The sequence below is a fragment of the Sorex araneus genome, chromosome 5, assembly GCF_027595985.1.
Source record: "Sorex araneus isolate mSorAra2 chromosome 5, mSorAra2.pri, whole genome shotgun sequence".
Classification (NCBI taxonomy): Eukaryota; Metazoa; Chordata; class Mammalia; order Eulipotyphla; family Soricidae; genus Sorex; species Sorex araneus.
The window spans coordinates 159,716,645-159,788,733 of record NC_073306.1 but is presented as its reverse complement, the minus strand read 5'-3'; the positions used below and the strand labels follow the sequence as shown (position 1 = coordinate 159,788,733).

The 72,089-nt window shown below is 39.7% G+C and overlaps 1 protein-coding gene and 1 non-coding gene across 2 annotated transcripts; both read left to right on the top strand.

Annotated features, from left to right (window-relative positions):
• Positions 1 to 13,178: 13,178 nt before the first annotated feature.
• Positions 13,179 to 57,719, top strand: DHX15 (DEAH-box helicase 15). Its single transcript, XM_055138116.1, has 14 exons — positions 13,179 to 13,441; positions 20,328 to 20,772; positions 25,665 to 25,858; positions 34,603 to 34,762; positions 36,191 to 36,409; positions 42,018 to 42,185; positions 45,388 to 45,474; positions 47,231 to 47,380; positions 47,740 to 47,848; positions 48,640 to 48,831; positions 51,489 to 51,611; positions 54,220 to 54,410; positions 56,082 to 56,251; positions 57,141 to 57,719. The coding sequence occupies exons 1-14, from the start codon at positions 13,371 to 13,373 to the stop codon at positions 57,256 to 57,258; spliced, it is 2,397 nt and encodes a 798-aa protein (XP_054994091.1). The 5' UTR covers positions 13,179 to 13,370; the 3' UTR covers positions 57,259 to 57,719.
• Positions 44,898 to 45,031, top strand: LOC129405386 (small nucleolar RNA SNORA42/SNORA80 family). The gene has a single exon (XR_008630538.1). It is a non-coding gene; the product is annotated as a small nucleolar RNA SNORA42/SNORA80 family (small nucleolar RNA).
• Positions 57,720 to 72,089: the final 14,370 nt, after the last annotated feature.

Sequence of the window (72,089 nt, the reverse complement as noted above, 5' to 3'; positions counted from 1 at the left end):
CCCCCCTAAAGTCGACCTGCCAAAAAGAAAGCATTTGATAATTTGTTTTCCATTGCTGAGAATGAAGAGATATGAGGTCGAGAGGCCACACTAGCAGCCGCACGGTTTTGGATATCTGTATTTTAGTATTTTAGTAACTAAGTCCAGAGAAATATCTGCCAGAAATCGCAACATTGTAAGCTTGTACCTCTCAGCTACTTTATATTCCACATATGAGTGCAATCTTTCTATGTCTGTCTCTTTCTTTCTGACTCATTTCACTCAACATGATACTTTCCATGCTGATCCACTTATATGCAAATTTCATGACTTCATGTTTTCTGACAGCTACGTAGTATTCCATTGTGTAGATATACCAGAGTTTCTTTAGCCAATCATCTGTTTTTGGGCACTCTGGTTTTTTCCATATTGTGGCTATTGTAAACAGTGCGGCAATGAACATGGAAATGCAGATTCATCTCTACTATGCCTTTTTGCCTCTCCGGGATATATTCCCAAGAGTGGTATTGCTAGGTCAAATGGGAGTTCAATTTCTAACTTTTTGAGAATCGTCCATATTGTTTTCCAAAAGGGCTGAACCAGTCGGCATTCCAACCAGCAGTGAAGGAGAGTCCCTTTCTCCCCACATCCACGCCAACAACAGTTGCTTTTGTTTTCTGGGCTGTGGGCCAGTCTCTGTGGTGTGAGATGATATCTCATTGTTGTTTTGATCTGCATCTCCCTGATGATTAGTTATGTTGAACCTTTTCTCATGTGTCGAAGAGGAAGAAGTAGTCTTACACCACTCTCAAGAATAAGAAGTATCAGAACAGTAAGAAGCATAAGAAGCATTAGGTTAAACTGGCTGTCCTGAGATACTCCAAGGTGGATGAAGATGGGAACTGCAGCCGCTTTTGCAGGGATGCAGATGACTGTGGTGCTGGAGTTTTTAGGACCAGCCACTTTGATAGACATTACTGTGGCGAATGTTGTCTGACATACTGATTCAACAACCCAGAAGACAACTAATTACCTGGGTGAATAAAGGGCATAAACTCTTAATGTTGTTAATCTTTGGACCATTGATTAAAGCATAAAAATAAATGACATAGAAGGGAGGCAGAGCAATAGTACAGCAGGTAGGGCAGCATGTGTCTTACATACAGCAGACCCAGATTCAATCCCTGGCATCCCACATGGTCCCCCAAGTCCACCAGGAGTGATCTCTGAGCACCACTGGGTGTAGGCCCTTTCCCTCCACCAAAAGATAACCGAGGGCTGGAGAAACAGTACAAGGGTTAAGGAATTTGCCTTGCACACAGCTAATACTGGACTGATCCCCAGCAGCACACGTGGTCCCTCATGCACCACCAGAGGTGACTCTTGAGCATAGAGCCAGGAGTACGTCCTGAGCACTGTCATTTGCAGCCTGTTTCCTCCAAGGTTTTATTAAATAAGACGAATAAATGTTACTGAAACTCTATTCTTAAAAACTGAATCTGACAGATTTAGAAATAATTTTTTTAAGGTAGTACTTAAGTTTTAATCATTTGGTGATCATCATTTGGTGATCAAGCTATCCATATATATTCCATAGCCTTTAAAAACAAAAATTTTAATAAAATAATTCCACTTCTATGAAATTAGGCCATTAGCCTAAAATACAAAATTGCTCAAGGATGTGTATACATATGCACAAAAGTAGAACATTAAAAACAGCTTTATTCTCCAAGAATTCATTCATGAACAATATTTATTGAATACCTACTATGTGTAATGCACTGGAGATACAGTAATGAACAAACTGTATTTTTCCAGGTGGTTTTCATGTTTGCTTGCTTATGTATATGTACATTTATTTCCACAAATGTTATCTTACTATCCGTTCAGTTTTGTAACATGTTTCAAAAATTTACACAGCAAAAGTACTTTTTAAATCAATAAATATTTACTATTCTCTTAAATGGTTGCATTGCATGCATGTAACATTTATTAAACTGGTCTTCCAGATGTAGCATATAGGCAGTTCTCAGCTTTCCATTATTATGAAATACTTTTGATGAAGATAAATCTTACTCATATTAGTTTCCAGGTAGATTAAAATTCACATAGCCCGCTTGATAAAAACTGTTCTGTATGTAGCTTTTCTGCTTTTATCCAGAATTTGCAGTCATTTCTTTTTTATTTAAATGGTTACTGTTTCAAAAGAGAGAGACAGACATAGAAAGATTGCACTCATCTGTGGAATATAAAATAATAGACTAGGAGTCTAACACCCAAGAATAGTAGAAATAAGTACCAGGAGTTTGACTCTATGACTTGGAGGCTGGTCTCTCATTCTGGGCAACTCAGAGAAGGGAACACCAAGTAAAATGTGGTTGGAGGTCATGTGGGGGAGGGGTGACGCATGCCGAATGTAGACTAGAGACTGAACACAAATGGCCGCTCAACACCTTTATTGCAAACCACAACACCTAATCAGAGAGAGAGAACGAAAGGGAATACCCTGCCTTAGTGGCAGTTTGGGTGGGGGGAGACGGGACTGGGGAGGGTGGGAGGGACGCTGGGTTTACTGGTAGTGGAGAATGGGCACTGGTGAAGGGATGGGTTCTCGAACTTTGTATGGGGGAAACATGAGCACAAAAATGTATAAATCTGTAACTGTACCCTCATGGTGATTCACTAATTAGAAATTTAAAAAAATAATAAAAGTTAAGCTGCAGCTTAAAAAATAAATAAATAAATAAATAAATGGTTACTGTTTCTTTATAAAAAACATAATTCAAATAAACAGCTAATTTAAGGAGGTTTTTCCTTTCTTATTTTCCAGTATCCGTCTACTACAAGGTAGTAAAGAGAGGTAACCATCAGCCAAAACAAAGTGAAACTCCTGGTAATGTTTTTGAGCCAGTATACATTTAACATGATGCCCGGCAATGTGGATTGACAGGCTATAAACAAAGTTTTTTAAAAGTAAACTTCAACTGGAATACAGCCATAACATTTAAAATATATTATCTGGCAACTTTACACTGCACTGGTAGGACTGAATAGTTAAAAAGGAAACCTGGCATAAAAGCTTAAAATATTGACTACTAGCTAGCTCTTTACATAGAAAGGGTTGTTGGTTTCTTCCCTGAGCCACGGGCTCCCAGTTATTTCAGCGTGTCAGACCTAATCTGTTGGCAGTGTCTAAAATAGCCTTTTCATTGATACTCTGAGGTCCTGTTTAGATGGCACTTTATTGCTTGGCCAGTTTTATCCAGAATTGGAATCCAGAGCTTTAACAGAGGATAGTCTCTAGTCCCAGGTTTAAGGAGTGTCTTTTCTTCCAGTGACCTCTGCTCTCCTGCAGGCATTAGCGCTTAGGCGCCTCCCTTTAGTCATCAAAAACACTAATAAACTGGGGAGGAGGTGTCAGTAGGCACTTGGCCTTCTGTGTACCATCTATCAGAACCCTAGTTACCTTGAGCTAGAGTTGCACTGTGACTAGAGACTGGCGAGCCTTGTGTTTCTACGTGTGGAGGGCATTGTGAATCTGGAGAGAAGGCTGTGCTCAGAAGACTGGGAATCTAAGTTTAGAGTGATAACATTGAGTCACTGTAACTCTGAATCACACAGAAACATTTAGTGATGACACTGGGCTTAACTCATTTACAAAGGTCATCTCTCCTCTTCCTCCATCTCTTCCACCCTTTCCCCCGGCCTCGTGCTGCCCAGGGCCTCTCCTGGCTTGGGTGCTTCAGGGTGCCCAGGGTCAGCCCATTGAGATTTCTCTGACCTGGATGGTAATTTTTAATAGAAATGTGAAACAGTGCTCAATAAATAAATGAAGAGACTCAGTTTTACTTGGGACAGCTTTGAAAATATGGGAAGGTTGAAAATTGTGGTGGTAGGAATTGACTGTTAAGATTGAACTTCCCCAGGTAGCGATGTGGAATCACTGGGTCATTCCTATCTTTATCTTTAGGGTAAGACAATACATTAAATAATCACCAGAGCAAAATATGAGTAGGATAGATATGCTACTCTTTCATGTTTAGAATATTCTTTTTAGAAATGTTGTTTCTAGAATATAAAATAGTAGTCATTTTCAGGTTTTATTCAATATCACCACCTTAAACCTTTTCTGACCATGTATAGAACACTTCATAGCACCCTCCCTCCTTCTCCTGGTCAAAATACAACTTGCTGAACATTTGACTCACGTTTGTTGTTTGTACCCATCTGTTAGCCTTTGTAGACTGTGCGCTCCATTGAGGGCAGGTCCTTTGCTGTCTTGTTTTTGTATAGTAGTTTTGTGCATATATACTTATAGATAATAAAATTTAGCCATTTCAGAGTTGACATTTTAGTTATATTAAGTACATTTATTTTGTTTTTAGCCATCACCAACATCTATTTCCAAAATGTTTTCTTTTTTTCCGACCAAAGCTCTGTGCCCATTACGCAGTAAATTCCCACCCTCTCCCCACACCATGCCCTGGAGAACAGCTTTATACTTTCTGTCTCTGTGAAGATGACCATTCTAGGTACTTCATCTTAGTGTAATCATGCACTAGAGGTTTCCTTTTATTTATTTATTTATTTATTTGGCTTTTGCTTTCTTGATCACACCTGGTGATGCTAAGAGTTTACTCCTAGCTCTGCACTCAGGAATTACTCCTGACAATGCTTTGGAAACCATCTGGGATGCAGGGGCTTGAACCCGGGTTGGCCAATGCAAGGCAAACACACTACCCGCTGTTCTATTGCTCCAGCCCCACACTAGAGATTTCTGATCCCTCTGGTATCCTTGCTGGTCTCCCTGTTGACACTGGGCTTCCTAGAGACTTCACCATTTAGGCTCCACATATTACATTTTTTCCCCCTTGCAATACTTCTTCTTATCCAGTAGCATTCTTGGCGAGTGGTAAAGAATGAGGAAGGAAAGTGTTTTATAATCTTACAATGAAAGCTCAGTCGTTTAATGGACCTGTGTACCTGAACTGTGACCTTCACAAGTGTTTGTTAACTTAAAAAAATTTTTTTTTAATTTTCTTAGGAAAGGCAAGGAGGCTGGAATGGATTTGGTACAGGAGAAACACCTCTCTTCAGGTAGGACAAAGGTCTAGTCAAATCTCTTTTAATATGGCAGCATTGATATATGTGTGTATAATGTATATGTGTATGTATACATACATTTTTTTTGTTTTGTTTGTTTTGAGGCCACACCTGGTGGTACTCAGGGTTTACTCCTCAGTCTGTGCTCAGGGATCACTCCTTGTGTATCTCAGGGACCCATATGCAGTGCTGGAAATTGAACCCTGGTTGGCCATGTGCAAGGCAAGTGACTTACCTATTGTACTATTGCTCCAACCCTATTAGATTACCTTTAATTATAAAATTATTGGATAATGTTCTGGACATATTTCATAACCGGTTCCTCTACCCTTGCCTTTGCTGGAGCTACAAGAGGATCTTTCTTAGCTTTTTATTATAGAAACTTGGTGGGATTCCTGGAAGTGAAAACCACAAAAATAGAGTCTGAAAGATGAGACCCATAAGATCTTCTCACTCCAGAGTAAAGGGGAAAGTGCTGCCACAGAGGCATGGGGGGGGGAATGGGTGAGGGTGGAGGGTACTGGGAACATTGGTGGTGAAGAATGGGCACTGGTGGAGGCATGCAGGCATGCATACTCAACCACTGTATGACTGAAATGTAATCACGAATGTGTGTAAGTCTGTAATTCTATCTTCCGGTGTTTCATTAAAATTAAAAAAAAAATCTTCTCACTCCAGAATCCACACTCAGCCCTTAACAATTTCATTAACAATGCATCAAAATGATTCTGTGAGGATTTGGACCCATTTCTGCCTCCACTGGCTTCTGCTCCAGGCATCAAATCTTTGACTGTGACCTTTGGCCATTTCTGCAGATGTCAGAGTGATGACCGACCTCACAGCCTTAATCTTCTAATAGCTAAAAGTGTTTATACAGCACTTCCCCCTAAGACTGAGAGGGAGAACTTCTAAACCCTTGACCTGTTGAAGACACAGCGGAAATACCCCAGGGTGTCCTTGATTTAGTATCTTAGCTGACATTGGAGGATGTTTCACAAGATTTAACTTGGCATTTCCCTCTATAAGAGCTAAAAGACCTCACAGGCCAAGAATTCTGTGTGGGTATTAATTACACAGTCTACCAAGGATAGTGTCATTTTGTGGTTTAGGGACATGACAGAGGAGTGGGAGAACTGAGAACTATTACAGCTGCAGTGATGGAGCCTGGGCCAGACCTCCACTCCAGACTTTTTCTGCTTGGCCTCTGAAAGGAAGCCCTTTCTGATACTTTGAGTTTCTCATTACCAGTTCCAGTTCAGACACTGTATCCAATTGTCCTTGAAGTATTTAGCTCCTCTCTTTTCCCTAGTGTGTGGCTAAGTAAATGCTAAGTAAATGCTAAGATCACTTGGGATAGGACTTTAGGAATCATTACTGTGTCTACTTTCTTTGATGTCGCATGACAGAGATTCTGCCTTTATCAGTATCTCTTGCATCCAAACAGAAGCTCAAGATCAGAAATTGCACGAGGGCTCATGACTTTTCCTTGGGATGGCAACTCTCAACCTCCATATCATCCCATTCTTAGATTATCGACTTGGATGATTCAGATGGAGGATGCACTGTAGGGGCTGCTTGTTGAGGTTGCTCCAGGTGCCTTCCTTGTTCTCTTCCCCATCTCTGGAACCTCGGGTCAGATGTCTCAGTGACCCTCAGCTTCCACTCCTACCTTGCCACATCCACTGGGTTTCTGATGTTTCAGTGCTGCTGCCTCACCTCTAGGTAACTGGGTCCTACTGGTTTCGCTGTTCTCCGCACATTTCTGAAATTGGCCCCGGACTCTTCAGAAACCCACCACTGAATTTCTCAGTGACATTCATGCCTGTCTCACAAGAAAATTCCTTATTGATTTAGTAAGTGATGTATCCTCCAAACTTTCTGGGTTTTCCAACGGTCTAAAGGCATTTTCACTCCAGCACATCCACTGTTTTAGAGCCATTTAATGCCCTGTCGCATTGCTAAGCACAGCATCTCTGGCATTTCTGCCTAATTTGGAATACTGTGGACCAATGCAGTTCCTAAGCTTTTAGGTGATAGCCTAAATGTGCTCATGCTATTTTGGCTTGGTTTGGGGGGCATACCTGGTGGTATGCTTAGGACTTACTTCTGGCTTTGTGGGCAGGAATCACTTCTATAAGGATCAGGGGACCAAATAGGGTGTGGTGGATTGGTCCCATGCAAGGCAGGTGCCCTACCTGCTGTACAATCGCTCTAGCCTCATAACCTGGGGTTCTTATGTGAATGCTAAATCTCGCATCCTGAGGGGTAATTCCAAGTTGACAAATTCTCTCATATTATATTTGATTGTAATTTAATTTTTGTCCGGTTTCAGAGTCATCAATGCTCAGAGATTATTCTCAGCACTGTGCTCAAGGTCACTTTTGGTGGTGTTCAGGGGACCATATGGTGCTTGGGACTAAACTAGGCTTGACCATATACAAGGCAGATGCTAGCTCTCTGGCCCACCTCACTATATTCTATCCAAAACTTTCAGAATTCAGTCCCATTCTTCTGGTTCTTGCTGGTTCCAGTTAGCTAGGTCCTAGAATTTCTTTGGGATAAGGTCTCTTTCTTCACAATGTCATCAGGCAGAGCCTGACTTTAGACTTTCATTATTTTCTCTGCAGTGTTCAACAGGAAAAGCGGGATGATATCCTGAAGGAAGTAGCTTCTGTTCTAGAGGCTCCCCAATAATTTGCTCAGTCACTTTGTGTCTCCTGGAAATCTACCCTCTCTAAGGGAACAGAGAACCCCTCTAATTGCACCTGAGGCACTATCATTGTGGGCAAGAGTTAGTATGTGTGTGGAGGGGGAGAGGTCCTGTCGGGGGGAGGGAGTTAAACCACTTCAGGAAAAATTGTTCTAAACCAGGACCAGAGCAATAGTACAGCAGGCAGGATGCTTGCTTTGCAGGAAGCTGACCCAGATTCAGTCCCTGGTCTCCGGAGCCCTACCAGGACTGACTCCAGAGTACAGAGCCAGGAGAAAGCCCTGAGCACATCTGGGTGTGTCACCCAATCCCCCCCGGAAAAAAACCAAATAATCTCCCACAAAAAACAGTTCTAAGCCTTTGAAATGTTTCAAATCATAGGAATAGCTTTGGTTTTTGTTTGTTTTAATTTGAGGCTGTACCCAGAGCGGTGCTGGGGTTTGCTGCTTGAAGGACCATACTATACTGGGTCAAACCTGTGTCGTATGCATACAAAGTTCATGCTGCAGCCTTTAAAGCTACCCCCTGCCCTAGTTTTGTTATTTACTGCGGGTCCTGCTAATGACCTGATTTATAACGGGGCCTGTTTATGCCAGAAAGGCCAACCTGATAAAAAGTTCGAAAGTTTGAACCATGTGATCTCAGTCTACCTCCTGATATCAGGAGCTGAAAACTAAGTTCGATCAAGGAGGTCGTTAGTTCAGTCAGCGAGAGCTGTGGTTGAAAACTAGCAGGGTCTCAGGACATTGTAGCTTCATGGACCTTGCTGGTTAGGAGGATAACGGACTCTAGGTCCTAATTCTAGAGGAAATGGACACCGGAGCTCTGTGTTAAGGACACTCTCAGATCTCAGCCCAGGGGTCTCTTCATTTCGTTGGCCCTGGTTGGCACCTTCTAAAATAAATCTACTCATAAAGCGAACACTCTTCCCAAGTTAGTCCTATGGATTATTTTGATAGGTGATTCAAGCTGAGGAAACCCTGAATTCAGAGCCAGTTGGTTAAAAGTGCAAGTGCTCTGGGGATCCCTGAAACTATGGTTGGCATCTAGAGTGAGCGTGGTCTTGTTGGGGGTTCTGCAATTCACTGGTGGGGGGCTAAGGTGATTCCAGCTGCCAAAACACACAGCAATACAGAAATGCCATCCTAAGAATATTAGCTCATTCTACAAGGACCTGATGGTCTGCAGTTCACTGTTGTATCAGGCCTGGGAGAGGGTCAGATAGTTACACCTCCCCAAGATATTTCGGTTGCTTCTCTGCAGCTCTCTTCAGCCACATAAGTCTTGAGAAGAACTGCATGTTGCTGGTTGCATTTCCATGGGAAGTGATAGAGCCCTTTGCACTTGGAAACTATTTTTGTTACTTAGCAGAGAAGGAACCTGGTGATTCAATGCAGTGCTGAAGACTCTTTCCAATTTGTAAGCATTTTTCAATAAAGATAATTCAAGGAGGGAGATGAGTATGTTGATCGAGCCAATTCTCCCCAGTGATTGTATCATTTTCCTTTTTTTTTTTTTAAGGCTTTTTGGTATCCTCCTAGTGCCTGGGAAGGCTGGAGTGTCACCATCCTTAGCAGAATGTTGCAGGCTCTGCCTCACAGGACTCCCCCTGAATGCACAGGATCCTATCTCCTCTGCATTCATGTTCTCCAGGAGGACAAACTGCACAGGACTTTCTTTCTTCTTTGAAGCACTGTGATTTACAGGACTGTTAATGATAGGGTTTCACACACACAAAGTTCCCACACTCCTCCTCCACCTGAGTGCCCCTGCACTAGAGCTTTTGACATCCCAGGGACTTTGTACAGCCGGTTTCCTCTGCTTGACAAGCTTTCCTCTCTCTGTGCTTGACCAACATGCACTAGCTTTTGAGGTCTCTGTTGAAAGGCCCTTTCTGATGGAGGTCTTCTCTAGCCACCACTCTAGATCAATACAATTTGGCATTTACTCTCACAGTGCCCTCCTTAATGGCTTTTTAGCACCCATCACAGCTGTAAAACGATTGCTGTGTACTGTTTAGTGTCTTGTAAGGGACGGGAGAACATATGCAATGACGATCTTTATATACAGCCTAGATATGGAGGAGGCCATACCGCTGAGGTTTGGGTAAACATGAGCCTTGCACGAAGAGGAACTAGCCCAAGGATATCTTTCCTAGGATGTGTTTCATCCTTAAGTAACATGAGCCTGTAGTAACTTCTGTGTGTAGATGTAATTTCTGTACCTGTCTCTCTCCCTTTGGGGAATGCCACCCAAGCAGGATTTGTGGCTATGTTGTTCTTTTTCCTCTCCACTCCCACCCTGATTTCTGAGATGGGGAGGGATGTTAAGTATATTCTGAGTTAATAGGAAATGAAGGAAAGCAATGGAAAATAGTGAAACTATTTATTGGCTAATTTGGCATATTGAATATGCCATGGGGAGCTTGCCATACTCTGCCATGTGGGCGGGATACTCTCGGTAGCTTGCCGGGCTCTCTGAGAGTTATGTGTATCTTTTACTGTATTTGGGATAGAATACGCCACGCAGAGCTTGCCAGGCTCTCCTATGCGGGCAATAGACTCTCGGTAGCTTGTCAGGTTCTCCAAGAGAAAGAACTAGGCTGTTAGATGTCAATATGCCAAAAATATGTCAATATTCAATATGCCAAAAACAGTAACAATAGGTCTCATTCCCCTGACCCTGAAAGAGCCTCCAATCTTTGGGAAAGACAAGTAAAAGAGGCTGGTAAAATCTCAGTGCTGAGTGTAATAGAGACGTTACTGGTGCCCGCCTGAGTAAATTGATGAACAACAGGATGACAGTGATACAGTGATTTAGTGGCTAATCATGTGGTTTATAGTCAAAGCCTTCAGACCCTGACAGGACATTTAAGTATTCTGTAAGTGAATTCTTACCACTTAGATAATAAAGAAACTTTAGTTTATTGATTAATATTGAGTGGCTCAGACTAGTACTCAAATAAATATTGTCAATATTCAGAGTCTTAGACAAATAATGTAGAATAAGAATATTTATCAACAACAGCAGAGAAGAGCATGGAATCTCAGAGTGTGATAAATCTCAGGACCATCATCCTGGCCATCATACTGTGAATCAGTTTCTTCACCGGTAAATCAGACTAACTCTTGACACCAGCTGTAGGAATCAAATAGGCTAAAATGTATATGGGTGTCTGGAATCCAGTTAGTCGTCTATACATGCTTGTGTTATTATTATTTACTTATTCTGGCTGGGAGACATCTCTGATTTGACATCTGGAGCTGGTTAGAGCTGCATAAGATATTTTCTCTAAGTGAATAAACTCATGTCCTCAAAAGACCAGAGGGCTCTCTGGTAGACAAAGAGTAAGAGTAAAGAGTAAGAGTAAAGTAAGAAATTTTGAGTGGCAACGTTTCCAGGAAGCATCAGGAGGCCTCACAAATGGCTCTTTGGACTCACAAATGGCTCTCTCTCTCTATGGACTGTTCAGCCTGAAAATCTAAAAGCTAATATGACCCAGAACTCCGCCTCTTCTTCCAGGGAATGTGAATTTCTTGGGCTCTTTTGACCCATTGTTTCCCTTAATGTAGATTCTAGAATGATCATTAGCCTTCCACAAATCTGACTGTTCTTTGGTCATTCACGTGTAATTCAGTTGATTAGGTCACAATTTTCCTTATATATGTAGGTCAGAACAAAAAAAGTCACATCACCTAGATTTCTGTTCCTCCCTTATTTAGTTAGGTTTGGGGGCCACACACAGTGGCACCGCTGGGTGTGACCCTAAACAAGACAAACACAAAAAAAATAGGGCTAAGGCTGTGGAAGTACATAGGGAGGCACAAGGCTGTAACATAATTCCCACATTATCAGAAAATAGAAATACACGGTATAACTAGGGGCATCTTGGAAATCTCAGTGTTTCTCCCATATAAATCACAGTTAACAGCATTCCCAGATATCTGGGTGAACCTATACTGCCAAGTTCCTATTTCTAGTAAGAAATATCAATAGGTCAGTGCATGCTGATTGTGCTGAGTTTGAAAAAAAAATGGTGGGGTGGAGAGGGGAAGCTAAATGGATCATGGCAAGCCGACATTTTTCACTAGTCTCTTGAGGCAGTTGAAAAGTGACTCTAAGTTCTAGCCCTAGAGTTACAAAACTGTTAAGTGCCAATCCTGGCTCTATCCCTTTTGTGGTTTTGGATATTTGATTCATTTTCTCTGCCTCTCTGGGTCTCAGATGCCTCTAAGACTAGAAGTCCTAAATTCCTAGACTCAAGAACCTCCTTCATTCTCAATCAACTCAGAGAGTTTGTGAGAAAGACATAGAACGAGATGCAGAATAATCTCATTCATATGCAGCATATAAAGAAAGAATAACTAAAGGCCAAGGGCAATAGAACAAAGATCAGAAGGACTGCTCCTTAGTGTCCACTACCACCCCAGCTATAGAAGTCGACAGAGAGAGAGAGAGAGAGAGAGAGAGAGAGAGAGAGAGAGAGAGAGAGAGAGAGAGAAGTGCCTGACATGTAAGTAGGCTGGCGGGTAGGGGGTTGGCAGGAAGGATGGGGATGGGGATATTGTTGGTGGAAAATGTACACTGGTGGAGGGGGGAAGGGTGTTAAACATCCTATGACTAAAAATCATGAAAGCTTTGTAACTATCGAATGGTGATTCTGTTAAATAAATAAATGACAATTTGAAAAAAAAAGAAGTGGTCACTCTGGGCAAGGACTAGATACTGAAAGGAGGGAAAGTGATAATGCATGATACCCTATCAACAACAGTATTGTAAACCACAGTGCCCAAAGGGAGAGAAACGTGCCTTGCACAGAGGCAGGCTGGGGTTGGGAGTGGGGGTTGGGGGCGCAGGCGGGTAACTGGAAACCTTGGTGAAGGAAGTGGACACTAGTGAAGGAATGAGAGCTGGAACATTGCATACCTGGAAACCCAATCATGAATAACTTTTCATTTTAAGGTATTTTATTCGTTTCTGAACCTGTCTGGGTCTCCGATGGCCCTAAGACCAGAGTCCTACAGCTTGGCCAGGAGTCCTAAACTGAGACTCAACAACCTCCTTCATTCTCAATTGTGCTGAAATAAACAAATCCATATGTACCGAGAAAAAGAAAAAGAGAGTGACGGGAGCAGCGTGGGATCGGGGTCCTCAGCGGCCTGGCTTAGCCTCCGCCCTGAAAGAGCCCTTCCCCGCCAAAAAAGCCGAAAACAAGGCGGCGGGTTAAAAAAAAAAAAAAAAGGAGGGGAAGCGGAGCGGGGCGGGGGCGGGGCCTGCGGCGGGGGCGAGGCCCGCGCTCCCGCCTCTCCGCGTGCGCGCGCACGCCGCGCACGTCCCGCACGCACGCACGCACGCGGAGCACGCTGCGGAAGCGCGCGCAGGCCCAGCCCTCGGCGCCGCCGCCATTTTAGCTCCCGGTTCGGGCCGCCGCGCGGTGTCGGCTGTTGTGGCGGGTGGGGTGCGGGGAGTCCCCTCGGAGAGTTGAGCAGCCGCTGCCCTCGGCCGCGCCGCCTGAGCAGCCAGCGCCTCGCGTCGGGTCGTGCCCGTGCCGTCGCCGCGCGTCCGAGAGAGCCCGAGGATGTCCAAGCGGCACCGGTTGGACCTGGGGGAGGACTACCCCTCCGGCAAGAAGCGTGCGGGCGCCGAAGGGTGAGGCGGGCCGGGGCGCGCGGCGGCGGGCGGCGGGCGGCGGGCGGCGGGCCCGGGCGCACTCCCGGCCTTTGTTCCCGGCGGGCCCGGCGAGGGCGCGGGGGGAGGCCGTGTGGGGCGCGCCGGGCGCCGCCTGAGGGGGGGGTCCCGGGGGCGCAGCGGGGCGGGCCTGGCCGCGCCGGGAGTCGGGCCGCGCCGGGGAGCCGGGCCGGGTCGGGCCGGGCGGGTTGCCGGCGCCGACCTCGTGGCCCGCGGGCCGGGCCGCGGCCTGCGGCGGGGCGGGGTGGGGGAGGGTGCGGCTGGAACACGCGCCGCCAAGGGCACGGGCGGCGGGCGCGGGGCGCGAGGCCCCGGGAGAGCGCGGCGGGCGGGCGCGAGGCGCTTCCGCTCCCCGGGGTCGCCGGGCCCCGAGCGGGCCCCGCGGATCGCGACTTGGGCGGGCGGGCGCGCGCGCGCGGGCGGGCCGCGGCCCATTCAAACCCGGGCTAGGCGGCGCGCGGACCAACTTCCGCCCGCCTCGCTGCTTTCCCCCTCCAACTTGGCGGTGGGCGTCCAGCGTAGGGAGGAGCCCCCCGCACGCCCGAACTTTGGTTCCCGGGCGCCGTTTGCCTTTTTTGGGTTCGCTTTGGATTGGGATGCACAAAGGATCCTCCCCTTCCCCGTCCTTTTTTTTTTTTTAAGTTACTTTTTTTTAAATTATTATTATTCTTTTGGAGATGGGAGTTGATGACCCAATAGCGCTGTGGGTCGGGGTGGACTGGAAGTTGATTTGATTGGCTCCTGTTGTTGCAAATTCCCTTCCAGCGGAGGGGTGATGGGGCCATTGAAATTTGGCTTTTGCCACTCAGGTCATTTCTGGTTCCAGTGTGTGCGCGCCTTCCTGTAGGGAGTTATTTGGGTAATTCAGTCAAAAAAAAAAAAACCACCCACGCAAGTCTGCAAAGTTCCAACACTTGGCGTTAAGTTTATCACTTCTCGGTGTGTGCACGCGTCCAGCAGCCCGACCCGAGAAGCCTTTGTGAGCGAGAGCGTTTTGTTCCCACAAAAGTCCTTTGTTTTCGCTTCCTCTCCGTGGGTGCAGGGTAGGGTCTGAGGTGTAAGGGAGGTGAAGACTGGATTGACTTGAAGTCTTTGCGATGTTAGACAATAGTTTGGGGGTATTTTCCCCCCCTCTAGGTTTTCCTGGGAAACACAACCCCCAGCAAAACGCGGTCGTGCGTTTGAGTTTCTTGTCACAAACTCTTTACACCGGAATGACTTCCAAGGTCTGTTCCGCTCTGCTCGGAGCGTGAGGAATGGATCGGGTTCCTAGGTGGCTTGTCAGCCTGCGCTGCTGGATCTGGAACCCGGAGCTTCTCAGTTGTCGCTTCTAGGCTCTTGCTTTTCCCCTCACAGTGCTCAGACTGTAGTTGTAAGACATTGCAGTCTTGTGTTTAATGACATTTTGTCGTCGATTGGTAAAGTAGGAACACAGAGTTCTTGGTTTCTGTGGAGCAGAAATAGCTTGTCATCTGGCTCGGATGGAAAGTGCAGTCTCACAGTAGTTCCGAGTAGAGCAATATGCTGGGAGGGAGCGGATTCGCTTGCTCGTTTTTCATAGGTATGTGTGCCATGTCACTTGCTTGGGATTTTCCTTAGGATTAGTGGCCTGGTGAGATACAAACATCGTTAGGGGGAACTGTGGGTTTCGGTAGTCTGTGATGGTCAGCTTGGATAGTAATTAGTATCTTAGGTAGCCTTGGAGTGATCGCACCAATCCTGAGATAATCTGGAGGAGTGGTTTTTTTCTTTCTTTCTTTTTTTTTGTCTGCACATTGCTAGTTTGCTTGAATTTGTAGCGTTGAATTTCTTTAGCGGTGGACTTGAGTGCTCTTAATGCCATCTTTTCTGTTTGATCGTCTCAAAACACTTGTTGACTGCAGTCTCCTTTTGTAGTTAAAAAAGATAATCTTTTTAGGGGTCCCGGGAGAGTTGGTAGGCATGCATGAGGCTGTCGAGTTCAATCCCGAATACACCCCATATCGTCCCCTGAGCACCATGGTTTTTTTTTCCCTTTAAGCCCTACTTTCAGATGCTTTTATCTGCAAGGGTAAATTTGTCTGCTTTGTATACACCACTGTCAAAGTTGTTTAGTTTCTGGTACTGACAGGAAGAAAATAAAGTGGGAGATTTCACTCAGTTGAGGTACCAAACTGACTTTACTCCTGGTATGCTTTAATTTGGAGGTCAGTAGAGAAATTCATTGGATTCCGTTCTGTTCCCCTTTTCCCCCCTCATCCCACATCATTTTCTTTGTATAACTATTACAGGAAAAGATAGCCTACTATTGAAGTCGGGGAAGTACTTTTTAACTTACTGGTGTTTTCCACTTTGATGTTAGTTTCCAGTATTTCTGGTAGTTTTTTCTGTTAACTAGAAAAGTGAAAACAATATGCACTAACAAGTTGTGCGGTGGTTTTCAACCTTTTTATACTTGTGGAATGATGAAAATAGAAGTATTTCACAAGTAGCAAGGCAGAAATAAAGCTATGATGTTTATAGTATTGTTACTTGGTTCAGGTTTAAGTGGCAGTAACTTTTGCTCATTGACTGTTGGAAACCGTAGATTTAAATACATTTTGTGCTGAAAGTATAGTAGGTGTTTTATATGTATTAATAGCATATTTGACTTAAGTTTTACTATACAGGTGAGGTTAAGTAGCTTGCTCTTGGGGACCAAAGAAATGTCCATATACAGAGATACGAAGAGTTTTATTCCTAAAATGGCTATCCCCACCTACAAGAATTTGTGTTTTGTGCTTTTATTCTTTTGTTTCTCAGAAATAATGTTCTAAGTTATAGAATAGAGAGATTGGGGAAATACTCTTTTAAGGCTGGATGTGTTGCCTACTTGAGGCCTTGAAGTTGGATTCCAAGCACCACAACCCCCTTCCAGTTACCCCCCCTCCTACCACCACCACCACACACACTGCCATGGTGACCACAACGCCAGACCCCAAGCAAAGCTGGTTTTGAGAAGAGTGGATGGACCCCAGAGTGCTGCAGGGTGGGGGGGCTCCCACAAATTAGAATAGATTTGTGGTACCCTTTCATCAACAGCATAGTATTTCACTTAAAAGGGAACACATAACACAGCTTTCCTTGTTGTTCCCCTGACTTTGTTATTTGGTAAGTTAAAAGTGAATGAACAGGTGCTGGAGCAATAGCACAGCAGCGAATAGGGCTGCCTTGCACGCAGCTGACCTGGGCTCGATTCCCCGCATCCCATATGGTCCCCTGAGCACGGCCAGGGGTAATTCATGAGTGCAGAGCCAGGAGTAACCCCTGAGAGTCCCCTGGTGTGACCCAAAAAGCAAAAAAAAAAAAAAAGTGAATGAACATCTATATGTGTACATATTTCCACAAATGTCCTTATGGAGGTAGGATTGCCAGATTAAAGCAGTCAAGTGGTACATATTTTAAAATATTCTTGATTATGATGGTTAGTTGACACCTTTATTAACAGCACTTTTGTACTTTTTATATCATGTAGAAATTTAGCATGGTATTGTTCAAAGAAAAGACTTGGGGTGAGAGGGTAGGGAGAACAACACTATACCCTGCATTGCTGAAGGTTACTCCCAGCTCTGCCCTCAGGAATCACTTGTGGGTTTAGGAGACCATATGGGATGCTGGGGATTGAACTTGGATTGGCCTTGAGCAAGGAAAGCACCTGTCTGCTATACTCTCTCTGGCCCCAAGTTTTGTGAAAATTTGAAGAAAGCTTTAATGATAAGTGTGTTGGGGGGTGGGCATTAACTGTATTCTAGACAGCACTACTTCTGTTAACTCACATAATTTTAGCAGTTTCTTCAGACAAAGAAGAGGCTGGGCTGGGAGGACTGAAATCATATAGTAAGCTTCATTTCTGAGCCAGGATTGAGCTCAGAACCATGTCCTACTATCATTGGGTCTCCCTGCCAGTTTGGGGGCTAAAGGATTAAGAATCTTGATACTTGTTGTTGGAGAAGAGATTGATCTTTCTGCCTTGCTAGTAGATTACAACTGTGTGTGTATCACATCTGGCTTCATTTCTTAATCATCAGCTAATTGTCCTATGTTTTGTGCTTTCTACAGTGTAGTTTGACAGGTATTCCCTCAATACTCAGAACTGAGGAAGATGAGTGGTGGTGCCTCTGGCCTATGTCCTACTGTCTTCTCAGCCTAGTAGTAATTTTTGGTAATGAAGTTTCTGAAGCTCTAGAAAAACATGTTAGAGTATTACTCTAGCAGAGCTCTTCCTTCAGTGTACCATTCACTTTGTCTCTCATTTTGCAACCTTTGTATTAAGACTTTGGAAAGGTTAGGTTTTGATGACTTTATGTTGCTTTTTTGTAGAAATAGGTTTGCTGAACTTTGTTTCTTTCTGCCTTGTAGGTACATTCTCCCCTTCCTCTCCCAGTCTTTTTAGTTAGATTATATGATCCTTACCCTATCTGGTCTTTGAGCCATTCTTTGATAGTGTTTCTTACATTGCTGGGTGCTTTACCTTGTACCCTACCTAGAATACGTGTCTTAGACCAGAGAATAGGAGATAAAGACTATTTTTGTAGTAAACTACAGTTCTCAATGATAGATTAGGAAGCCGAAAAGCTGAAGTTCCGAGATTTCTTTTTGTATTTTTGTTATAGTCGGGGTGGGAGGTGTGTCGGACTTCAGGCCACGCTTTGGAACACTCGGGAATTACTCTGACAGTTCACAGGGTGAGTGGTTATGGGATGCTAGATACTAGGGCTCAATAGACAGCTGCATGGAAGACAAGTATTTCTCTAGTCCCCAGTTTCTTTTATCTTTATGCCCAATTGGATCAGGGGCTTCAGTTTTAGCTTATATGTCTTGTGGCTCTTCAGAAGCAGAACTTTGAGGTGGAAAAAAAGGAAAATCACTTTGCATGTGTAGAAGTGAAAATTTATGTCAGAAGTATGTGTTCTGTGTATAATGAGTTTCAGCAAGTTTTTAATTAATAGATGGATTTTACTTCATCTTATCCTAATAAAATAATCTACCCAACTAATCATTTCTGTAATTCAGGAGCCACTGACTCTTACTGGGTTTACACTTTTTTTTTTTTTGTATTTTAGGGGTGTAGGTTGGACATGGTAAATTTGTGTGTGTGCTGTGTGAATGGATAAGGAACCATGTTAGTGTCCTTTGACATAGTTTGATGTTGCTTCACTATTCCTTTTGAAGTGAAATAGTTTTGTTTAGACATATATGAAGAAAAGAAAGGGGAGAATAGTCTCAAGTTGAGATGCTGGCAAATCATTAGAAAAAAGAAAGAAATTAATACATATTGGGCCAAGATGCAGGTGAAACTCAGAGATAGAAAAGTGCTTCAGTATTTTATTTTGGCCCTATATACCTTTTGGCAAGTGTGAAGTAAACTGGATTAGTAGAATAAGTTATTTGAAAATTATTCTGAGAATTTCCTCTCACATAACTGGATGTCAAAGTTAGAATTGACTGAAATAAAGTGGGCATCTACATAATTTTACCATTTTTAAACAAATATGTTGTGAATCATTGATTGTTTTTTCCTTTTTTGTTTTGGGTTTTGTTTCTTTTTTTCTTTTTTCTTTTTTTTTTTTGTGCCACTCCTGGAAGTATTTTGGGCTTACTTCTGACTCTGGTCAGGGAACACTTTTGGAGATGCTCACAGATCTAAGGGGTACCAGGAATTGAACTTGGGTTGGCCTCATACAAGACAAATTCCTTACCTCTGCACTCTCTCCAACCTTTCTCCTTTTCTGTCTTTGTTTAAATGGCTGAGGTTCTGTGATTTATGATCCAATCATGGTTTCTCAGGCACACAATTTCAAACCCACCTGTATTTTTTTGTTTGTTTTTTGGCAAAACTTCGTTGACCAAGTGCATATAGATTTACAAAGTACTTAGAAATTTTGTTTTGGGGCCACACCTGGGGATGCTCAGGAGACCATATGGGATGTCGGCTAATCTTGGATTTGTGTTAAAGGCAAACGTCCTGCCTGCTCTATTGTTGCTTCAGCCTCAGAATGTTTTCTCTTTTAATATTAGGACTATCATAAACAAAGCAGAAGGTTTTGATTGTTTTAAATAAAGTGATACAGTAAACTTCTTGAACAAAATTGGGAAAGTGCTATGGGGAAAGTGTAGCAAACACATCTGCAGGGTTGTTTTTTTTTCCTCCCCCTCTTTTTTTTTATTGTCTTTTTGGGTCACCCCAGCGATGCACAGGGGTTACTCCTGGCTCTGTACTCAGAAATTACCCCTGGCGGTGCTCAGGGGACCATATGGGATGCTGGGAATCGAACCCCTTTCGGCTGTGTGCAAGGCTAATGCCCTACCTGCTGTGCTATTGCTCTAGCCCCACCTTCTTTTTCTTATGGGGACTAGTCCTACAAGAGCCCTTGCAGTGTTGTGTGGGATTGAATGGACCTCAGACATGCAAGGCATTAATTATACACCAGCCCTTTGACTTAGCACCTACAGTTCTGTTCGTGTTATTGTAAAATGAAGTGAAATTCTGCCAGTCAGTATTATTTCAGTGCATATAAATGCCTCTTTGTATAACTTGGAGGGGATTTGGCGGGAAATATGTGATTCTTTCTGTTTGCTGATTTAACTGTACTTAGTTTTGTAACTTCTAAATTAGAAGGGGATTTAGCAAAGAAGCTGTCTCTATAGAACTGAAAGCATTAAGGGAGGAAAAGCTGCTTGTGTGTGAGACATGGAGAACCTTGATTATAAGTTCTTTTTTTTTATCAACTTACTTGGTTGTTGCACCCTTATGTTCTTGTGATTGTAATGTTGACATGAACCCTTTGCATGCAATTCAGAATTTTGAAATCTAAATTTTTATTTTTAGGAAGGATCGAGATCGTGACCGGGATCGTGAAGATCGATCTAAAGATCGAGACCGAGAACGGGATAGAGGAGATAGAGAGCGGGAAAGGGAGAAAGAAAAAGAGAAGGAATTACGAGCATCTACCAATGCTATGCTTATCAGTGCCGGATTACCACCTTTAAAAGCTTCCCATTCAGCTCATTCAGCCCACTCGGCCCATTCAGCACATTCGGCACATTCTGCTCATCCCGGACATGCCGGACACGCCGGACATGCCGGACACACATCACTTCCGCAGTGCATTAACCCATTCACCAACTTGCCCCATACTCCTCGATACTATGATATTCTAAAGAAACGGCTTCAACTTCCAGTTTGGGAATACAAGGATAGGTTTACAGATATCCTGGTTAGACATCAGTCGTTTGTGTTGGTTGGTGAGACTGGATCTGGTAAAACAACGCAGGTGAGTTACTGTTGTCATAGTATGTATTTTATTAAAGCATAAATTTACTAAATTTGCATATTTGATCCTAATGGTCGTTTCCGTATAGCAGTTGGATAGAACTCTTGAATACCTGCTGGAAATCTTGTAGGAAGGAACTTTTCTTGAATTCATGAGGGGAAATAGTGCTGTTCATTAAATTTGATGATGCTTGTCTTATCCACTGGTACTTGGTAGTATATACAGTTTAGGGGTCAAGTTGGTTTTCCACTGCTTGATGGAGAGAGCTGTTGGTATGGTCTTGTTTTTGTCATTCTTTCTATTTTACATTGATTTGAATCATGCACGTGTTTACTTTAAACATGGAAATGCTGGGCTGAAGTGCATACTCTGCATGCTGGAGGCCCTGTTCAATCCCTGCCACCACACTGTCCCTAGCACTGTCTCAGTAGCCCCTGAGTGCAACTAGTTGTGGCCCAAAGCGCAAAACTTTTAAAAGGGGGGGAGCAAGGGAATTATAAAATCTTTATTCCCATTCCCCCCAGATCCCGTTGACATTCTTCCCACCCAGCTAGTTAACCTTCTTTCCCTAAAGAAGCTAAACATCAGTGTTTCTTGTTACTAGGATTTATTAGTAAGGTAAATAGAATATTTTTCACACATGGATGGGCATTGTTTACTGGGTCCGTTGTAGAGGCACATAGGCACCTACGTTCCCTTCTAAAAGTAGTTTTGTATAGACAGGTGCACTTGTAGGGTAATATTCTAGAAGTGAACTTACTGTGTCATAGGATGGTTTGTAATTGTGGCACATGCAACCAAGTATCTTCCTGGGGAACATAAGACTGGTTCTATGAGCATATATAAGAGTGTAAGTGGGGACACTTTTAGAGTTACTACAAAAATACGAGATTCTACAAATTGGTGGAAAATATTTCAGTACCAGTTCACATATTTTTGCTGTAAATTAAAAATATATTTTCATATATTTGAACCTGAACTTAGAAATTCAGAATATCAAAGATGATACGGCTGAGGCGATAGTTCAAAGGCCTGGAGTACATATCATGTACACTAAAGTCCCAAGCTTGATAACAGGCTGAGCACAGCCCTGGGAGTTGGCCCCAAATCCTCTCCAACTTCCCAAAAATAGAGAAGTGCAGTCCCTGGCTATTGTAGAAATTTTGGAAAAATTGGGAAATGCAAACTGTTACTTGCAGAATAAGTTAATATATCCTTCTGGCTTTTAGTTGATTTGTATGTGATACATTACGAGTAAATTTTGTATGCTACATATTATGACTTATTCTTTTCCGAAGTTAACATATACTGCATACATGTCAATGTATTTCAGAATATGTTTTGAAGCCTACAGTAGCAACCAGAGTAGGAAACTTACTTTACTGTCAAGACTCGCTATAGTTACTTTGAACTGTTGGAAAGGCGTAAGTGTTAATATTAAGAACTGAAATGCTTGATATATGGCCTTACGGAAATTTAAGGGAATAAACTAAATTTATTAATGTCCTATTATTTTAAATGTTCAATTACTTTATCCAGTTGCCAAAAGTATTAACAATGCCCATTTAATTAGCAATTGGGTAAATGTCAGTCACTGATATTTACAGACTTGTAGGGGAAATTAGTAATTTCATTGATGAGCAAAGTGAAGCTTAAGTTTAGTGATTTACTGCATTATATAATTAATGAATTTAGGTGAACTTTGTAGTTAAGCATTGTAGCTGTAGTTAAATTTGTTGAAGAATATTATCCTATGTTCATAAATCCACTTTGTTTCAAGAGTTACTGTAGTAGCAGTATTTTAAGAGATGAAAAGCCTTTTCTAGTAATACTTGGCTTCACATAGGATTACTCAGTCATTTTGGGGGGAAACTAGATTTCATATTAAATTTTTATTCAGATTTCCCCTTCCGTCCCTCCCCAGATAGCTGGTTAAACTTTGGCTCTAGATCATTCAGTAATTAGCCATTATTTTGCTCTTTTTGTATTATTGGGAAATAAGATTCTAGGCTCATAATGTAGTAGCTTTAACTTTTGATTAAGACTCAGAAAAGACATTTTGCTTGGCATTTTAGTATGATCTTTATATGCATACATAAGAAACTGGAGGTAGTTTAATCAAGAGACCATGTGCGCAACATAGAAGATTAAGAAAGGAAGGCATTGATTGTATGGTCTATCCAGAGTATTAGATGTGCAGACATGCCACAAAAAAGAGTGAACTAATTGGCTTGAATATATATGCTAATTGGGGACTGATCTGGACTTCTGAGGGTGGGAAGGACCACACTCAGCTGTACTCTGGTCTCAGGGATCAGTCCTAGTGGGGCCTGAGGGACCATAGGAAGTGCCAGAAATAAGACTCCTGTCTGCCTCGTGCGAGTCAACTGCCCTAGCGGCTGTACTATTGCTCCAGTGCCTCACACTGAACTTGAATTGGATACAAGTCTTCTAGTGAGAATATTAATGACAGGTGATGAAGTCAAGAATTGGGAGTTATTAGCTGTTTTGAGCCAAGGAGATAGGAATTAATAGGTATTTGGAAAGGAGATAAAAGTTTTGGGTTTTGAACTTGCTGAGTTTGGGGTGCTAGTAGTCGTTATTCTAATAAATAGTCTTTATTCAGGTGGGCCTGGAGATCACTAGTCAGAGAGAAACCAGATTTAGGATTGACATCAGTGTATTCTAGGTAGTATAGAAGTCAGGAGATTACAGAGTACTTTAAGTGTAGGAAGTTGTCCTCAGTGGAAGGGAAGAAGCTGAAAGGAGTAACTTTAGAAGGACTTGAATAAGCCAGTAGCCTGCGTATTTCTGGACCCATTTTTATTCTTAATGCTTCCCTTAGAGATGAATTGGGAACTCTTGTTTGGGAACTCTTGACAAATGTTTGGGAACTCTTGAAAGTCCCTGAAACTGTTTTCAAAGTTCCTGAGATATTCTTGACATACACCAACCAAAACAAAAATACTGAAATTCTTGCAGGTAAGAGAGCACAGCTATTTTTCGCTTAAGGTTAGAGGTAAGCAAAAATGATTTTGCTCTCTTCTTGGACCACAAGCATGGTGCTTGGGAACCCTGTGGTGCTGGGGAACAAAGGCTCCCCCCATGCAAAACATGTCCTTCAAGCTATTTCCCCTGGATGCAAGATAGTTTTCACTCATAGAAAGTGTGTTTTTATGTGATGGTTTTGTAAGAAATGTAGTTTTTCACTTTTGTTTCCTATCAGAACCTATTTGGCATTTGTGATTAAAGTATAAAGAGATCTAAATTCAAAAATAGAAAAACTTCTGAATTAGCACAAAATGTCTATGTTTTTTGTTCTTAAGATAGAAATAGGGTATCTTTCATTAGAGAGAATTTAAAAAGTGATATGTTCCTTTCCTTGAAAATCGTGAGATTTTTTTTTCCTTGTTGCTATTGCTGGTTGGGGTGCCACGCCTTTGCTGGTGCCCGAAGGCTATTCCTGGTACTATTTGAGTGGTTCTGCCATTCTTGGGAATCAAACACTGGGCTATTCTGACATATTTTAGGAGACTTCAGCTATAAGCTCTCGGCCCTGGGGTTTGTTTGGTTTGGTTTGGGTTTTGGGCCACACCTGGCTATGTTCAGGGTTTACTCCTGGCTCTGCATTCAGGAATAAGTGCTAGCAGTACTAGGGGACCATGGGGTTCTGGGGTCAGAATAAAGTTGGCTCTGTGCAGAGCAAGCACTTTATCCTATTTACTGTCTTGCCGGGCCCTTCTGGCCTTTGAGGTTTTAAATAGCGAATTGACTGGTCCATTAAAATTTTTTTATTTTGTTGGATCTTAAAAGTTCGTTCTTTCTTTCTTTCTTTCTTTCTTTCTTTCTTTCTTTCTTTCTTTCTTTCTTTCTTTCTTTCTTTCTTTCTTTCTTTCTTTCTTTCTTTCTTTCTTTCTTTCTTTCTTTCTTTCTTTCTTTCTTTCTTTCTTTCTTTCTTTCTGTCTGTCTTTGTGAGAGTTTCTGACCTGAAGGCACAAGTATATAAAGCTTTCCTCAGAAACCACTTAAGTTTTTGGATTTGTGTTTGGGGCTTCACCCGTCTTTTCTCAGGTCTTGATCTGGTCTTGATCCTGACTCTGTAGCTCAGGGATCATTCTGGGAACTGTATGTGGTACTGGGGACAAAACCCAGGTCCAATACATACAAGTTATGTGCCATGCCCACTATCCACTCTACTAACTGACTAGAAAGCTATTACACTTGACTGTGGTTCTCCTAATTTACTTGCGGTTTGATGCATTGAATTCCTTAAAAAAAATAGTCATATTTCTCAAGCTTCATAACACATTCTCCTTTTATATACTTTTCAGTGACAGCCCAGCCCTAAAATACAAAATGGCTCAAAAAATAGGATAATGCAGCAGTCTACTTTTTTCTCTTTTTTGGTTTATGGGCCACACCCGATTATACTCCTGGCAGTGCTCAGGGCACCATAGAGGATGCCAGGGATTGAACCCAGTTCAGCCACATGAAAGGCAAGAGCCTTAACCTGCTGTACTGTCTTTACAGCCCCACTCAGCATAATAATGCTATTATGTACACATTCAAATCTTTTTTTAAAAAAAACTTTAAAATGGCATTAGGAAAATGCTTAATGATGGAATAGTTTGTATTGTAGGATGTTTTTAGGGCAACCCCGGTGAACTGAATACACAAGAAATATGAAAATAATAAGAAAATAACATGGTATACCAGTCTTAAACCAGTCTTACATGATTCTTTGTACCTTGCAGAGCTTATGCTCGTTGTTTGAATTGCAGATGTGTGTGTGTGTTTGCCTAATTTGATTTTGTTGTATTGTAGTAAGATTTTAAGAACACTGCTAAATGCTGGCAGAATGGAATTAACATACATATGAAATTATTTGCTAGATTCCCCAGTGGTGTGTGGAGTACATGCGGTCATTACCAGGACCCAAGAGAGGAGTTGCTTGTACCCAGCCCAGGAGAGTGGCTGCAATGAGTGTGGCTCAGAGAGTTGCTGATGAAATGGATGTTATGTTGGGCCAGGAAGTTGGTTACTCCATTCGATTTGAAGACTGCAGCAGCGCAAAAACCATTCTTAAGTAAGTACCATCTTTAAAAATGAAAACTCTCTCTACTGTGCTTTGTAGGGAGAGGAGTTTACCATGGACTTGCAAGTCATAGGTGATTAGACTGGTCCTGAGTAAATATGCCTTAGGTTAAGAGATGACATGACTTCCCCCACTTCTTTTTGAGTTATATCTCTTGGGGGGTTCAGGAGAACATACAGTGTGCGGTTCAGGCTCCAAATCTCCTGCACACAAAGCATGCACTGAGCCCATTGAGCTCTCCCCAGCTCTTGACTTCTCATCTTTCTGTGTAGAGGATTGAATCCCAGGTCAATCACTATCGAGTCATGTGATCCACACTAGGCTACATTTCAAGTCTGCCAAAGATGACTTTTATTTGTTTTTGAAGAAATTATATACAAGCATGTTAAGATGACATTTGAGGTGGGGTGAGATTTATTGGGCTGAGGGAGCTTTTAATACTATACAGCTTGCATTATGCATGTGCTGTGAACTATAGATGACTCTTGAAGTGTGTATTAATCTTGGCATTTCCTCAAAGTTCTCATTCTTCACTATTCCTTTTCAATATACCTGTGGTTCATATGGTGACTTCCCTGATTTTTTATCTTTATCTTATATACTTGTATTCTGCTTAGTGAAAAGTGATATTTGTTGCCTGTGGTATTTGTATTGAAAATCTTGGCTTTTGTTGCTTCTCTTTATTTTTGTATGTAAGTGATCTTCGTGTCAAATTTTAGTAATGTGCCTGGAGTGCAGAGGGAGCAATTTGGGCCACTCCCAGCAGAGTTCAGGGTCTAGTTCTGGCTCTGCTTGGGAATGATTCCAGGCGCTGCTTTGGGGGTGGCGTATGTAGTGCTGGAGATGGAGAAACCTGGAACAGCTATGTGCAGGACACTTCCAGTATATATATCCAGCCTAGTTTATTCTAGAAATCTCTTTGTGGCCGTTACAAAATTGAAACAAAACAGTAATATAATCTTTGATGGAAAAAAAAATGTTAGGGGGAATACCATTTCAGACTTTGTGTGGAAGGGACTGTTCTTGGGGCTTCCTCCTGGCTCTGTGCTCAAGGATCACTCTGAGCGTGGCTGTGAGAACCATATGGAGAGCCAGAGATCAAACTCGGGTCAGATGCACACCAGCTGTGCTGTCCCTCTGGCCTCCATCAGATAAATGTGTGTGGAGGTGAATAGTATGAACTCCATCATACATCTTCAACTGTGGTCAGTTTTGTTTGAACCATGTACTGTTCTTTTCTGTACACTTATAATTCAAAGTAGGCCTTTTAGATACTTAGATCTCTTAATGTTTTGGTGTGCCTTTTCAGAGATGAGGTTTGTGAACTCTGATTTGATAAATTCACAATTTTAAACTCTTTAAATCATGGTCAGACATTAAGCTTCATAGGTAAATTATTTTCACTGATATGATCACTTACAGGTACTGTGTAATAGACAAAATTTAATAAAATAATTACATTTTATGCTACTATATGATGGTGTTGTTGAGGACTTGAGGATAGTAAAAGACAGAATTTTACTCATTTTTAGGAGCAGTTGTATTTCAAGGTTTGATTATTTTCTTTGGAAGCCATGATTGAGCCAGGGAGAACAGAATTTAGAGATATTTAAGAAAGTTATAATGCAGTGATAATTGACCAAAGTGTGCATCTGATAGGAAATGGTAATAGTAATGTTTTGCTGTGTTAGAATTTGGATCAGTTAACAGGGAGTGACAACAGAAATGTTCAGCTCAACTGCACCAAAACTTGCATACATGTCAACATATTGTAAACTCGTTACCTTAGCTATAATTAAAACTTTTTTTTCCGATTCAAAATAACCTTACGTTCTGATATGGTGTGACTTCTAGAGGGTATAACTTTAAAAAGATGCTATTCCAAATAGGTTAAGCTTATTGGGATTTTCTAGACTCACTGGAGGAAGTAGCAGATAACTTTAGTATTGTTTGTAAGGTATATATAATAATGCTGGTATATTAACTAAATGAATTCTTGAAATTCCTAGAAGTACTTTTTGAGAAGTGAGGACCCAAGTGTTAAAAGCATAGATTTTCAACTAAATGAGGATCAGTCACATCATCGCTAAATATATAAGAATGTGAAGAAATGCATATGACAGCTATCACTTGTGCCCTCCATTTTATATAGAGAGGGTGCCTTAGGATGCCTTTGTATTCATTGAGTAGCCAGATAGCACATTTAATGGTTTACCATAGAAGCATAGTAAGGAGACTGATTTCTGGAGATAGGGCCAGAAGACAGAATTTAAATATATCTTTCCTCTTGATTAGCTGTTGACGTTACTTTTTTTTTTTTTTTTTTTTTGGCTGAAAAGTTTCAGAATACTTGGGCTGAATTAACCTCTGCTTAAATTCACATAGGTCCACAGGTTGTTTTTCAGTGTTAGAGGGTTCTTGGTCTAATATGCAATTTTCAGAGGTTCCATGAAGTGTCAATTGTCAAACTTTGTAAGACATGTTATAAATAGCTATCTAGGCTCAGGAACTCGTAGTTTTTTTAAACCACTACCGCAAAATGGTTTGGGTTTTTTTGTTTTGTTCATTTTTTTGTCCTTTTTTGTTTGCAAGCGGTCCTTCCCCCCCCCCAAAGTATTTGTTTTGCTCTTATGATTACTTATGAATATGATTACTTATTTTGCTATCTTGAAATATGCTAAGGGGGAAAATGAGTTTATGAAAGTGAAAATTTGTTGCCAAATTTGTGATCAGTCTGAAAAATATTTTAATGTAATGGAGAAGAAGGTGTTAGACTTTGACAGTGGATTTTAAGAAACACCGGAGTTGCAACATTTTAAGAATTCTGTTCTCTTTGGGAGGAATTGCTGAGTTTTTAGGAATAAAACAGGTTGATAGTCTGGAAGTTGGGGGAAACAATACTTGAAATAAGTGTTAATTTGCTAGTAAATTTCATATGCCTTTCGTTTTTCTTCAGTCTGAAAAAAGATTTGGGGTAGCAGTAATTTTTCATTATTCTTTTTACTAATATAGGAGTACCTATGTCGGGTCAGTCACAGTAGTAAAAAATAAATGTTCTTGTTCCCATAAAGCAAATAAAATCAATGTAAAATCTCATTGTGATTAGACTTCTGAAAGAGATGATAGGGATTTATATGAAAGAATGATTAGAGAATTTAGGTTGGAACAGACTTAATCAAGGCCTGAGTTGAAAGTACTGGTTTGCTTGAATAGGGGCTGGAATACAGGAGTAGAACTTTTTATTCTACTGGGTCAGTGGAATAGTATTCTATAAAATGCTTTCTGGAGGGAAAATAGACATTTATTTGAGAAGCACTATAGGCTTTATATTGGTTTTTAATTGTAGGGCCACATCTGTCAATGCTTAGGTATCTGTCTATCCTGGTGGGGCTCAGGGTAGTCATACATAATGGAACCTGAGTTAATCATAAGCAAGGCTTAGAGCCTTAAAAGCTGTGGTCCCTGTGTTTTGTTTTTAAGTGTGTCCACTGATTTGTATGTGTTGGCATTTCTATGCTAGATTACTTTCAAGATATTATAGAACTCTTATGGACAGTATAGATGATTATGGAGTAGTTGTTCTATTGCTCTTACCTATTAGTTCACTAACTCTTGAGACAGTTTTTATATCTGCACCCATATGCCTGCCTTAAATGAGGAGCAACAAGAATATGAACTATGTCACTCCAGTGACTGATTGGGGGACCATACGGGATGCAGGGTAAGGTTAAATTCTGGTTGGCCTGCCTGCAAGGCAGTTGCCCTCCCTACCTTGCCCCTGAGTATCTTGAAAAAGGCATATGAGTTGTTTCTTTTCTTGTTGGAGGAGGTGTAGTGACAGGTATTTGGTGTACATACTTTTTATCTTTTATTCTGAGTCTTTGCTTTTGGTTATCAGAACCATTTAGATTTTGGAATCTATAACAGGACTGAGGACCCAGCCTGGGGTCATTGTTTGAAACAAAGTGTAGCTCTTAATGAGCACATGTATGTTTGGCAAGATTGCTCCCTGTGAAATGTTGATCCTACATTTACTTTGGGACAGAACTGCTAGATTAGATAAATCAGGCAAGTTGGACAGGTGGTGGTTGAAATCTAGAGTTTGAGTAGCAGGGAGAAATGAAAAGTTTGGGGTTTCGGTGTGAATAAGCCCTGGGGGGGGAAATGTAAAAACAAACCAAAGGTGAGTGGATGACAAAACCTGTATAAGAGGAAAGAGAACCCAGCATTCTTTTAGAAAGGCCCAGTGTTGGGGCTGGATCGATAGCACACTGGGTAGGACGTTTGCCTTGCACACGGCCAACCCAGGTTCGAATCCCAGCATCCCATATGGTCCCCTGAGTACTGCCAGCGGTAATTTCTGAGTGCAGAGCCAGGAGTAACCTCTCTGCATTGCCGGGTGTGACACCCCCCCCCCCAAAAAAAAAAAAACCACAAAGGCCCAGTGTACACAATATTACAGGAAAGAATTGAGTGGTTCTCATTGGGAGGAGTACTAGGCATTGTGGGGGGAGGGGAAGCAGCAGTTGCATAAATACTGAGTAGATTCTAGAATGAGTATTCAGCAAAATGTCCTTTTTAAAATAGATTTGTAAAGGGATTCAAAAGGAAATAGATTCTAGAGTCACCGACATGAGGATCATGTTGTACCCTTGATCAGACACTTATTAGCTGTGATCTTGACAGTGTTAATTAACTTCCCAGTGTTTGTTGTTTTTTCTGGTGATGGCACTGGTAACAGCTACCTCATTGATAGTGCTGAGATCAAATGCTTTAATTTGTATGTATGTCTCATAGAGTAATTCCTGGTTCCCAACTACACTTGCCACTATTGACTGTGATGACTTACACTTTAGGAAAATGCGGAATTTTATTACCAGTTAAGCCAGTTAACTTTTGGTTTTGGATCACACCTGGCGGTGCTCAAGGATCACTCCTAGTAGGCTCAGGGTGCCAGGATTGAACCCAAAGTTGGCCTTGTACAAGGCATGTGCCCTACCCTACCTATTACTCTGGCCCCAAGCCAGTTGATTTGAAAAGTACTTACATAAGCAGTTAAAGTTCTTTTTACCAGTTAAAATTTTTTGTGGATATAAATTGAATTCGATCTTGGCATTACTTGTCATTATGAATGAATTCAAATATTCTTTTGGGGCTGAAAGACATGGAAACAGGTACTTTATAAAGACCATTAATCATGCAAATATAAATTATAAATAATTTATTGAACATCTGTTACAGGCATTGTTGTATTTCGGGCGTAACACTGAAGTTAGTTTTACTAGACTTAAGGAAAGAAATAAAGGCTTACCATTTAAGACTTCCTTCAAACGAGATTTTAAAAAATACTGGGGTGCAGCAGTAATAAGTGGGTAGGATGCTTGCCTTGCATTCAGCTAACCTGACTTCAGCTCCCAGCATCCACCTGAGCACTGCTGGGTGTGGGCCTCCGCCAGGGCCCCCCCCCCCAAAAAAAAAAGCCCACCAAAGTAATAATAATAAAGGGAGATTAGATTATTGTTGTCACCTTAAAATTATAATTTTTGGGGTTCTTGGTCATTCATGGAGGACTAATGGAAAATTAGTATTTGACCTTTGCACTAATTCTAATACCTTGCAAGGTTGGGAGATTCCATAGAGCCCTGCATTCTAGCTTCTCGTAAATTCTGTTCTGAGAACAGTAGAGCATATCTTTCAGAACTTGTGACATTGAAGAAAAATAAAGCAGTACAGTTTGAAAAAAAGATGTAGCTTCTCCCTTTTTTTCTTTGCTGATGTTTTGTGTTTCTGTGTTTTTTTCCCCCTCACTTGAATGACTTGGTTCTGAAATGTCAAGAATATGTTACATGCTTTGGGTGATGATAATAAGCATCTCTTAACTAAAAACATAATTACACAAGGTACTTTGCCTTTTGTCAAGTTTTTGAAATTCATCGAAACTTTGTAGATGATAAATAATTTGAAACTTTATAAAGCCTTTCTTTAGTGTCTGTTTTGGGACCACACCCAGCGGTGCTCAGGCATTGCTACTGGCTCTGTGCTCACGGATTACTCCTGCTTTCCTCAGAGGATCATATGGGATGCTGGAGATCAAACCTGGATCTGCTGCAGCTGTGTGCAAGGCAGAAGCCCTACCCACTGCAATACTGCCTTGCCCAGGAGTTTTGTTATAACTAGTATTGTGCTGGTATTTGTGATCATATAAAGATTGCTGTGGCTTATTTCTACCAGGGCTGGCTGTACACACAGCAAGCGCCTTAACTGCTATACTTTTTCTTTGGCCCTTTTTTTGGTTTTGTAGGGGCACACCTGGCAGGCTCCTGGAATCATGGGATTGATTCCTAGAATGAACCCAGTTTGGCTTCATGCAGAGTAAATGCCTGCTTCCTGTACTATTGCTCCAGCCCCAGCTTCTTCTTCTTATTATTATTATTTAAATGCAGATTTTTAGTACTGGTGGTTCAGGAGACATTTAACTGACATCTCAAGGAATTGCAGTTGGGTGATAAAAATTAATACTGACATTTGGGATCTGTCTAGAATATGGAAGTCTTAGGGTTAGGTCTCAGTTGACCATTTAATATATATAGATGCATCTTTTTTGTTCAAATGAGGCAAATAATAGTTCCAATTATCTATTTTACAATATAAATCTGTGCTGTGCAGCTTGCTCTGTTCACTTTCAGGAAAAATTTATAAAAGAATGCATATTTGGGTTAGCTTTGCTTGAGTGTCTCAATGCTCTTGATAGTTGAAGAATGTGAGAAAAGGAAAAAGACAAAAATGATAGGGCTTGAAACTATCAGTTCCCTGACTTTTCTCCTATTTTAAATACCTGAAATAGGAATGAGTTCTAAAATCAATGAGGTCTTAATATATAAACCAGATTGTTGGCTCTTCGTGCGTATTGCTTGTGGAGGCTCGGACTTGATATGGCTATACATATTGGCTTTTCGAATAAGGATGTGCATCGTTGGACCTGCATGTGATGAGTTTGTTATTAACATACTTCCCCAAAGAATATGCAAGGAACTCATGTTATATTGAGTGTGTTTGAAGACTGAGCCAGAAGTGTATAAATTTGATAGTATTTAAGCAAATAATGCTTGTTAGAAGAGTGAACAAATTTTTGCCCTTATAGAGCAACAGAAGAACTTGGTTGGCTCTAAGGAAGTTAACTTAAAAGTTGATAAATGTTTTGGTTTGCTAATTTGTTATAATGTGCCTTTCATGTCTTCAAATTTAAAATGTTGAGAGAAGCAACTAGACTATACAGTGTAGCTGTTCACACACTATATTAAGTCATTGAATCATAGTTTAATTGGCACTTTCCTATAGATATTATCTTACAGGTAAAATACATCTAATCCAGAAATGCTTACTTTTGTTGAAAAAATAAGAAATAGTAGAGACATAAAGATGTATTTACCCGAAGTCTTACTGACTTTAGACTTAAAATAAGGAAAAAGGAGTTTTCTGTTGTACACTGTCAGTTGTATTTAAGTCACCTGAACTTACTGCTACAGATGACATTAACTAAAAATATGTTAGTCCATGAAATATTGGGTTCTAGTTCATGGAAAATTCACCCAAGAGTGAAGCCATAAATGATGACTTCAGAATTTTACATGGCTTTCAAATCTGCAAGTGCAATGCAGATTTGAAAAAACTGAATGGGCAGTGTTTGTCTTTGCAAGCCAAATTTGTTTTGTCCAGGTGCCAAACTTGATTTTTGTATCAGTGACTGTAGCACTCGTTGTTGCAGAGATGGCTGACCTGTACATCCATTTTGCAAACCACCTTTTTTTATGATTTCTGGGTTCCATATTAGCTGTCTTCTCAAGTTACCTAATTTGGTTTTGCTTTCTTTTGGGGTTATTGGCAAACCAGTCTTCTCCTGCCATTTATCTTCTAATCTGCATATACCTGCATTTCTTAGGGTGCTAAATTTTACACTTCTCACTTCAGGAATGTGATATGTTGTGCTACACCTGGTAGTTCTCAGGGCTGCTTGTGACATGGTGGTTTCCCAGTGATGCTTGGGACACCATGTGGACAGGAATTAAACCAGGGTCTCCTACATACCAAACATGCATTCCAACCCTATCTATGTATCTCTCTCCCAGCTCCCCCCAAGTACACCTGCTGTTCTTCTATGGTCCTTTTGAATGGGGCCTCCAGGAAGGGTGATGATCTGAGCCCTCTCTTGGCCCTAAATGGGGGTGGGGATTATTAAGATTTTAAAGTAGAGGTTTTCAGGCATCTTGGCATTCTGCTCGCATTTCAAAAATAACTAAGCACTCTTCCTTAAAATCTAACTTCTTCAATTGGGAAATACACCAAAGGAATATACGTTGCTTGTGGCGGTAGCATAATGATTTGAGGCAACTTTAAATGGTTTCTTGTTCTTGTTTTGCAGTTGAATGAATACTTGTATGTTATAAATTTCATTTCTGCAGAAAAAGTTACAATAAGTAGTTTTGCTTTTCCAAAACTAAGCTGACTTTACTTTCACTCCAGAATATCTCAGTATTGACTCATAGCTGGCAGGACTAGTGTATAGCTTGTTTTGGTACATAACACAAATTTTTATTTAATGCTAAGTTTGCAATTGATTATGAACAACAGAATATTTGATTTGTGGAATTTTGTTTAATTTTGACTTGTGATTGTATGTTCTGAAGTTCAGTTTCACATGCTGTAAATATTCACCAACATGTACTTTGTAAATACAGGTATATGACTGATGGGATGTTACTTCGTGAAGCTATGAATGATCCACTCTTGGAGCGTTACGGTGTAATAATTCTTGATGAGGCTCATGAAAGAACTTTGGCTACAGATATCCTCATGGGTGTTCTGAAGGAAGTTGTAAGGCAGCGATCAGATCTAAAGGTGGAGTTATTTCTTTTACCTATTTACCATAAGATGTCTGGTGTGTAAACCAAAATGTTTCCTTCACACCCCCAAGCCCCCCCTCATCACTCTCTATATATGGGTAGTTTTGTAACTATGAGGCCCACTCTAACTCCTAGTGCTGGAAGCAGGAAAATACAAACCAATGGTAAGCCTCTTCAGAAATAACATTTGTTTTACCGACTGTGGACTGGAGCAATAACACAGCAGGTAGGGCCTTGCACGCAGCCGACCCGGGTTCGATTCCTCTGTCCCTCTCAGAGAGCCTGGCAAGTTACCCACAGTATCCCGTCAGCCTGGCAGGCTACCCTTGGTGTATTCAATATGCAAAAAACAGTAACAAGAAATCTCAAATGGAGATGTTACTAGTGCCTGTTCGAGCAAATCGATGAGCAACGGAAAACAGTGGACAGTGATACTGCTTGCACTCTTGCCAGTATTACTGTGTAAAGGACATGAAACTTCTGAAATTTTGATCTTTCAGATTTTTGCAAAGTACCCCTTTTTGCGTTGACTTTTTACTATTCTTTGGAATTTACATTAGGTTCGTAATAACTTAATGTTCTACACTTATGTTTGAAAGGGATTATATAATGGTCAAAAAGATTTAGGGGCTTTAAAAATTGGTATGACTTTGCTTATAAAAAGTCTATACTTTTAAGTTACATTTAAAGACTACACGTTTTGTAATTTAATTTTGAGATTAACAGACAGTTAGAAATTTAGTACTTTTTTTTCTTTTTAAATGGGAGAGCGTGTGAGTTTCTAATATCTTTATTGTTACAACTTGATGTGACACTACAAAACCCACAGAATGTATCTTATCAACCACTTTCTTATATCACTTTTGTAAATTTATTATTACTATTATTGCCCTTTTGGATCATATCTGGCAATGCACAGGGGTTAGCCTTGGCTCTGCACTCAGGAATTAACTCCTGGGGATGCTGGGGATCGAACCTAGGTCGGCCATGTGCAGGGAAGATGCCCTACCTGCTGTACTAGAGCTATGGCCCTGTAAATTTTTTACTTTTAAGGTATTGCTTGATAGTTATTGAATATCAGATTAATTTCTAATCGCTGTCTCCCCTGTCCTGGGAATCAAACCCAATGCTTCACGTGGGAAGCATGCTTTCTGCAACAGAGACATATTCCCAAGCCCCTATTTCTAAAAATTATTGTGTTTAATATACCCATCCCTGCCAGGTAGCTACTAACCCAGGGATTTGTCACGGGTAAGGCATTTGCACTTGGAGCCACATCCCCATTATATGTTTAACTTTTTTTAAAATTGCAATTTGTTTATTATATTTATAGACATAATATTAAACATTGTACTTGTATTTTTTTAATGAATGCATAAAAACTTTTGATGACGAATTCAATAATGTATTGCCTTCCCTTTAGGTTATAGTTATGAGTGCTACTCTGGATGCAGGAAAGTTTCAGATTTACTTCGATAATTGTCCTCTGTTAACCATCCCTGGACGTACACATCCTGTTGAGATCTTTTATACTCCCGAACCAGAGAGAGATTATCTTGAAGCAGCAATTCGAACGGTGATCCAGATCCATATGTGTGAAGAGGAGGAGGGCGATCTTCTTCTCTTCTTAACTGGTCAAGAGGTATTACTGGCTTGATTATATAGCCTCGGGCATGTTCTGTTTCTCAGCTCTGTGTTTGGGGGTTCAGGTATTTTTGGGGTCAGACTGTATACAACCTTTAAACTTAGAAATTTGGTCTAAGTTTAAAGAAATCTTCATCTGAAGAAATTAAGGTGCTTCTCTTATCCCAGTGTTTAAAACATTTTTAAACTTTGTATATGTTTATGAAGTCTGTAACTACTTTTATCTTTATATTCTGTGAGAACTATATCGTTGTTTGTGTTCTAGTTATCCTATGTTTTTAGTTTTAGGATTTTGTGATTGTAGTCTCATCTTAGGAGAGCTTGGTGATAAAAATGGCATGTGATTTATCTGCAGTTTTTCTTGTGCATAAATTTGAGTCACAGCTTTGGTAAAACCTGGTCATCATAGTCGCTTAGTTTTTGGAGTGAACTGGAGTAATTTTGTTGTCATTGAAGAATGGGAGGCATCAGTAAAGTACCTTGATTAGAATCTTCCTTTTTGAGATAGGTTTTTCTTCAGGTAAGGCATTTTCTAACCTTATTACCATAGGTAACAAGGTTTCATGGGAATGTTTGAAATTCTTTAGTGGAAGGAAATAAAGGGAGTTATCTGAATAGTAGTTATGGTTGAATTTCTCTCCCATAAAGAGCTTATAGCATTGTTAAGGGATTCTGTATTTTACACACACACACACACACACACACACATTTAAAGAAGATAAACTCATAAGTCTCACTAGAAAACCAGAGAGGCCAGAATTTTATTAAAAAACAAAAAAAGATTTCTGTACATGAAGTACTTTATCAAATTCTAATGAGAGCATCTGATACCCTTAGCCAGTTACTTAACCGTATTTTTCTTTTAGTAATGAGGTTTTGTTAGAGCTAACCTTGTCTTAAAGGCTTTATGAATTTTCTGGAATATGCTTAAATGAATGGATTATCACTTGGAAAAAAATGAAGATTTTGATTCTGTATGTTTGGTGGGGTCTGAGGTTTTATTTCTTCACTCGAATGCTGAGTCTTTGTAATGTTTCTCAGCTGAAGCTCTGGAGTAGTGTGACTCCAATATAACTAGAATACCAGAAACGTTCTAAACCTGTTCAATATGGTAGTATCACCAACTTGTCTTTATTCTATTTGAAATGTGACTAGTGAGAGGTGGTACAAGTTAGAACTTCACATAATTTTAAAGACTCCTTTTGACATTCTTTGCAAAAAAGCATTTAGTAGAGATGGTATATAAATGCAGACCCTGAAATGCTTTGAGCATTTACAGCAGATCTGACCACTGCTCCACAGCATTTTTTATTAGAAGAGTGGGCTATGGGTTGCCTGACTAGGGGCACAGAATTTCTTAGAGCAGGTACTTGGCCCCTTTCCACATTGCTGAACAGGTGAAATACAGAATTTTGCGTTTTGAACAGACTAAAATGATTTTTATGTTCCTTTATTGGATTTTACTGTTTCAAAGTAATATTTTGCCCTAACACCCATGGCACCTCAATAAAGCCCTAAGCAGCATTGTGGGAATTGGCCTAGTCATCATGGGTACGTTGTACACGCCAACCTGTACTAGCCACAAGTGAACGATGTCACTTGTGTTTTTTGTTTTGGGACCGCATCCTGCTGTGCTTACATCTGGCTCTACTCAGGGATGACTCCTGGCAGGCTCTGGAAAAATGGGGTGACGGAAATCAAACAGAGGGCCAGTTACCTGCTGTCCTATTGCTGCAACTTTTCCCCCTAATTTTTGTATTTCTTCATTAATGTTAGAATGTTCTGTGGTTTGTCTTTCATTTGGCCATATTTCTTTTTTGTAAAGTTGTTTTTTTTTTTTTTTTTCTTAAGCATTGTAGGCTAGCTGTTTTGTTGTGGCATTGTGGAATGTTTACTAGCATCTCTGGCTTTTACCTATTAGATCCGAGTAAAAATCTCCTATAATAGTGACAAATGAAGAAAAAGGAAAAAGCATACATAAATTGTTAAATTTTCCGTGGTGCGGTTGGGAGTCGGGATTTTGGAATTTATTGTATTTTGTGGTGCCTGGAATTAAACCCACAACCCTAACATGCAGGGCAAATGCTCTACCTCTGAGGTCCCTTGGTCAGAATCATACTTCTGTTGAGAAATGAAGTATTCATGTTCCATTTTATAGATAACTACTGTGTTTTCTTTTTATAAAATTTGAATGGGAGAATATGTGTGTATATTACATACACACTTGGTGGGGGTGGGAACATGGTTTACAAATGGAATAATTTATTTTTAAGAGTGCCAAATGACTTTTAATCACATGTATACAGTACTTGTTTTATGTGTAATGAAGCTGTTGGTGGGCTTTATTTTGGCCCCCTTATTTTCACTTCAAAGTGCATAGTGGTGCATATTCTTATTTGGAGGTGGGGCTAAGGGGTTTCCCCCTCCCTGTTTTGTGTTTGTTGGGAGCAGCAGTGTTTGGGTTCAAGCTTGGGACTCATGCAAAGCAGGTGCTCCAGCCCTCTGAGCGTTCTCTTACCCCTGATGGTTTGTCTGTAGTGTATTTTCTTAAATGATTAAAAATAACTAGTATTCAGGTGCCTATGCCTAAGGCCTCATTGGTTAACCTTAAAAGACCAGTAGCCAAGGTAACTATGTAGTTGGTATTTTAGCAACCATATTCCGTAACTGGAAAGAAGAAACATTCACATCCTTGTGATTTTTCAGGCTCGAGAATATACTAGAACCTACCTTCATCATGCCAATGTAACTGGGTGTGAGTGTTGAGAAATTTAAGAAAAGAAACATTTTCCCACACTGGTGGAGGAATTGGTGTTATGGTACACCTAAAACACAACTTTCAGTATAAATCATGGCTCCTTACTAAAAATTTTTTAGATAAAAGGAAGGGTTTAAAATTTTTTTTTCTTTTCCAGAGAGAAATATGAAGGTTAAGGTATTTAAGACTTTGGAGAACAGCTGTTGATGTATTTTTTAGTTATGTTTAGAGCTGGCTTTATGCTGTTATTCCTAATATCTGTGAACTTATTTTAACTTGGACCTTAAATTGATTTATTTCTGGGGATTTAATATTCTTTCATAAATTTGAAATACATCCATTTATCGCCTGGATTTTGTGTGTGTGTGTGTGTGTGTGTGTGTGTGTGTGTGTGTGTGTGCGCGCGCGCGCGCGTGAGTGCTTTTTGGGTCACACCCGGCAGTGCACAGGGGTCATTCCTGGCTCATGCACTCAGGAATTACCCTTGGCGGTGCTCAGGGGACCATATGGGATGCTGGGATTTGAACCCGGGTCAGCTGCTTGCAAGGCAAACGCCCTACCCGCTGTGCTATCATCACTCCAGCCCCTATCTCCTGGATTTTTTAAATGATATTAAAACCATATTAACGTGAGCCATGGGAAGTAACTTCTATGATTATTTTGAGTTAATTATCAGTTTTAATTGGTGAAAGGTTGGGATGTTTTTGTTTATAGAATTTTTTTATGGTAATGAATAAAAACTTGGACTTCTGATTAAAATTAAATGTTTCCCAGAAGTCCTGGGGCGTGGATTACATACTGTTGAATTGGATACAAGATTATAATTGAAAGAGCCATTATAAATACTTAAAAGATGTTGAAACACTTTATTTTTTTGTTTTTGTGTCACACCTGGTGGTGTTCAGGGCTTACTCCTAACTCTTAGGTTAAGGGATCACTCCTATGGGGCTGGGTGGGGCAGGCTATGTAGGTTGCTGGAGATCAACCCAGATTGGCCCACATAGAAGACAAAGTGCAGAACCAGCTGTTCTATCCCACCCTGTTTGCTTTTTGTTTGTTTGGACCCCACACCCACCAATGCTCTGGGCTTTGAAACAGCACTTAGAGCGACACTTTTTAGTAAAATCTTGCAAACATGTTATGAGTTTAACCACTATAAATTAGTGGGGTTCCTCGGTTTTCTTATTAGAGGTGAAAGCTCCTGATCTTTTGTCTGTTTTCACTGTTGGCAATAGTAATTAGAGGATGTTGTATTGCCGAAGAACATCAATAAGTTTTTTAACTGACTTTGATTATGGACATTTGGTGAAACTTGGGAAAAATTGTGTTGGAGTTTTAAAATAGAATATTCAGAACTTTTTACGAAACAGGTGGCATTTTTTTCATCCACTTTAGTCTTTCTATCCCATGAGATAAGATTTTTTTTTTCCTACTTTGGCTTAGCAAATTGGCTAGTTCTGGTCGCAAGTAAAATTCAAAATTACCTTCTTTCAAACAGGATTTTTGGAGCTATAATTTTTCAGTGTGAAATCTAGGTACTTGGTTATTTCTGAAGATGTACTTTCTAGTAACTCCAGGATAAAAATAACAGTTGTAAATATTCTGAGTATTGGCATCAATTTTTTTTCTTGTTTTTTCAAAAATCTTGTTTTGAATTTATATTTAAACCTTTTTTTAGATATGGAACCTATCTAATTTTGTATTTGCATACCAGCAGGGGGCATTCTAATCTAGATACAGCATTATTTTCTTGAAAGCGTCACTTTTGTTCTGTTATTCTTCTAGTCAGTAGAATTCTTTCACTTTTTAAAATTCCCTATCTAAAGGAAGTATTGATACATGGGCTCTTTAGTAGTCATTCTCTTTGAAGATTTTCCAAGAGTGCTAGTATGTTTGCCATAGATGAAAAAAATTATTAACTGCAAGAACTTAATTGCATGGCATGAAAACTTTCAATTTGAAATAATTTCAAGAAAGATAATTTCACCCAATATAGTAAATTATGGAATAAATTTACCTCATAACCTTTGCTAAAGAATAATGGGGTTTTGGTTTATTTTTGGGTTTTGTGATGAAGGCTGGAACCCTGCGTTTTAGACACTGGGCTACATCACTAAGCTTAGGACTGTTTTTTACTGGGTAGTTAAAGTCATCCAAGTTATTTGTTTAACATACTTCCAAATTTGACTGAAATAATACTTAATAAAAATTGTTTCCTTTAGTTTTTAATTCCTTTTGCCACTCTTTAGTGCCTCCACTCTTTGGTCTCAACTCTTGCGCATGCTCTTTAAACTTTGGTTTGAATGCAAATGCATAGTAATAATTTACTGTTAGGGAAATTCCTGAAGATGCTCTCCATATTTGGGCTAGCCTGCCTTACTTTCTATGTTGATCCTGTAAAGGTGTTTGTTCTCATTAGGCACAATAAAGCAAGTCTTCCGTATAATTTCATTAGTGATAAGTGACATTAAATTCTTAATTGGCTTGTTTAAAATATCTGGCCTATCAACTTCTTTTAGGTTGTGAAAATTATGATTCCGTTAAATTTCAGTTTTAGTATAATTTGTTGAGAATTAATTAGGATATCCAGCTCTAAGAAAAGGAACATGGAATGCAAATAAGGCAGTTCGGTGTTTTGCGGGGCTGGAGAGATGATCATTGGCACTTCATTGGGCCCTGAGCACTGCTGGGTATGGCCAAAATAAAAAAAAAAAAACCTACGTTGTGTTTGGAAATGCACAAAATTTATTGACTGAATTGAAAATATGGGGCATAGAACTAGGATTTTGAACAAATACCTTAAAGTGGGTTTTTTGTATTTTGTTTCAAGACATATTTTATTTTGTAGGAAATTGATGAAGCCTGTAAGAGAATAAAGCGCGAGGTTGATGATTTGGGTCCTGAAGTTGGTGACATTAAAATCATTCCATTGTACTCTACGCTCCCACCTCAACAGCAGCAACGTATTTTTGAGCCTCCACCTCCAAAAAAACAGAATGGAGCAATTGGAAGAAAGGTAGCATAGAAATATTCTCATTTTACTAATACTGAAACAGTTGTCTGTTGATTTTTTTTTAAGGTACCTAGTTAAGGGCAGTTTCAAAGGTAGGTTAAAAATGTGTGGTTTATTCACCTAACTTTAAGCATACTGCTCTCCACTCCCCTTAGAAGTCTCTTAGCAGTTAGGAAGTGGGTTTTGGTGGGTTAAGAGGATGAATTGAACTCCCAAGACTCAGGCAGGGAGGGAGGGGAAACTGAACAGTGTGGTAATAGGAAGTGGACACTGGAAGAGGGTGTGTGGTCTTGGAAGGTTTTGTGCATGAAACTTGAGCATTAGCAGTATGGTAGACCATAGTGCCTCAAAACAAATTTATTTTTAAAAGAAAGAAGGACGATGGCCAAGTGGTGGCATCTGCCATTAAATCACCTCACAAAACTAGGTATCCAAGATCTAATCAAATGTCCTATGTAGAAGTATGTCGAATGATGTACAGATCTCTTCACAGCAATAGCATGACCTTCACAATAGCGTGAATCATGCTGCCTGAGTGTGTGACTTTCTTGAGCGGGAATTAGATTCTTTGGAGGGCAAATTCATTTGCTGGCTCAGAAAGGGAGAGACAAGGTTTTCCAACCGTTTGTGGGCAGTTTGTTGAGATTGAAAGAGACTCCGTTTGAAATAGCAGCTTTGCCCTTTTGGTTTAAATAAGATGGGGAGTCTAATAGATTATTTGAAAATGTTGCTTGAGGGGCTGGAGTGATAGCACAGCGGGTAGGGCGTTTGCCTTGCACGCGGCCGACCCGGGTTCGAATCCCAGCATCCCATATGGTCCCCCAAGCACCGCCAGGAGTAATTCCTGAGTGCACGAGCCAGGAGTGACCCCTGTGCATCGCTGGGTGTGACCCAAAAAAGCAAAAGAAAAAAAAAGAAAAAAAAAAAAGAAAATGTTGCTTGAACATCACTATCCAATAGTCTAGTGAAGTCAGGTGGGCTATTTTTCAACCTGGTCATTTTTTTCCTTCAGTTTTTATTAATTTTTAAAGTTAAACTAGTTTTATCTAGATGTACTATTCAAACAGGATTCAACAGAGCATCTCAAGAACTCTCGGTTTTACTTTGAAGTAGAAATTTTGAAATAAATGACTTGGAATCCATTAGTGGGCATCTAGAGAAAAGAGTTTTTTGGTTTTGTTTTGCTTGATTTTGATTTTAGCATCACACCCCAGCTGTGCCTAGAGATCGAACCTGGGTCCATCCAAGGCAAGCTCTATACATAATGTATTAAGCTGCCCTGACCCCAAGGGAGGAGTTTTATCTAGATAAAAGTTTACCTAACAGCGCATTAAATACAAAATTGGGAGTAGCATCATGTTTTTGCCATAGCTTTACTTTATATTTTAGGGGGTCTTTTTCCATGTTTGATATTTAAGCCAGTGAGATTTGAGTCCTTTCTAAGGCATCCCCTCCACCACAACACTCTATTCCTTATACACACACACCCATACACACGAACACTTAATGCCAAGAACTTGTGCTGTGTATGTTCCCATTGGTTATATAAATCATTTGACAAAATCGAGAACATGTTAACTAGATTACATGCTGTTACATCCAGGTCATACTAAGGGCATACCTAACTCCTCTGCTAAGGTTCTGGGCAAGTATGTAATGTTTAACATTTTTCTGCTGTTTCTTCCACATAATGAATGTATGTGTTGCATAACTGATATTACTTTTCTAGCTTTAGAAGTAGTTTAAAATTTGTATAATTTGTTACATGACTTTTTGTCCTCAGCCTGCCTTAATATTTCAGAAACTTACTCTTCTTCTTAGGATTATAGACTCTGAGCACTAAATAAGTTTGGTAACTGGATCCTGCTGAAAAAATTTACTTCAAAGCTTTGGCGGGATGGGGTTAGAGGGCCTGTGACACCAAGGTGGAAACCTGGACTCCACATGCATAGCATGCATTTCTGCCCTTTGAGTTCTCTTCCCCCGCCCTTGCTTAAATCTTCATTTAGCTTGCCTTTAGTATTTGAAAATCTTGGCTCTCTGATTTTAACACCCTGGTGCTGTGTGTGTTTCTCTCAATGTCAGTTTGTTCTTAAAGTTAGTCCCAGTTTTTCAAAAACCCACCCACATTTCCCCCCCCCTTTTTTTTGCATTGATAGACACTAAACCCTTGCCCAATGCTACACCTTTTATTTTTCAGTTTTTCTGTTTCAAGCCCTTAACAGTACAGGCTATCATGTAAATATGTGTTTAGTATGTAATTAGTACCTATTTAATAAAGTAAATGGTATTTTGTATGTGAGTGCTTTTAAGGGAGTAGTCCCAAAAGTACCAGTCACCCTCTGGGGCAGGAGAATGCTGACTACATGCTGTGGGGTAGCTTCAGTTGTAACTGGGGCTACTTTCTCTTTGTTAAAAAAAAATGGTAGATTTCCATGTGGGCACTGAGGGCACTGCACACCTGCAAAAAGGCCGATCAGGCAACCACACAAGTTTGGGACCCTGCACTTGAAGTGTCCCTGTCAGAATTCAGGTGATCCTTATTAACTGCTTTCTAGGCAGTGACATAGCAACAGGTCATCCTGTGTGTCCCAGGGAATATGATCCTGGGATATGAGACTGTATGTGTGACAAAATATATCTACATTTAATTTTGATGCTTAAGCCATTTTGTTTGAAATGTTGGATTTCCTTTCGATAGTTTCCTTCAGTACTGCATGGGTTTGGATTTATGGCAGGTCCGTTTCCCTGGGCCTCTCATAGTGTCCCATGCCAAAGCAAGCTGTGGCCCTGAACCGTTGCCTGGCCCTTGCCAGTGGACTGCAGGCACTGAAGTGGGTCGTATAGTGCAAAAAGGGGCTGGAGGTTCTTTAGTAGTAGTACCTGGTGATACTGAATGATGTTTAGATATTAACTATTTCAGGGAACCATTCTATGACAATAACTTTTTGTCGCTTTACTCACATTTTTACTCTAATGGTATCCTGTTTGAATAATGAAAATTTGGTGTGATTCAATTATGCTTTCTGACATAACTTGTTGGGAAATTGCTATGATGAGTGGAGTGAAGTGAATTTGAATTCTTAAATGTCTTTAAAATAATGGCCAGTGGAAGATTTATTGCTTGAAATTAGTTATTAAAGTTGTTAAATGACTAATCTCTATAATTTTGTAATTTATTTTGCATATCGTTATATGTTAACAGGTGGTAGTGTCAACTAATATTGCAGAAACTTCTTTGACAATTGATGGTGTTGTGTTTGTGATTGATCCTGGATTTGCAAAGCAAAAGGTACGTTTCAGTATTTACGTGGTTTAATGTTTAATTGACTTGGACTTGGTGCCTACTACTATTCAGAATTACTCTTTTTTTAAACTTGTTGTAAGTCATGTTAATAATTTAGCTGATCTGTCTACTGGTTTAATAATTTTGGGGTTTTTGCTAGGGGGTATATAGATGAGAAGGTTTTTATGTAGTGATGGTATGTGTTTTGCTTTGTATGTTCATTGAAGATATATGTGGGTAGTAATCAGTATAAAATTATCCCAGAGATCAGCCTCTTACCTACCTGAATTCTTAATATTATGTGTTATGCATATTATTTGAAGAGTTTGTTTGCCTTATTCAGCAGTACTAAGTATCAACAGCTTCTACTTAAAGTAGTAACTACTTTTTTTCCTATTGGGTCACACTCACCGATGCTCAGGGGTTAGTCCTGACTCCAGAATTACTCCTAGCAGTGCTCAGCATACCCTGTGGGATGTCAAGGATTGAACCTGGGTCGGCCACATGTAAGGCAAAAGGCCTACCATCTGTATTATCGCTCTGGCTTCTTAAGAGTTTTTTAAAACAAATTTTTATTCTTTGGGGGTGGGGCTCCTGAGCTGTGTTCAGGAGGCCTGAGGGCACCCCTGTTGATACTCCGAAAACTGGACCTGTTGTTCAAGGCAAGGACACAAGGATGTGATACTGCCTGAATTCTGTGGTGCAGGGGATTCTTGATCCAGGCTGCCCTGGTGCTCTGGGTCTGTGTGGTTGGCACAATAGGCATGTGAACTAACTGCCCTGCTATCTCTAGTTTTTTTTTCCATATGTTTTTGAAGTTGTTGAGAGCCAGAGATCCTTCAGTATAAGAACTGCAGCTAACATCCAGGGCTCTGAAATCTCCAGCATCACACACACCTGCCCTATCCACCCTGTCTCTGCTAGGTGGAACTCTGGCAGCCCCATAGTATTGGCAGGCTCCCAGTCCTCACAGTGTTGGATCAAGAAAATGCCAGGGAAACCCCATTTTTGTCAGAAAGATTGAGAGAATTCTTTGCACATGGTATTCCAAGTGAAAGTGCTTAAACTGACTTCAGGACTGGGTTAAAAATATTTCTTTTAGGGATGCATTAGTACAGCAGGTAGGTTTCTTGCCTTGCATGTAGCCAACCCGGGTTTGATTACTGGCATACCATGTGATCACACTATGAGGCGTGGCCCTGTAACAAAAGTAATGTTTTCCTTTGGGGGAGGATCGATAGTACAGCAAGTAGGGCACTTGCCTTTCACATGCCCCACCCAGGTTCGATTCTCAGTGCCCATATAGTCCCCTGGCCTTGCTGAAATTTATCCCTGAATGCAGAACCAGGAGTAAGCTCTGAGTGCCACCAGGTGTGACTCAGAAACAACACAATAGAAAAATACTTGAAGTCCACCCTGAACATCTGGTGTTAAAATTGATGTTCTTTTCAAGCAAGTGCCACGAGCACTATAATCTATTACATAGACCAAAATAAAGCTTTTGACATTTCCTTACAAGTTAAGATGATGTGAGTTCTGTTAGGTGAGAGCTTCTTCCTATTTGCTTGTCTTTTAGAATGCTGGAGTACAGATAGTTGATAGAAAGTTACCACACGAGCTGAGGAACTCTAATGGCAGCATTGGTCTATAGTGATAATCAGTGCTACTTTATTAGGTATCAGCTGTGAGTTTGGGGCATGTCTGTTAGATTAAATTTTGGGGTTTTAGTTCAACAATTATTCTCTGACTTCTATTCCAATAGGTATACAACCCTCGAATCAGAGTTGAGTCCCTGTTGGTGACAGCTATTAGTAAAGCTTCCGCTCAGCAACGGGCAGGTCGAGCTGGACGTACCAGACCTGGGAAATGCTTCAGACTTTACACAGAGAAAGCTTATAAAACAGAAATGCAGGTACAGATTTTACGTGTTGTTAATAGCAAAGACAAAGGTTTATTGTTTGCTTTTGCTTTTGTCACCAAAAGGCTCCCTAGGTTTTCCCTAAATGAAATTGACTCTGTGTCTTTGTTCAAGTTCTGTAAGTTAATGGTGGATGCCAGCAGTAACACTTCACTAAAGCTAAAATACAGTTTTATCTTTATAAATACAGTTCCCTAAAAGTGTTTAAGATTTCCATAAGCATTTCTCTCTTACATTCTTGGAAGTAACCCTGGGCTAATAGCTAAGGAGGCTGAGAACAGTTAACCTTTTGTTTACTGGAACCAAGAGAATTAAAGAATGTTTAACAGAATAAACCTCTTGTGTTTTGCTAGGATAACACCTATCCTGAGATTTTGCGTTCTAACTTGGGATCGGTTGTGTTACAATTGAAGAAACTTGGCATTGATGATTTGGTGCATTTTGATTTTATGGATCCACCAGGTATGACTTTTCTAAGCATTCTATGAAGAAACCCTTTAACCTAAGAATGAGCCATCTGTGTATCATATATTTTCCCTTTTCTCTTTCAATTGTAAGATAAGTTTTTTGTGTTAGCATTAAAATTTAAGAGTGCCACTTGTGTGAGTTTTTTTTTCTTTCTTTTTTTTTTTCAGAATAAATTATTCTGGAAATTACTGTACTGACATGAAAATACACTTTGCTTTGGTGGAGGGGCACATTTGCCAGTGCTCGGGGCTTACTCTTTGCTCTTTGTTAGGGATCACTCTCGGCAGGGCCTGGGGGACCGTATTGGGATTCCATGAATTGAACCACTGTACTGTCTCTGACCCTACATTTCTAAGAAGAAAAATTGTTTTAGAAGGAGAATTAAATCTGGAAGAGGCTAAAAGGGCTGGGACACATGCTTTATCTATGAGAGACTTGGATTTCATGCCCAGAACCACGTGCCTCTTGATTCCTGAGCCACAACCAAGAGCAGCCCTAGAGGACCCTCTATTTGGGCTTCACTTCCGTAGCATCCTCGCTCCAAAGTATTATAAGCGTATTGTTTGCAATTTCCTAGTTTACTTATTAGGAAGTGTTTTAACTACAATGTAGGGAAATTTTGCTGTTCTATGACCGATTGTTTGCAAGACCTTTGTAATTGGATTTTATGACAGTCTTTTAGTTCAGTCCAATTGAGAATGAAAAATGAGATTGCTATAATAGTGTTTATCACATCTTTGCTTGCTAAAGGCAGCTTGTCTAATAGATTGCTTTTTTTTCCATAGCTCCTGAAACTTTGATGAGAGCTCTAGAACTTTTGAATTACCTGGCTGCTTTAAATGATGATGGAGATCTGACAGAATTGGGATCCATGATGGCAGAGTTTCCTCTAGATCCACAGCTCGCTAAAATGGTTATTGCAAGTTGTGACTACAACTGTTCTAATGAGGTCCTATCTATTACTGCTATGTTGTCAGGTAATAGAGGGAAAAGAATTAAGAAAAGCCCAGCTTTTCAAAGTTTGGGTGGACTTCACTTTTCGTTTTGGTTTTTAGTATGTAGTATAATAGAGGGTTTTATAGATAGATTTAAAGAACAAGTTTCATTTCTTAAATATCTTGTATGTAGCTTCATGATGACATAGAATTTACCAAACTAAAGTCATTGTACATAAAATATAGTAGCAGTATTGGCTCTTCTGAGTGAAATTAAAATTTGTAGTAATACGTTTGAACATAGCTGTAGCTGAATTCTTTGGTAGGTCCATCAATTTTGCTGTTTATTATTGAAAGTACAAGGAGAACTTGGTTTTACTACTTGACACTCCTAGCCGATGACAAAACAAAACTCATTTAAAATGAGACTTGTGACATGTATTTCAGTGGCAAACAATTTTTTAATTAAATATTAAGTAAATAGAAGTAGTGATGTGCACCTTGAGGCTTAAAAGTCTTATCCGGTCACTTCTTATAATGGCAGAAAAACAGATGGAAGTAATACGTAAAAACTTGCTTATTTTAGGACTTTAGAGATTTAATCTGAAAAAGTAGTGCTATTTTTACTAGCACCAAAGCAATCCATAAATGAAATGTTGGAAAAACTTGGAAACTAGGATTTAATAGAAGATAAGTCTTAACATGTAAATGTATACACTAGAAAAGCTTGGGTTTTTACTGAGAAGGTATAGTACTGGGAAGAGTAGATTTCCAGTTGCAGAGTGATTTGTTGGTGTATACAAAATTTATAAATACAAAATTTTTGGCTTAGTTTAGATATATGGCTTATTTTAACGGTGTGAATTTTTTTTATTTAAGAACTAGTTAAAATGTTTTTTTGCAGTTATGATTGATCAGACTCAGAGCAGATGGGCAGGGCAGTATTGAATAATTTTAATTAAATTGTAGTCCCACTTGCGGAGGTGGTGGTAGGTTGTTGTCTGCCTTTCTTACATGCTGTTTTTGTTAAGTACTCCTGGTTGTAGCTATCCCAAGACTTTCAGTGTTTAGAGAATGTGTCGGGCAAGAGCTACCACATTGTAATGTTACTGCCCAGTTTTAATTCCTCCAGATTCTCTTTTTCAAGCATATGATGGAGCTACCATTGTTTGAATTTAGAATATTAGCTCTATTTAAAATTTGTCATAGTGATGCAGTTGAAATCTTCAGACTACATTTCTTCTAGTGGGAGTTATGCTAAACATAGGTTTTACTGCTCAGTGGCTGTAGTCCATCAGGCAGAGAATTTGTGGGGAATAATTTTAAAATAAAAGGTGAGAAAAATGCTGAGCTTATTTTTTTTTCACTAGTTTCTGAAGATTTCAGGTCCTGATACAAATTTAGTGTGAAATCAGGGGCCTTGTGAAATGCTACTTACTCTGTGTCAGTTCTGGTAGCTAGTTCACATTCACTTACGGTTAACTGACAGGTTTCTGTACTTTGATGAATTACTTGCTTCACTTACTTAAGCAAGACTTCTAATATTTACTGTGATCATGTCTCATTGTCTTTATTAGCTTCTTTGGCATTTTAATGGGGGTAACTGTATGGGAAAGAATAATTTGATACTGTATTTGATCTCATTGTCAATTATTCCCATTATCTTTCTTAAGTATTATTATTTTTAATGACAAGGTTAAAGAGCTTTAATGATGTGTTGACAAAAGTCCCAAGCTGTTAAGTATTTTCATACTGCTTCTGTGACTATGGAATTGGTAAAGTGAATTAAGGAAAGTTGTATTTCAAAAACTGGAGTGCACGCTTTGTAATAACTACAAGTTTTATGTGACTTGAGGCTCTAAACAAATACTGTAGATACCTATTTTGATGACCCATGAAATGACTGTTTTAGACTAATTGTCAACCTTTAAAATACTGGATTTTGCTTTTATTGAGGTTTTGATTTAAATAACTTTTTTAAATTTGGGACTTTTATTTACTAATACTTTTATTAAAAACTGGAAAACTAGGTTGGATATTCCCAGCCTTTTTGAATTTTCTTAATTCAGAGGCGGTTTAACCTTCCACCACTACTGCTATCAGCAAAACCCAAGATTTCATGATATTTTTTATGTTTACGTATGCTTCTGCTCACCGGTGCTAATAGTGATACCCACCAGTTGGTAATAGCCCCAGCAATAGGGAAATAAATTTAATAAAAATGTGTTAGTAGACTGGTTTGAAAGTTTTTCTTAGCCTTACAGTATACAAATACAGCTTAATAAGTTTCACAGTCATTCAGTTGGATTCAGTGAATGATCTTTTGAAAAATTACATTACCTACAAGACTATTGACACTATAATTCTGGTTATTGGTAGAGCTATCAGCACTGGTTTTTTAAGTAAGTTGAGCTTTCTAGCATCTTGATGGCCTTCAGAATAGCTGTTTTGATGCCTACTTTTTAGATCTAGTTAAAGTAATCAGGTGCTCTGTAGCTTTGAAACCCTCTTGTCTTACAGATGTGGTTAGGTGTTGATGTACCAAATCAAGGTAGTAAACAGTCCAAGATGCAGTTGGAGGCCATCCTGCCCTGCCCTATGCTCTGTGAACTGACCTAGCTAGGCCTTGTTCCTCTGTCTGTGAATGCGTGACTCATCGATATGGGCGTTTGTGTTGGGCCCATACCAACCTTGTTTAGTCCCACAGTGTTTTGTTCGCCCCACGGAGGCCAAGAAAGCTGCAGATGAGGCCAAGATGAGATTTGCCCACATAGATGGAGATCATCTGACACTGCTGAATGTATACCACGCTTTTAAACAAAGTAAGTGTAACTTAGATTGAAGGTGCTCTTTTGTCTAGATGTCACTTGTAGCATATAAGATGTTTCCTCATCTCACTTTCATTTATTATCTGTGACAACTTTACATTAGAAACCCAGAGGTATTTTAGAAAAAGCCTTGACTAGCATTTAAAATAGAAATTGCCTGTCTTGTTCAAAGTTCTCTTTCAAGAAAGAAAAGAGTGCCCGTTTTAGAAACTTGGAAAATGACATTAAAAAGTGGATGTATAACTTTTGTATAACTTTTTCTGTTTATTTTCCATAGAATCATTACTTGCTAGCTGAGTTTTGTTTTGTTTTTTTAGTGAAATAAGATAGCTTTTATTGAACAAAAATAGGGCGGGGGGTGAATGAAGGGAATACATGTTAAAGAGAGAACTGGAACTTGAAAGACACTCATGCAAGATATGTCTTCATGGGAGAACACGAGCTTAAAGATTAAGCCTAACTAGTATTTTTATTGATAGAGAGCCTACAGGGCTAGACAGGTGGTACAGTGCGTAGGGTGCTTACCCTAAACACATCCAACTGTGCTTGATCCCTTGCATCCCATATGGTCCCTGAGCACAACCAGTAATAATTCCTGAGTGTAGATTCAGAAGTAACCCAAGTAGGTGTGGCCCAAAAGCATGTGTGTGTCATACACAAAAATTAACAAGGTGGGCCAAGAAAATTCTAAAGGGACTGGAACCCATGTGTTGCATGTGGGAGATCTGGTCCTGAGAAAGAGAGCAAGGAAATAGCCACTGAATATCACTGGGTGTTTCTTAGTCCGTCCCCCACCTTAAAAAAAAAATTAAAAGAGGCTCTACTAGAAATGTGAATGACTTTTGTTCAGTTGGATACATATAGTTTGTAAACTTGAGGAGGAAAATCCAAGTATATTTTTAGTTTAAAAACTGCATATTGCTGAGGGGTGGGTGCTATTTTCTCACATTGAAGATCTGTAGCACTGTCCTCCCGTTGCTCATCGATTTGCTCGAGTGGGCACCAGTAATGTCTCCGTTGTGAGACTTGCTATTACTGTTTTTGGCATATCAAATACTCCACGGGTAGCTTGCCAGGCTATCCGAGAAGGATGGAGGAATTGAGCCCAGGTCTGCCGCATGAAGGCAAATATCCTCCTCACTTATGTTAGTAAGATCAAATACCATTTTAGTCTAAAATCGTGTTCTCAGAATATTTAGTGACATGAGATGTTTTTCCACTTGAAAATGAGGAAGCATGGCAATAATAGTCAAGGTATTGCCTGATACTGTTGGAATGCAATGTTATTAAAAGTTGAATGAGAAGAAATTTTCCAGCCAGACAGGTGTGTCCACCCCCAAAAATGAGAAGTTAGATAGATGAGAATAAAACAACTCATAACAGATCTTGGAAATGGTAACTTGTTGCACGATAGGTAACCAAAAGCTGATAGCCCTACATTATCAGTTATCTCCCAGACTAGAGGTTCACTTATCGGTCATTCTTTGAGTTTGTAGTTTCTGCCAATAAGTTACTTTTCTAATTTAAAACATTGACCTCTAAATCGGTATGTCTTGTTTTATTTGTAACTCTTTTGCATTAATTGTATTTGAAAAATAAAATTTTTCAGATATTAGTCAAGATTGTCTTTGTTTAGGGATGGGTTGATGGGAAAGCTAAATTTATCTTAACATTTGTGAAATAAAATTTTTTATATTGTAGCGCCTTTATAGGTATGAGCATAGTGATATATGTTACAATTGGTAGAATCTTAGAAGCCAGGAGAAAATAATGCCGAAGACTTAACTTTCACAGTAGCACATTCACTGCTTAAATTTTAAATATTTCTCCCATGTTCTCTTACCTCCATTTCACTCAGGCTTCGTATTAGAGGATTTTTGAAGTAGAGAACAATTTTTTTAGTATAAATATGCTATTATAATATGTTTGTTATGCTACAGTTTTGAGTTCTTGGTTAAAGAAACATCAGTTAGAAACATGTCATTCATCAGTGGACAAATAATTTCCTTAAGTGCTTAGTCATGAAGTTAAACTGTCGCTAATACTTTAGACTTTATTTGACCACTCCTTCAAGTTGTGAGTCATAATAATACCTTTAAACACTAAATTTTGGATGCTTTAGTCAGTTAAAATTAAAGAACAAATACATAGTAATTGTTTAAGGTTCCATTTTTTCCGTGTATTGATGAGCTTCTAATGACAGTAGGAGGAGGCTCTTTTTAGTGATTTTTTTTTCTTTTTGGGTCACACCTGGCGATGCACAGGGGTTACTCCTGGCTCTGCACTCAGGAGTTACTCCTGGCGGTGCTCAGGGGACCATATGGGATGCTGGGAACCGAACACGGGTCGGCCACGTGCAAGGCAAACGCCCTACCCGCTGTGCTATCGCTCCAGCCCTCTTTTTAGTGATTTTTAAGTTTTGCTTGGTGATCCTAAGGAAAGACTCTTTTCTTTGAAAATAATAAAGATGCAACCTTTCATCAATTGTTTTCAATCCACTTTTATTAGATTATCTGTTGGAAGCAGGGTGTGATAGCATGGAGAAAGTGTGTCCTGTTTATTTCAAGAAATTCACATCTTCCCCCCCCCCCCAATTTTATAGATCATGAATCCGTTCAGTGGTGTTACGACAACTTCATTAATTACCGATCCCTGATGTCTGCAGACAATGTACGCCAGCAGCTATCTCGAATTATGGATAGATTTAATTTGCCTCGTCGAAGTACTGACTTTACAAGCAGGGATTATTATATTAATATAAGAAAAGCTTTGGTTACTGGTTATTTTATGCAGGTATGTGGGTGTAATGTATAGTGCTGCATAGTTAAATGTTTATATAATATTGTTTGGAATCCAAACCGTTTGGAATCTATTTACTGGCAAAACTGAGTTCAGGAATGCCAGTTGATAAATGTTGATCTTAAATATGACATCCATATTGCCAAATAAATGAATGTAGTTAGAAATTTTAGTTCTTTGGCTAGGAGTATAGCTTCAAAGGACTGGAGTGCATGAAAGCCCCAATTTTTTTTTCCTTTTCTTTTTTGGGTTTACTCCTGGTTCGGTGCTCAGGGGACCATTTGGAATGCTGGGAATCAAGCCTGGGTTGACCCGTGTGCAAGGCAGACACCCTACCCGCTGTGCTATCGCTCCAACCCCTGAAAGCCCAACTTTATCCTCAGCACCCATAGTCCCCATAAACTGAGCAGTGGCTTGAAAGACTCAAAATGGTTTTTTGTTTGTTTCTAATAAGTAATTTCCATTGGCAAGTTTAGCAGTCCAGTTACAGAAGTCAATATTTTAATTACTTTTATACCAAGTGTTTTTATATTCGTATTTTTTGATCCCAGTTTCTGGTGGGATAGTAGATGGAAATCCTCCAGACTCTTATTTCCATTTCCCTTAATATTTCATTTTTCTTGTGTGTACTCACTGCTTCTTGACATGTTTAAACATTTGTGAAGATTGGCAAAATATTTCAGCCATTGTAAGTTTCAACCTTTGGCTTTCAGTAAACATGCTCCATTTTTTGTTAATCTCAGTTGAAGAGGTTTCATCCTACAGTTCTGAAAGAATGTTTTTGGTGCAGTTCATGTTCCAATTTATTAAGATGGAAATTCAAGATTCAGATATTTAAATTACTATGTGGCATGACCTTAGGGAATGATGGTAACAATGTGGCTGCAAAAGTAAAAACATTTCTGCAGTTTTAATTGCCATCGAGGGTAAACTGATTAAAGCTTACCAGGTGGTTATAGGAAACATTAGTTTTAAGAATTTGAAGTATACAGAAGTTATGTTAAAATTCTCACTTTTTCAAGGATGTTCCTTGAGCCACATTCACAACATCCTCCCATGTGAGTGTCCAAAAATATAAGAATTGGAAAGAGCAAATTTTCATTTTCTTCAGCGTTAAATAATAGACAGGTGTTACCCTTGTGAGTTACTATAGATAACAGAGGCAAGAAACATTGTTTGTGGGTTACCTTTTGTTTCTTGCTCAAGTTTGCTCTATTTTCCTAAAATACATCTGTGTTGTGATGTTGTCCAGTGTTGAAAAACCCACCCTGGGCAGTTGAAGCCATAGAGGACTAGCTTGATGATAAGGCTCTGTTGGTATAATAGTTCTTATTTAAATTAGTCTGCCTGCCTTTATAGTGTGAATGAGATATGTCTGTGTTCAAACAAGACTTAATTTGTAGACCCCAAATTCAATTTTCATCACCACATGGTCCACCATCCTGGATATTAAAGATGTATGAACCATTCTTGGCCACAGCATTATAATGTAGGCAGTGAATTGGATTTGACCTGCAGTAGTTCGTTTTTATCACAAGATAGTTATCCATAAGTTTTTAAGTGTTAAGCCCACTGTACATAATTTTGTTGGTAGTTTTATTTAACACTTTTGTAATTGTTCCCTCTTAAACAATGTTTTTATAAATAACTGGGTTTTGGTTTCAGGTGGCACATTTAGAACGAACAGGGCATTACTTAACTGTGAAGGATAACCAGGTGGTTCAGTTGCATCCCTCTACTGTTCTTGACCATAAGCCTGAATGGGTTCTTTATAATGAGTTTGTTCTTACAACAAAGAATTACATACGGACATGTACAGATATCAAGCCAGAGTGGTAAGTAATGCCTTTTCTTATAGTAGTTTTTGTTAGCATTTTACTCAAAATGGAATCTGATTATTGTAGGATTCCTGGCCTGACAATATGGTTGATGTCTTCGAGGGTGACAGAGTTGTTGGTTTAGATGGGATTTGGTAGTAGATGTAAATTTACACCAGCATCAAGTGGTTTTGGTGCCATTCCCAGGCTCCTTGTTTCAGAAGCCAGTCTGTACCATTAAAATTAGTGTCAACTATTATTTATATATCTGTCCTTTAGGAGCTAAGCAAGCATGAAAACTGCCTTTCTGTATCCTAGCATATTAGATCTACCAAATGTTATCAGAACTATTATTCTAAGCAATATTCTCTGGTGGGGGGTAGGGGTACGGAGCATAATGCAGTCTATAACTGATAAAGAGACATGTGCAGAGAAGGGGAGGAGTGAAAGTACCTTAAAATTGATGTCACATTTAATATGTAGTGCTTCTTTGCTAAACTGATAAGACTTTTGACACTTTAATGGCATAAGTCATAGCCATTTTTTATCATAAGTGCTCTTGAAAAAGTGTGACTAAATGGTAAAGATAAGAGTCAGGTGTATTTTTTTGAGATGGAATTCTGTTTCTACTTGCTAAAACTTTGAAAATGAGAAGATTCAATCATAAGAAATACTAAAATGGTTCTTACCTTGACTCATACTGCTATGCCTTGGAGTGGTTGGTCAAAATAGTGCCAGAGTTAAGTTCATAATCTTTTTGACATTTACAAAATTGAATAACTTTTATAATCAGTGTTTAAAAAAAACCTTAAAATGATTTGTCTATTATTGCCTATCCTTATTAGAAATTCTATTATTTGAAATGTTAATTTGGTAATTTTCCCCCTCTCCTCCACTTCCTGGACAGGTTGGTGAAAATTGCCCCACAATATTATGACATGAGCAATTTCCCACAGTGTGAAGCAAAAAGACAGTTGGACCGCATCATTGCCAAACTTCAATCCAAGGAATATTCTCAGTACTGAATTCAATGCTTAGAACTGAAGTTATTCAGAGGACAGCTTTAAAAGATGAATGAACAAAAGTTCAAGTTGTGCTCTTCACGTTGGTTCAATAATGGCCTTTATTTGAAAGCTTTTTAATTTTTCTTTACAGTAAATATTCCATTCTGATTTCATAAATTAAACATTTATGCCTCCCTTTTGTGTTGACACTGTAGCTTATACTGGAAAAGTCGATCAATGTTTTGCAGTTTATTGAAAGTAGTTCTATATATAACAATGTTATAAGCATTTCTTTAGAAATGGTTGAAAATGCTTCTAAAATGTGATTATCGACCATGGTATGCATGATCGTTGTAATTGTTGACATTCCTTTTAGAAGTTGTGAAATGTTACAACTTGTGCTTATGTAGACACAATCTTCTGTCTCAGTACAGAGGCACTGACTTCAATAAAGTCTATTTATACTAATTTCGGCCAAAGCACTTTGATATCTTTCTTCTAGTGTTTCTTAAGTATGGCTTCTTCTCTTCCCATGTGGGCTTTCAAAAATTATAATTATGCTGTGATTACATATTTAACATCTTTCCACAAGGACTACTCCATCGATAAAGTAGTCATTAAAGCAATATTTTTTAAGAGCATAGCTTAGTACTTTGTTAGGTTAATCAGGATGTAATCTAATGGGATAGTGTGTAGCCTTTATTTGAAATTGGATTCCAAAGACATAATACTGAAAGGATAGCATTCTCTTTATCTTTTAAGTTCATTTCATAAGGCTGTTAATTTGTATTTTGTTAATTGCTTTTTGGGGCAATCTTGTTATAAAGAAACCTTTTTAACACTCTAGCCTCTGAAATATTGATTAGTATCAAATGGAGATTAGGAGGCATGAGCAATCTCAGTCAGTTTTTGCTAAATTCTCAGTAGAGGGTGCTTTATAAACATATGAAGTAATTATAATGTGATGTATTAAGATTCAAAGTTGTCTTTCCATTTTTTTTTTTTTGTAATTGTTGACAGGTAAAAAAACGTTTTAACCACATATGAAATGTTTGGTATGGTCCATCAGACTATAATAAATGGATTCCTTTAATTCGAAGACTAAATACTGTACTTATTAATGACTGCCTCATCTATTCCTTTTCTACAAAAATATTTCAATTTTAAAGATCATAGTTGGAATTTAAATACACTTCAAACCTTGTTTTGTACTATATGGCTTATGGGAGCTAATTGGACAGATTAACTTTTCAGGAACATTGTGATACTTTTTAGTGTAGGCAGTTCTTACTACTAAATGACTTAAAGAGTTAATGTGCTTTTTTTATAAATGCCTGTTTTTGTTTCCATCAACTAATCTACATGTGGAAATATTTTAGGTTACATTTAATTGGTTAAAAACTAACCTAGATTGAGTGTTGGCAACATCAACATCTGCTAGAATGTTTTAAGGTTATATTAAGCAAGTCTAGTTATTTGCTCACATGGTTTCTGCTGAAAAGGCAGCTCTGGCAAAAGGTAATGTGTTGCCTCTTGAAATGGATGCAACGGACATTTTAAATCAGTTGGATCTCTTTATATTCTGAACATCCAACTTTAGATTTCAGAATTGCTACAGCTTGTATGTAGTTCTTAAAAATCTTGAGGTTAGATTTGTTTCCTCATCAAGTTAAAGTTACAGAGCTTCTAATATGTAGAACCAAAATTGGCGTTTGTTTTTTCTAGGGATAGTGGGTGAATAAGTTCTTTATTTTCTAAGCAATAGCGTCTTTGGCGGTGTTCTCATTGTGGTGCTCACTGCCGCCATTTTGACTCCAGTTTTGCTACACTGCCCACACCTCAAGAGCTTGAGAGTTTCTTAATCGCTGATACTAATGTCAAGGGTAATGATTTTTGCGTAACATGTTTTAAAATTTATTTGGGGTTTAGGCCACACCTGGTAGGTGAAGCCCAGCGAGCATGCAAAGCAAGCACCTTACCAGCACAGTATTTCACCTCTCTCCGCCTCAAAGCTAGAGCTCTTAAAATTGGTGTTCCCAACCCCTTTATCTTACTGATTTGACATCTTGAATACGAAAGTGGTTACATTTCCCCTTGTTCATATAGTTCCTACTATTGACTGAATCCTCCTTTTCAGTTTTAAGGAGAAAATTAAGCTATAATTAGCCCCTTTCGAAGGTTCCCCCCCTTGAGGTTTTTTCTCTCAGAGGCAAATAGCGACATTTTGTTGACCTTATGACACCAAATAAGTTGAACCTTTGTGTGTATAAATACCATACAACTAAACTAGCTAAAATGTTGTTAATTTTTTTATGCAAGAAGTTTTTTGGGGGCCACGTCTGCCGGGGCTCGACCATAGGAGACGCTGGGCATCAAACCTGGATCAGCCTCATACAAGGGAAGCGCCCTACCCACTGGCTTCTAATGGAAGGAGCAGTTCTGTACTCAACCTTGTGACAGAAGTTTAGGTTAAAGATAAGTGCAGAGACTTGGGCTTCTCCTCTAATTATAATGGTCATCAACTTTGCTCAGACACTTTAAAGAAAACCCATTGTCTTTGAAAACATCTCAGAGCTAAAATACTTCTTGGTGACTAAGTTTTCTAACTTTTGTTTCTAGTAAAAGTAGACACTACTACTGCATAATACCATTCAGATATTTGATGGCTCATTGTCCTTCATTCTCTTGGCTGAATAGCCTGTTTCTCCTCTCACCCCCCTCCCCCCACATAGTTTATAGATATGAACACTCCTAATCCCCTCAGGTTCTCTGGAGTGTGAACTCTTCTATGGTTCAGATTGGATAGGAAGCATTAGAACTTGTACTTCCCAGGGGACTTGCATATACTTAGTAGTTTAAGATTATATGAGCCTTGCAAGCAATTAAGCCATACTTCGTCTTACTGTAAGTTTGAACCATCTTGGGGTTGGAGAGAGCACAGTAAGACACTTGCATTACATGCAGCCAACCCCGAGTTTGATCCCCATCACCACATATGGTCCTCCACAGTTCCACTCAAAAGTCATCTGTGAGCATTGTAAAGTGTGGCCCAATACCCTCCCCCCAAAAAAATAAATGTGAAATGTCAGATTATTACTTGAAAATGTTGAATGTGACTGGAGACTGTAAAGTCCATCATAGATCTTGACAACTTTCCCACATGTTGAAATGTTCCTTTAGCAACATCTTAAAAATTAACCAAATACAACATTTGATTATTAAGTTATAATGGACTTCAGAATTCTTATGTATCACTGTCATCCCGTTGCTCGTGGACTTGCTCGAGCGGGTACCAGTAACGTCTCCATTATGAGACTTTCATTACTGTTTTTGGCATATCTGAATACGCCATGGGTAGCTTGCCAGGCTCTACCGTGCAGGCAAGATACTCTCGGTAGCTTGCTGGGCTCTCCGGGAGGGGTGGAGGAATCAACTGCGTCGAAGGCAAATGCCCTACTGCTGTGGTATCACGAATTCTATAGCCCTATCAGAATTCTTATAGTAAGAAAAACATTTTCAAGTGCAGTTATAATTGACACCGAACTTGAAGATGTTCAGACTCCAAAAGTTTGGCATACTTGATATAAAATTAAGCACTGGTTTGATTCTTTTTATTAAAATTGAGATGGGAGACTTAGCTAGTTTCAGTCACTGTTACTGGTTACTAGTAACATCCCTATTAACATCCCTGTCACTGTTAGTAACATCCCTGTCACTGTTACTAGTAACATCCCTATTAACAGGTGGTGTTGTAGATAGTCATTAATACAAGTAATTCATATAGTTTATCTTTCCATTGGCAAGACAAATGTACTTTTTTGAGATCTTGTTGCAGTGACTTTAATTCCATTATTGGTATGAATTTGTTAGTTAATGGAGTTCTGTTTGCTTACTGAGTTTGCTAGCGTAGGCTTGATAACTCATTTTTGTGTTACTTACCTGGACTTAACCTAGCAAAAGATGTTCTTTCTAGCCACCTGTCACCAGTTGTCTACTGTGTTTAGGACAGACTTTTAAGAAATTTTTTTAAAGGGGTGTGGGCATATTTTCTACATGAAAGATGCTTTGTTCAGTCTTCATTTATAATTAATAGACTAGTAAATGTAACCTAATCAAGTCTGTCATTAGCTTTGACAACACATTCATTTCCCTCACTCACACAACACAGGCAAGACTTGCATGTGTGTGTGTGTAATTTTTTTCTGACAGTTTTACTTAATAGTGATTTTTCACTGTAGAAATTCTGGGTTTATTTGGTTTTTTAAAATTCATTTGTGGTACTAATAACTGCAAGCTCAGGGATTGCTCCCGGCAGGGCTCCGGGGACCACATGAGGTGCTTGGTTTGAATTCAAGCTGACAGCATGTGAGGCAAGCACCTTGATGCCTCTCTGGCCCACATTCTGCATTTCATGAAACACCAACTCGTGTGTTGTGTGAAACTATAAAGAGCTTTAAGTCTATTTAAAGTTCTTTGTAGGTATTGAGAGGACATAGGTGTTGGATTTGCAGAGGAAAGTGATAATAAATAATCAATTAAGTTAGATTACTAAGTGTGAGCCCATGGGTGTGATGAGGGCTGAAATAAACTCAGATCACTAACTCAGAATTCCTGATACTACTTCAAATAAAGTTGGAAATCCAAATTTCTGTGGAAATCTGTTGGAAAGTTTACATTACCCCTTTGGTTCCTAAACATAGATTCTAGGTAGCCATTTGCAATTTCAGGGTTAAGTAATTTGGTGGTTTTGTGACACTTTAATCGGACCTCAGTCATGTTAGGATTTTAACAAGCTCTAAGAATATTCATGTTAAAGAAGGTTCTGCTATAATTGATACGTAATTGGCATACAATAAATGAGCTTTACTACAACCTGCAGTGTGAGTAAATAGAAACAGTTGGGTGATCTGTTAGGAACATTTTTATCACCCCAGTTTCCTCTATCCTGTTGCAGTTAATGTCATCAAAACCCCACTCTAAGTGCTTGGTGATGTCCTTTTAGTGTCCCCTTTTCCAGAGGTGGTAGTGGAACCATTCTGTATGTAGTGTATTAAGTCTGGTTCCTCTCATTGGCTGTAATGGACCGTAAGATTTATCGATGTTCAGGGTCCGAGCGATAGTACAGCAGATAGTGCAGTTTCCTTGCATGTGGCCAACCTAGCTTCCGTCCCTGTGTATGGCTCTCTGAGCACCTCTGGATGTGGCCCCCAAACAAAATATTCTTCCATGTTACATACAACAAACAGCATGTGTTTTTATGATAATATAAATGTGCAGTATTTGTAAGTATAAATGAAAATGATTGTGTACCATACTTATATGCATTCACTTGTTGCTAGAAAGTTGACTTTTTCAGACTTCAGCCAATGAGAGTAAAGCTGTTTGCATGCTGACCTTTGTGTGGATAAAGGTTTCTATTTTCTTTTGGGTAAATCACTAGGAAACAATTCTAGGTTCTATAAGGACATATTTGTGAGAAATGGTCAAGACAGTTTTCACAGTGCTATATACTATTTTACTATTCTCCAATGCTTCAAACGCCAATATTTTCTTGATCCATTTTTATTTTAATTTCTTTGCCATTTTTAAAGTACTTTGTTTCTATTCATGTATCACTAATAGCTTGTCTTCATTGGTATTGGGCATCATTTTATGTACCTGTTTGCCATTCTTAATCAGGTGAAGTGACTGGTTACATCCTTTGCCTTTTGTAATTTGTTTTACTGTTGGGTTTAAGATCTCTTTGAAATGGTGTTTTTAAGGGCTGGGGGACCAAACCCAGGATCTCACACATTCAAGGCAAGTACTCTACAACTGAACTGCATCCCAGCTCAAATTCAAGAGTACTTGATGCATCCTGTATGGCTGTCCTTTGAGAGGTATTTGGCCAATGTCTTCCTGGACTGTTTCAGCTTGTGATTTTTTTTTTTCCGGGTTTTTCAGAGAGCAGAAGTTTTGTACATAGAAAGGGTCTAATGGTTCTCTTTAATGGTTTGTGTTTATGATGTTCATGGCCAGATTTGAGGGTTTGTTGGGATGGCAGGAACTCCAGATTGGATGGAGTATGCTGTCTGTTCTTGTCAAGGAGGAGGGTAGATAAGACCTTGCTTTAAAAGCTCAGTCAAGTATCTGACAAGACAGGAGATAATACAGTAATTAGAGACATGCCTAGCACGTACCTGACCTGGGTTTGATTCTCAGGACTTCAGGGCCCAAGCAGCATTGCGCCCTCGGGGCTCACACTGAACTGATTGCCTTGTTGGCCAAAAATCCCGGTTGGATACCCTGTCCCCAAATGTTAGTTCAGTAAAAGGCTACTAAGTTGTAAGGGGTTAGAGGATATATTATTTAATTTTTATTTACAGATTTGTTTACGGTAGGGCTTCGCATCCCTCCACAGTGACACCAGGTTTCCTCCCACCCCCTACCCTGAATACCTGACAGATACTTCTTAATTTAATCATTGTAATTTGGGTCCCGTGGGTTCAGTCATGTTTGGTATGGTGGTTTAGATATACACGGTGCCTCACTCGATCCCACAGACAACCCCAAGACCCCCACCCCCCACCCCCTTTGTTAACTTCCAGACCTTTCTCTTCCAGGAAGTGACTACCATCTTCAGGTATTTTTAAGTAAAAGTCATTGTGTTCTGGAGAGTAGGGTTACATTTGGGCTTAGTCTTTGACATGAGAAACCGTCCTTGGACAAGGGTGGGGTTAGACGGAAATACAACTCAAAAGACCTCTCCTGAGGAGTGGGAGCCGGTGAACATGCTGACCGGGGTTGGGAGGTGGCGCAGGACCAGGCTTAGGAAGTGAGTGATTGATGGAAGAGACTTGGCAAGTGGTTTTTGAGTATAAGAAAATCCTGGAACGGGAGGTGCCTAAGTGTGTCATGGTATGTTTCAGATCTTACGAATTTGATAGTGAATTCACTCCTGGCTTATGTGATCCTCTCTTGGGAGCTGGAAAGAGGAAAACTGAGGTTGAGGATGGCTCTTTCAGGCATGGAGAAAAGTGCTCGTGTCTTTAAACTGCCATTTAAAAAATCCATTAGGCAAAGCAAGTGTTCTCTTTCTATTGGGGGTTTGATGCATTCTTGTGTTTAGATTTGGATGGCAATTTAATGTCTATAGATTTATCTAGTTAATGGGTGAATTTTCCTTGTGCCTTGTGCATCTCTGATTTTCGTTAGTGGGCTTACTGGACCACATTCTCTGCTCAGATGTGCTCTCCTGAAGAAAGTCTTTAATTCATAGATTCATTGGTCGTGTGAAAAATTGTGGCTCAGTTGAAAGAAATGTTTAGCCAAATCTGCACATCAAAATGAAATGAAGCATGCTATTTTAGGGGTGATTTATTTAATACAATTAACAAACGTAGATGTATTTTATGCTTACAGAGATGCATGTTTTAGATTATATAAAGGTATGAATTTGTGAAGAATTTAGTATTAAGATGCCCAGGGACTCTTGGACAATGCTGAGTCTTAAAACTTTGATTTATCTAATTTTCTTTCTGTATTAATGGAGTTTCAAGTGCTTATCTTCGTGTCTCTATAGATTACGCATTTCCAAAATTTCCCTGCCCTCCACCACCAAAAAGACCCTCTACTCATTCTTTTCCCTTTCTTTCCCTCCAGTAATCACGATAGTTTTCACTTTTTAAAAAAAACAGTTTGCTTTAGTTATTTATGTTCAACATGAGTGAAACCATCTGGTAATTGTCTTTCACTTCCTTATTTCCCTTAGCTTAATCATCTCAAGATCTATCCATTTTGTTAAAAAGGGAAACGTTTTAATTTTTAAGGAATGATAAACTTGTGCCGTGAATTGTAAAAGAAATAGTAGAATTTAATCTGAATTGCAATAGTAAGTGTATGACATTGCTGTAGGATGTTTGCTTTTTATTGTATGATCCTACTTAGTACAAAAATATACTAAAGACGTTTGTAAAGTATTAAAAATTCTTAAACTTTCATGGCTCGTTTGCAATCATTATTTCCTAAGGTTAATTATATTAATGGTCTTTTATAGTTTAAAATATACTTTGTTATTGTTTACATTTTTTGCATTGAGAGGCTGGACTAATGACGTTAAAGGTATTTTTTAAGCTGTAAATGTCTGAGTCTGTGCTTTCCTTGCCCCTCTAGAGACACTTAATTACCTTGGAGAACCAGGAATTTCTACAGAAAGTGCTGACTGCTTTAGAGTTATCTCCATAAAGTACTGTAATGTATTTTTGTTTGTCAGGGGTAAGAAAAGTCTTTCAAGCCTAGGTTTCTCACTGTTTTTGTTTTATTACCATAGAGAAATATAATACTGGATATCTTTTTGTATAAAGGACTTTTCAATGATTTTTAAAAAAAAAAAAAGCTCTCCAACCAACCATTTGAGTCAGGTTTTTACCAAAACCTGGAAGGTACAGACCAAAGGCAGTATAGATGATTAGGGTTGGTGGAGATAAGGAGAAAGCAATCGAGAACAACGTGTAATATAAATTTACAGCATTTCTTCAGAGTCTTTGATCAGAACTGAATCTCAGAGCCTTAAGTAAAGTGCATTATTCCACACACACCACAGCCTTTGCCCTGAAGAAGTGGTGCCCCAGACATGGGACTCTTCGTCAGCAGAGCCGATGTAAGAAAGTTATTTCGGATCCTTCGTTGTTCGGTTTTCAGTTTAGAACACAATTCCCTTATATGCGAGGCACTTGTGTGAGCAAGGTGGGCCTAATTTTCCTGTATGGTTTCATGTTCACAAGAAAATTTGGGAAAAGAGTGATCTGTTTCTTCTGGTGACTCACTTCATAAATACAGTCTTTACCTTGTTTGTTTTTAGGATTACACCCAGCTATGCTTGGGGTCCGTTCCACTCAGGGATTGCTCTTGGCACTGTTCATTGTAACCATCTGTGGTGCCAGTGAGCTGTCCCTCTGGCCCTCCCATCTTGACATATTCAGATTACTTCCATAAAACATGAGTCTGCTGAACTTAACCCCAGAATCACTTTACTCAGTTCTGGGATTAGAAACTTTGCCCATCTAAAGGCAGTTAACACCGCCTCCTGTGTTCTGCGTTCCCTTGATGCTATTCTGTTGTCTTCTCAGTTTTCTGTTTATACTCCGAGTAAGGATATTTTCATCTGCCAACTTCTGAGGACTGGAGCTCTTGTGTCACCTATCACTGCCCCTCGTAGCTGACACTAGTTCTGGACCCTATAGCTGCTGTGACTTGCTTCCCGCCCCCTCCCAATCCTGGTTTGTTTCTTACTGGTGCCCTTAGTACTCCCTCTTCCCTCTCAGTAACCTACTGGCTAGCGATTGGGTACGTAATTAGATAGAAATAGGCCGTGTGAGCCTTTCAGAAGCAGATTGACTGGGTCTTAAACCCCTGCTCTGTTCTCATCCTGCTGAGAATGGTGGTTTTACCTTGTTTGCTTATGAAGGAAGAATTGATTATACTTTAGCAAAAAGTTGGTTTCACTAAATGAAATATGATCCATGCAACCAGTCACTGGGTCTCTGGTAAGGGGCAGCTTTTCTCATTCTGTGGCTCCAGTAAAGAAACAGTGCTGTTCACCTCTGAAGAACTAGGATCTCATCTGAGGTCTGTTCGAATCCCTCAATATTATTAGGACTATCAGTCAGGTCACCTGGAAAGAGACTCCCCTATGTAACTGTCCATACAGCTATGAATATTTCAGAGATTGAAGCAACCTAACTGCTTATCTTTCACAATAATACGTCAAGTTTTGCTTGGAAGAAAGAACCCAAGAAAATTGTATTAGATCAAACTTTTCATGAGTAATCAACATTGTGCTTATGTATTGACGATGGAGTATGTGTGATAATATTAAGTGTCTAGATTCAGGACTTCAAGCTAAGCACTATGTAAGGCTTCAGTTTCTTTCCAGGGAAAAGCCCTTCTTTGACTTTTTTTTTTTTTTTTTAAGGAAGACAAGAAGAAGCAAGTGTTGATATTTCAAGGGTTGGGCAGACTTTTTGAACTCGCACATATTTTTTCTTCTATAGCCCTATCCCTTGCCCCCAGTTCCATTAGGGGAGGTAGAATAATATGTAAATGATTCAGGGCAGCAAAATAACAGGTTAGATATTAAAGCTTTAGTTTTGCATGCTACCTGGGGTACTCATATTCAAGTGCATTTCCTCTGAAGGAAGGAGATCTGCTTGTATGTTTGCTGTTAGAGTTGAGCACTTTCAAGACCTACTGATGGTAGTTTTGGGGTTTCACATGGAATTTATGGATTTTTTGGGGGGATTAAAGCGTTTAAAGTTTGGGTTTCTGTTTTAAAAAGACAACTTAGAAAAAAGTAGATTAGGTGGCAGTTCATAACTTCCCACCAAAACACCTATACGCCCTACTCTTCCTTCCAAGTTATCTGATTTTTGGAGATAGCATCACAAGCCTGATTTGAAAATTAAAAAAGAAAGCAACTCAGTTTTGCACTAAAACATTTGAGATAAGTACTTTGTGTTGAGGAAATCCTAAATGCTAGTGCCAGAGGGTTAAAAGAAGCACTGTGACAGGTTGTCATGACTTATCAGTGCTGGAGAAAGAGGGTAGTTCCTTCTGACAACATTCTGAGTGAAGGTGATTTAATTATGTTGCCCCTATGTAGATAAGCATTTGGGATCCACAGTCAAACATGTTAATGTTGGAGCTATAGGACAGTGTGGAGGGGATTTGCCTTACACACGACTTATCCGAGTTCAGCCCATGCCCCGTATCATGTGTAGTTCCCTGAGCACTGCCAGGAGTAGTTTCTGAGGGCAGAGCCAGGAGGAACCCCTGAGCATCACTGGGTGTGACCCAAAAAGAGAAAAAGTATTTCCATCATAGCACTGTAGCGCTTGTGTCCCGTTGTTCATCAGTTTGCTTGAGTGGGCACCAGTAACGTCTCCATTGTGAGACTTGTTACTGTGTTTCGTATCGAATACACCACGGGTAGCATGACAGGCTCTGCTGTGCGGGCAGGATACTATCGGTAGCTTGCCAGGCTCCCTGAGAGGGATGGAGGAATCAAACCCGGGTTGGCCTCATGCAAGGCAAATGCCCTACCCTCTGTGCTTTCACTCCACCCGGTATTTTCATCATACATACATTTTTTTTTTCTTAAGAGAATTCTCTAAGCCCAGAAGTTGGCCAGTGCCTCTCTCACTATGTGTCCATGGAAAACAGGAAAGTGCATGTAAATTCACTATAACAAATACGAAATTTGCAAATACATTGTTGGCAGTTGGTGATTACTACCTTGTGTCACCACTCCCAACCCCACCCTAAGAAGCACTATAAAAACAGTTCTGATATGTAATTTTTCATATTTAGAAGACATCTCTCCTGTTGTATGGAGACTGGGTTAGTGTCTGGGCTATAATATTCATGCTTCCAGTCTCATTGCTTCTTGCAGCATAAACAATAAACACTTAAATCACTAGGCATTTACCAGGACATTCAGAAAGGCTGCAGCTATTTGAGCTAATTTTTGCATGCTTTGTCAATTCAAATTTTCTACTAGGTTGAAAATCCACTTTGGTTTGCAGTGGTGATGGGTTTTATCCTCTGATGATTCAACCTTTTCGGTTTTTCAAAGAGAGGAGTTTTAACCTTAGCAGTCATACAGCCCTTTAAAATTCAAAACAAGAATTTGACTCTTTGGCTCTTAAAATGATACTGTGTGGTTTGTTTTTGTGGAATGGGAGGGTGAAATGGATAGTTAGTTTCTATTGCATTGCAACAGCTGTCATAAAGTCAGAGAAGGTGCTGGAAGAAACCTCAGAAGTCATGTATTCCAAGGCATCATTTTCAGAGAAAAGCAAGGTCCTGAGAAAACCAGATTCTTCTCAAGGTCATTCACTTTATTTTGGGGAGTGGGGTGGGCAAAAAACAACCAATTTTTATTGGGTTTTGATTTGGGGCCACACCCTGTGATATTCAGGGATGACTCCTGACTCTGCACTCAGGAATCACTCTTGGCAGCATTGGGAGACCATATGGGATGCCTTCTGTCGAACCTGAGTCAGCCACATGTAAGGCAAGCACCCTACCTGCTGGACTACCCAGCCCCCAACAAAACCAATTTTAAAAACCTCATATTTATTTTCTATGTTTTCAGGTGTTTCACTTCTCTTCGGTTTTGCAGTCACAAGCCCCAGTCATGGTGCTGACCACTTCCTTGTAATCTTTAAATCATGAGACAGGATTGTGGTCACGTCACTGTCATCAAGTGAATTATTTGTCCAGATGGAGAAAGGATGAATATTTATTGATGTAATCAGATGAGTGAAAGTTTAGTGAGCTTTCTCTCGGCATATTGATATACTTAGGCTAGCTGATTTTCTATCCTTTAGCAAATCTCACGGGTTCTGTTGGCGTAATTAAGTGGGACCATCTCTATTTATTTGTTTTCCCCCTGAAGCCTGACACCCAGGCTTAAGAAATCAGAACACTTCCTTGGACCCAGTATTCACCTGCCTCACACTTTTTATTGTGAGTAAAGGAGGCTGAAGCACCCAGCAGGGACCCGATTATGGGAACTGATTTTAAGAAGAGGGATTTTGAGTTGCTTCCTTGCTTGGTGGCCCTGTTACTTGACCGCTAAACCTTTGTTCATTCCTTGCCTTAGGGGTAGAGTGAAGTTTACTCTCTCTCTCTCTCTCTCTCTTTGAATTTTATTTTTGGCACCATGGTTTACAACATTGTTAATGGTAGGGTTTTTGCATAAATCACTCCCACATCCTTCACCTGCGTCTGTTTCCTCCACCATCACCCCCCATGTCTCACCTCCCATGTCGCTTGCCCTTCCCCCCGCACAAGCTTCCTACTGAAGACCAGGTACCAGTTTTTGTTGTCAGGCATTATTCTCCTACCCTTCTTTATGTCCCACATAGGAGAGAAATTGTTTGATTTCCATCCCTCTCCTGACTTCACTGAGTGTGACATTCTCCAGATCCACCCACAGCGCAGCAAATTGCATTTCATCTCGTAGTGTCTGAGTAGTATTCTATGGTATATACATAACCATATTTTCTTTACTCCGTCATCTCTACTTGAACACCGGTTGTTTCCAGATTTCAGCATTGTGAAGAGTGTTGCAATGAACATAGGCGTGCAGATGTCTTTTCTGAAGAGAGTTTTTGGGTTCTTGAGGTAGATACCCCAAAGTGAAATTGCTGAGTCATATGAGAGTTCAATCCTAGTTTTTTGGGAAGTGTCCACATTTTTTTCAAGAAAGGCTGGACATTTCCACCAGCAGCAAGTGAGGGTCCTTTTATCCTCATATCCACACCAACACTGACTGGGGGCCACACCCAGCTGTGCTCAGGACTGACATCTGACTGCCCTAAGGGATCACTCCTGGAGGAGCCTGGGGATTAGATGGGTGACAGGGATCCAACCCAGGTTGGCTGAATGCAAAGGCAAGTGCCCCACCCACTTTAGTCCGAGCCCTGTTTTTATTCTTTGTATTGTGTGCCAGTCTCACTGGTCTCATGGCTTGCGTTTTCCCAGTGATAAGTGATGCAGAGCATATTTGTTACATCTTTTGGCTATATGTATGTCTTCGGTGAGGCAGTTTCTGTTCATCTATACCCTCCCATGTTTTGATTGAGTTGGATTTGTTTGTCCTCCTTGTAAAGTGTTATCAGTGCTTTATAAATCTTGGATATTAATCCATTACCAGATTAGTGGTAGTGTCTTTTGTTAGTCTATTGGGTGTCTATTGTGGCCATTCTTTTACAGTACAGAAACTGCTTAGTTTGAAACACTCCTATTTCTTTGCTTTTTTAGCTTGGCTAATGGCTTTGAATCACTAAAGATGCCTTTAGAGTCAATGTTCTACCTATGTTTTCTTTAGTTTATGGATTCAGGTCATTGTCAAGGTCTTCAATCTATTTTGACCTGACTTTTGTGCATGGTGTTAAAAGAGGATTTGAGTTTTTTCTTTTCACTTCTTTTTCTTTCTTTCTTTCTTTCTTTCTTTCTTTCTTTCTTTCTTTCTTTCTTTCTTTCTTTCTTTCTTTCTTTCTTTTCCTTTCTTTCTTTCTTTCTTTCTTTCTTTCTTTCTTTCTTTCTTTCTTTCTTTCTTTCTTTCTTTCTTTCTTTCTCTTTTTTTGCGTATGGCTGGTCAGTTTTCCCAACACCATTTGTTGAAGAGGCTTTCCTCTCTCAACTTCATTTATTTATCTATTTATTTTCCTGGGTGCCCTTAGCTTAATGCTTCTCCTCCTAATTGCTATGGTGAGGACTTCCAATACTGCATTAAATTGTTGTGGCGAGAGTGGGCAGCCTTATCTTATGCTTTATTTTGGGAGGCGTTAATTTTTTGCCATTGAGTACAATGTTTGCTGTGGACTTGTGGTAAATGGCTTTGAATATGTTGAGGAAAAATTCTTCACCCCCATTTTATTGAGAGACTCATCTCTTACCCAGGGGTCAGATTCTTAAAATTAGTCCTTAAAGCAAAAATCATTATATAATCTAAATTAAATCTCCACAAGAAAGGAAAAGAGGTGCATGCTGGTTTATTTCAAGGGAGGGAAATGTGGTCAGTTTTTCCTCCAGTTTTGAAAGATCACAGATTCTAAGCTGAGAACCAATGTAGTTCGCCTTCATTCAAGGACCATTTACCAAAAAGAGTTGTAGCGCTGTCGCACTGTCGTCCCATTGTTCATCAATTTTCCTGAGCGGGCACCAGTAACATCTCCATTGTGAGACGATACTGTTTTTTTGGCATATCGAATACGCCACGGGTAGCTTGTCAGGCTCTGCCATGTGGGAGGGATATTCTCGGTAGCTTGCCGGGCTCTCCGAGAGGGACAGAGGAATACAACCCC

Coding starts and splice junctions, on each gene's coding strand:
- DHX15 (XM_055138116.1), top strand. CDS start 13,371: ATGTCCAAGCGGCACCGGTTGGACCTGGGGGAGGACTACCCCTCCGGC. Junction 45,475..47,230: donor CTGGATTTGCAAAGCAAAAG/GTACGTTTCAGT, acceptor CTATTCCAATAG/GTATACAACCCTCGAATCAG. Junction 47,381..47,739: donor CTTATAAAACAGAAATGCAG/GTACAGATTTTA, acceptor GTGTTTTGCTAG/GATAACACCTATCCTGAGAT.